Raw genomic sequence first — 60,948 nt, 5'->3', positions numbered from 1 at the left:
ATCAAAGGCAAAAAGAGAGAGAGGAATGGAGAAAGACGGTCAACAAATCTTATGTGGTACCCCAACGTTGCAACAGACAAGGATAAGTGAAGGTGAAGGTATTTAAATTAGCTTTAAAAGGATTTCCCGACAGTTTTCTAAGAAGTAATAGGGTAAACCAGGTAAATCAATAGACATACACAGTCTAGTCTAGTCTAATCATTCCATTAGTTGTTTTCATTGGGAATTCCCAGTGCCACCAGAATCAAGACATTCCATTCTTTGGTTAATCTATTTATAGCTCCATGCCAGAGAAAAATAGTTTTTTGTAATATTCTTCTGCCTTTAATATAGTGCACTTTGTTGGAAGATAAACTATTGTATACATTAACCGGGGTTTTTACCTTCGGTTACATCTTTTTGACTCGTGTTTTTGAATGACATTGATGAGGATCGGTGGGACCCATCCTAATGAGAGGAAGTTCTAAGCCATTGTTAATGTTGGTAAATCCAGAACTGCTGCTTTCACTCAGAGGTGTAGACTACCTTGGAGGTCCACACTCTCTTCATACAACGTTATATAAACTTCACGGTCTTCACTTTCTTTCACCTGGCGTTTAGTTGATTAGACCGTTGAGGTACCACACATGATCTGAAGTTGATAATTTCCTTTAGTTTAAAAAATATTTGTAGAGAGCAAAAAATAAAAAATAAAGTTTCCCTTTCAGACCTTGCGATCTATAGGGCAGATGATGTTAAGTTCATCTGTTTCTTTGGCCAACGGTTAACGAGCAGGGTGTCATGTGGCCAGCATAACGATTAACTGCCTTTACTTTCCCTTACCAAAGTCAGGTATCCATTAAAATTGAGTGACCTCAGGGGCGCCCTAAAATTCCGAAATTCAAATTCCTGGTCTTCATCGAGATTCGAACCCAGGACCTCAGGCTCAGAAGCCAAGCGCTTAACCACTCAGCCACATGGCCCCCGTCTTTCTCCGATTCTCAGTCATTGCTGGAATCAGAAAATCTTCCATAGGCAGGGGCGTCCATTTTCTTCTGCTTCCCTTCCAACGTTTTCCTCCCCTTCTTTTACCTGGTACTGTTCCCTGCAGGAAAGTCTTAAAGAGTCTTGAGGATCTCAATGTATGGCCATACAGTCTTAACTCGAGTTTTTTTTTAACAGTAATCAGAAGGTTATCATGTGACTAAATCGCCATTGTGACTTTGTTTCTTATCTTATACATTATAGACGTTACTTAAAAAAAAAAGAATATGATTGTGCCCTACTCGTTTCACGTGTTAATCTAGTCATGCATGCTCATCAGTGTTATTATGGAGTGTGTGTGCGTTTCTATGGTAACGGTGGGAAGAGGCTAGCGATTGGTTGAGAAAGATGCCAGACAAGTGGCATTGTCGTCAGCGATCTTAGGTAGTACTCAAGCAGACATAAGCATTAGAAAAATTAAGGTTTAATTGAGTCTTTGAATAGCATAACTACTTTTTATGATATACGATAGTGATAGGCTGATTCCCAATATCTGGCGTGTCTAACCTGATACTGTATCTTGTCTTTCAACAACATAATTTACAGTATCTTGTCTTTCAACAACATAATTTACAGTATCTTGTCTTTCAACAACATAATTTACAGTATCTTGTCTTTCAACAACATAATTTACAGTATCTTGTCTTTCAACAACATAATTTACAGTATCTTGTCTTTCAACAACATAATTTACAGTATCTTGTCTTTCAACAACATAATTTACAGTATCTTGTCTTTCAACAACATAATTTACAGTATCTTGTCTTTCAACAACATAATTTACAGTATCTTGTCTTTCAACAACATAATTTACAGTATCTTGTCTTTCAACAACATAATTTACAGTATCTTGTCTTTCAACAACATAATTTACAGTATCTTGTCTTTCAACAACATAATTTACAGTATCTTGTCTTTCAACAACATAATTTACAGTATCTTGTCTTTCAACAACATAATTTACAGTATCTTGTCTTTCAACAACATAATTTACAGTATCTTGTCTTTCAACAACATAATTTACAGTATCTTGTCTTTCAACAACATAATTTACAGTATCTTGTCTTTCAACAACATAATTTACAGTATCTTGTCTTTCAACAACATAATTTACAGTATTTTGTCTTTCAACAACATAATTTACAGTATCTTGTCTTTCAACAACATAATTTACAGTATCTTGTCTTTCAACAACATAATAAGAAATTGATGGTTCACACAAATAGATCGGAGAAGATTATCAACTTGTTTTAAACTATTGCGGTACTTCTTAGACAAACTCGACCAGAAATCCTTTAATGGTTTATCTTTGTTTTAATTAGAGCCAAGTCTAAAGCAGTTCAAAGTTCATAGTGATGTAATAGACTTTTTTTTACGTTGCAGAGAAGAGCTACTTAAATACATCTTTTTGTCCTTCATTTACTGCGGAAGTAAATTCACGTGTATGGTAGGCCTAATAATTAACTTTGCCAATAGTTTGTGGAACACCTATTCAAGCCTAGTGGAGCCCTAGTATTCCGCGGAACACAGTTTGGGAAACACTAACTTAGATGATCATTGAAAAAACATCCGTTAGGGCATTTCTTCATGTCAATCAGTTCATTAAATATTAAGAATGCAATTATCATAACATTAACTTATCTCTGTATTATGTGTTATCATGGCGTGTGCTGGTCTAACAATACAATACAATCAGCAACACTTTTCACACGCACACGTCTATCATTGTATGGACCGAGATATGGTTGTGGTTGTTGATAGTTACTGATATTTATGTTGAAGATAATAAAACACGTTTTTTGTAAACTACCTTAACGGACCACCTCGGGGGCTGACTATGAGTTTGTTTTTGTCACGCAAACTTTTTTTTTAACCTTATATCTTTAGTTTATCATAGAACATTGTGTTTGCGTTCTGTTATCATTCAAATTCTTTTCTCGTATTCCTATCTGGAGTCTTTGCTTAGGAATTCATGTAAGGTCTGTTTTAAGGCTGGGTAAAAACATTTGAAGGTATTACAATGCACTTATAGGCCGACAGAAGGTGCTCGAGATTATTATTCAATATCGTGACTGGAGGGTGGCGAAAACAGCTTTGATTTATTGACGCGCATGTGAATAACACATAAGTATGTTCAAGTCAGTTTAAAATATTTGTTACAAAGAGAATTAATTTAAGTATTACAGAATGACGCCCAAGTTGATCTTTATATTAGTACTATTATTATTATGTTAGAAATGAACGAGTAGTCATTCTCTGGCGCTGCCAGGGTCGAGTTTCGCTAAAGAGAAACAAAATTCATCGTAGTCCCTTTATCAGTTTCCACCGAGGAATTTGTTGGTGAAGTGGCAGGTCTGCAGCAGTACCGCCCTCTGACATGCAACGAGAATGTTCCTAGGAATGTTAAGGGTCTTGAAGGTGTCTGTGAGGTCAGTTGTTATTATCCCCTCGGTTGATATAACAATGGGGTATATTGTTATTTCAGATAATTTCCATAAAAGCTTAATCTCCAAGCCAAGGTTCCCATATTTTCGTTGTTTTTCCAGCTCAGTTTTTTTTAAATTATGAGATAGTGGTACGGCGATGTCAATAATGGTAGCGGCCTTTTCTTTTTTATCGATGAGCAGCAAATCAGGGCGATTAAAATCTACCGTTTATTATTATTATTATTATTATTATGTCAGAAACGAACGAGTATTCATTCTCTGGCGCTGCCAGGGTAGAGTTTTGTTAAAGAGAAACAAAATTCATCGTAGCCCCTTTAACAGTTTCCACAGAATATTTTCTGGTGATGTGGCAGGTGTGGAAACGATCTTTTGAGGAAGTGATTAGGCCAAATGAATAGCAAAACAAAACTCCTGTGGGAGTGTCCAATGGAATGCGAGAGCTTTCCCAATGCACGGTGCAGAATTGAAAGATAGCTTCCACGTCCCTGTCGATAATCCATGCGCCGTTCCTCAAGAGTCCGTTACACTAATGGCGAGTCCTTCAAGGTTAGCTTGGTACAGCATAGGAAAATGGCGGAGGTTCCCAGTATATTCGGCCTTCGGCCATGCATTCTAGTTCATGCGCCCGGAGTGCCAGATATATCGGAAATAGCAATGCTTTACATAGGCATTGACTTGGATCTCTTCCAGACAGAACGGTTGTTCAATCAGGCTTACATGTCTAGAGCTCGAAGAGCATTCGGCTAAGCTCTTTTGACAATCAAACGGTCTACAGCAGTACCGCCTTATGACAGGTAACGAGGATGTTTCTAGGAATGTTAAGGGCATTGACGGCATCCATGAGGTCAGTTGTTATTATCCCCTCGGTCGATATAACATTTGGGTATATTGTTATTTTGGATAATTTACAAGCCTAGATTCCCATATTTTCTTTGTTTTTCTATCTCAGCTTTTTCTTAAATTATGAGACAGTGGTACGGCGATGTCGATAATGGTAGCGTCTTTTTTTTCTTTTTTATAAACAAACAGCAGACCAAGTCGATTGAAATCTACCGTTTTGTCGGTCAGAATAGGCCTATCCCTATTATTGTTATTATTATTATTATTATTATTATTAAGATAGATGAGATAATTTTTATTGATCTAATCAAATGGAAATTCCGTTTGACTACAATTGACAACCTCAGAGGAACAACTGTACAACAACAATATAGATGAAAAATTCGAACAACATTCACAACCAGCGCTCTATGAATTGTACTTCTATGAACTTCTCGATGACGACAGCTGATCTTGTAACACTCTGACCAATAGTGGGATAAAGGAGTTTAAAAATCTTTTTGTCTTAGTCCTAATGGAAACAGAGTTGAAATAAGCTTTGTATTAACAGAGCTCTCAAACACATTCCTTCAGGGAACAGTACCAGGAAAAAGAAGACAGAGAAAGCGATGGGAAGACAGCATAAATTATGGACGGATTTGCCATTGAAGGAGATTTGCGCAATGCAAAAGACAGAGATGAATGGAGAAGGGCGGTTAACAGATCTTGTGAGGTGCCCCAATGGTATCTTCTCAAAACCATCTCACACGTGGATATATAAGACAAACACCCCGATACAATAAACTGAAACAGTGTAAATGTAATTCTCTTGGAGTTTTATTCTTTTAAAGTCGATCTGAAAACAATAAATATAGATACAATTCAGAGACTGCAATTCAGATACAGGATTCTATAATATTATGGATGATCAAATAGACTAACCCATTCCTATGCTATAAACTAGCGACATCTAGGTCTCACGTTTTTGTAAGTCCTAACTCTGATTATAAATGCAACTGACGTCAATTATCTCCTTCAATAATTTCGTCCCCAAAACCTCTAGGCCTAGATCTATTACAAATGTAATAACTGACAGATCCAAAGACGCTTATATAAATTGTAAATGTAAGAAAATAATTTCTTTTTCTTCATATTTTTTTTGAATAAGTTCTTATGTAGAATGTTATAATGGCCTACACTTTCACCTGATCTGTTAATCTCACTGAAGCGTTGAGCTTTTCTTTTTATTCTTTTCTATATAGGAAACTTCAGAATTTACACAATTAATGAATCAATTTGGAAAGGACACCACCTAACATACAATGTGATTTTGGGATTACATAGCTAAATATTCATTAATTTTAAAATAGGCAACAGTAAGTTACCATGGGCAGAGCACTCTTTTTGTTTGCCAGTATAGTAGAAAAAATAATTCAGTGATGCCCAAAATACGGCCCGAGGGTCGACGTGGTTCTATCTAGCCCGCTGAAACGTCAGCACAAAATGTAGAAAATCCCCCCTTCATAAAAAAAAGGATAAAATATGTATCTTTTCCTACATTAGGGCCTTCACTGTTAACCTTTTACATTTGTTCGTTTATGAAATGGAAAAGTAGAATCTACCTGGAAAGTTAAACAGATTTGTACACTTTCGTGGAGCATGATAATAAGCCAACATATTTGATTTGTAAAGAAAGTGTAGCTGTTTAAAAAAAAAAGAGCAACATATGACATTATGAAACAAATTGGACTGCATTCTTGATTTGAGCCGCGAATAAAAGATGGTTAAACTAAGCCTATAGTTTGAAGGATTTATAAGAATATTTACTAAAAAGAAAAAAAAAATGAGCGTTTGGTAAAACTAGATACTATGTTTTTAAGTAAAGAAATGAAGTCACTTTCCGACGCGTAAAAAAAGATACACTTCCAATGTCTAATCATTAATGTAAGTTTCTAATCACATAGTTTCAGGTCGATTTCATTTCGTTTTTGTACCTTTTGGGTCATGTGGCCCGCGACACGAGCGTCGGAAATTAAAATGGCCCGCAAGTCGAATTAGGTTGGCCATCGCTGCTCTAGTCTAGAGCCTTCCTCTCACGTACAGTCTTTCAGCCTTCACATTCATTATTCCCGCCTTTTTTGTGACCTCACGTAGCTCACGCACTTTGATCTGAACTCATGATCATCTGAGCATGTGACGTCACATTCTTGCGACTAGCCTTGACCTTGTGTCCCGTTTACGTTTTTTAAGCGTGACAAAGTCTTCGGCACTTAGCCTAGCGATGCATCGTAGTGGACAGAATTGGAACGTTTAGTGACGTCACGGATAGTGGGCTTTTTGGATTTTTCATGTTAATTTTAATTAATTGGTGTTAGTACTGTTGGGACTTCGAGGTGACAACATGGTATTAATGACAGAGACTCAACTGTGGCCTTAACGTATTAAACTTCGTTTAAGTTATTTAACAGTCTGAACTTCGCTTGTTCTTGTGATAGTGTCGGTCTATTAAATCATACTGGCAATAAATACACCCATACAAGACATTCAGATATCTCCAGATAAATCTGTCGAAGTCAGACATGCAACTACAAGACAGAACTTTTAAAAACAGGCTTACAACAATTTCATAAATGCTGGTATATTACAAACTACCATCTCATAAAATGTGAAGAAAGCTAAACTTAAAAAGAAAAATAAGCCTTAAAATAATACATTTAAAGATGATCCAATACGAAATGTAATGCCCAGGCATTCTGGAAGTTTCGCACTTGATTCAAGACGTCAGAGGTGCTCAAAAAGAACAGAGTTGCGACCAGTTTCTGTTGGAATTTCAAAGCCGGTATAGAATGAGTTCTCAAAGCGAACTCCTCCCTGGTAGCTGTAGCTGGCTTTTCTGGCCTTCTCTGAAATATAAGAAGAATTGTTTCTCGAGTCCTAAGATTAATGAGTGCAGTATTTCTCTTGGCGCCGCTACGCCGTTCTAGCTGATATATACATCTAAGGTCAAACAAAATAATTAATTACCAATCGTAAATTAAATAATTTTGTTGTTGTTGTCAGTTACAATAAATAATTGTGCAAAATTTCAACTTGACCCGAGATAGGGTGTGTGGGAAATAATTTGTTCAGACGAACAGACAGACAGACAAACTGAGTGAGTTGTTATAAGCTTAGTAATAAAAACTTCTGCACTAAAAGAGATCTGATAATAAGTTCAACTGCCACACATTGAGATATTGCTTAACTTACAGTCCAACTTTTTGTTTTTATTAAGTTTGCAACAATTAAGCGTCCTTGACATTGTCTAGTTTAATGTGACAATCTCCAATAGCAACCAGTGTGTGTGTGCTCAAGCTTGCAATGCACTTACTTCGTTTGGTCTTGCAATAGACTGCCACAGCTATTACAGCAAAAGATATCGCCACCATTGCTCCAATACCAACGTATACAACTAGAACATAAGAAATACGTATTTAGCCTTTTACCATTTTCTTATTCACAATCAACATGGGTGGAAGAGATAACTCGGAAAAAGAATGGAAACTGGGCGGATATTTAGAAAATGAATTTTTCTTCAAGAGGAATAGGGGGCGGGATAACAAAGGCTTCAAGTTTTCATTTCTCTATTATTCTTTAGTTATTAAGAGACAAATGATGTCACTTACAAAAAGTCCATAGCTTTATATAGAAGGAAATAACTTTTTTTTATTTAAGAAAAAAAAAAGAAACTTTTTATTTTATTTTACTTGTTTTATACTACATTTTGTTGCTTTTCGTTGAAACTTTAATTGGAAATATCTACCTGAAAATTAAATTCTTTCAATGTAATGGCTTATTTCACTGTGACTAGGGTAACATTATAGTTGTCATTGCCAGTTTTAATTTTTAAATTATGGGCTTTTCGTCTGAAACTATTTTTAATTATAGGCTTATACTTTTAGCTATATGTATAAGTGTGGGCTTTTTGTCTTAACCTTTGTTTACCTAATGGTTGGAACTTTTAGCTATATGTGCAACTCCCTCTTCCTAACTGACGATACCAACGTTGATTTGACCCCTTTAAATTCAATTAATTTTTAGTTTTATAAACTTTAATATCTGTTATATAAAAAGAACATGCATTCTTCAATAATTATATACCTAATATAATATTTCCAGATGACATACAAAAGAATGTTATTGAAGTTTAATCCTAACAGTGACACAGGGTAGAGAAACACAAATGAGCAAAATCTATAATTCCAACGGAACGGGAACGTGAAAAATAATTACGGAGGGAAAGAGTTAAATAAGGGGTTTTAGTCTGAACATGCTTTTAATTCATGGGTTGTACTTTTAGCTACATGTTAAAATGTGGGCTTGTTTCTACATTTGTGCTTAAATTGTGTGTTTTTTTTTTTATATTAAAAGTGTTTACATTATGGACTTCGCTTCATTATGGCTCTGCTTTAAGATATAAATTAACAATATGGATCTCTATGATACAGATGTTTTAAAACTTTAATTATGTTTTTGTTTTTTTTAAAGATTGTTTGGCTCCTAAACATATGTTAAAAAAACGCATATTTTATACTCACATATCAGCCGCATTCTTGAGTCTTGATGAGAGTTACCTGTAGTATGAAGTGTTTCATTTAAAATAAAAAAAAACAACATAAGATTCATTTTAAAAAATATATCTCTTCAATCTGAGATTCAGCTGGTAAGCTATGCTTTTTTGAATATTATATTATAATGTTTGTATCCTTTTTTTAAAGTAAGTAAAATCAAATTTCTAAACTGTCTCGCTTTTATTTGGACCATGAAGTAATTTTCAGTAACCTTTTTATTTGGTAACAGTGATCATTCAATATAGCGTCCTTGGAATTGTGTTCTTCTTTTTACAAATCTTTTCCACTCTTCATTACATTTTCTTACTTCTATCTTCCCTTATACGTTTCTCCATATCGCTTACTTTTCTTTATCTATGTAACTAAATTTTATTTAATAAGCGATATAAAAATTAATTGAAAACGAATTGAAGAAGAAATAACTGTGTATCACCAATGCAGATAATGTAAATTCAAATGGCTACTGACATGTGTACTGTACTGCCAGAGAGGCGTTTCTATTGTGATCCGTTGCTGACATTACGCACTCAAAGTACTTTGATTCCTGGCAATGTTCATTGTTGAGTCTCCATTGCTTGGAGAAGTCGTCGCTTGCCCAGGTAATGGCTGCATCTCGTCGGACTAGTTCCACGTTCTGACCTTCAATCCCTTCAATGTCACACTCTATAATCCACCCAGTGCCGGAATTAGTTTCATTTGGGTTTGCCTCGGAGACCTTTCTAACTGTTGGTGGATCTTGTGAAAAAAAAAATAGAATGGCGAACTGTGATTGAGAGACATTGGTAGATAAAAATAAAAACTAACCAAAAAAAAATTTAATGTAGTCAAAAAGATTTAAAAAAATTTTTTTTGCCCTTTTTTTTTTATTTATCATAGACATATACAGATGACCCTTGATAGTCTGACACTCCATATAGCTCCTCCTTCGTTGTCGAAGATGAACACATTTTTCATTTTCTATGAACTGCAAGATAACTAAAGTCAAATCCTTTCAAATCCTTTCAATAGCCGCCACATACATGCATGGTATGTTTAAGTTTGGTCTACTGCAGATATGCCGCGCTTCTTCCCTCAGCTTTTTGTTGGTTCTACGCTCTCTCATGCTGGCCACTCTACTTGCCTCTTATCTTGAGACTCCGACACTCACAGCATCACGCCACGAGGAGCGATCGAGAGCTAGTGTTTCCCAGGCGTGAATGTCAAAACCACATTCATGAGGGAGCTCTTAAGGCTGTCCTTGGGACGCTTGTGTTGACCCGAACTGACCTGCAACGTCACAACCTGTGGGCAGTTTAGACCGTCGTACAGACCTGTGACGTGGCAACGAGCTATTGGTCAAAACTACCCACAGGTTGTGACGTTGCAGGTCAGTGTTCAGGTCTTCTGTAACGATTGGTCTCGGTTGACCCCACTCCCCCGAGAGCGCTTTCATGTACACAGCTCCCTATAAAGAGGTCACTTGATAATTCGACACTATCAGTAATCCGACGTGGCACAGAAACAAATTCATGTAATTAATGTAGCACGTAGCACGTCTATTTTTAGAACGTAGGTAAGCTTATATTTTAATTAAGTAAAATATGTGTATGCTAGACTCATATGTTTTCTGTATGTTACAACACATAGATCCATACATTCTATCTAGACTCAGCTTAAAGAGAGTATTTAATTACATAGAATTTTGTTGGCATTTGCAGTTCAATTCTCTCAGGTTTAGCTAACCGTTGATTATCCGACGTTTTCGTTTATCCGACCCCGCCCGCTCCCGTCCCGTAACTGTCGGATTATAAAGAGTCAACTGTATAAACAGATAATGGTTGATTGCTGATTAGATAAAGATGATTTTACAACATGAGACATCTACACAAAACACTATAAATTTAGGCGACAATAGAATTGTACAATGATAACAATGTCACACCTACATGCTATGATTGGGTTGAATATTTGATGGATTCCAGAAGAACGTTTTGACGCGGACAGCTGACAACGAAATGCTGTAAGTGAAAAACAGATTTAAAAAACAACAACTTTTTCACAAATTATTAAATTAAAACATGAACACATAATTATATTCACTTATATTCACGCAAGACACATGTTAACCATTCTTTGACACTTCTTGACGCTACAAAGCTATGAACTGAATCCGTCGGTCTGTCTGGGTATTATAATAATAAACACACTTATATTCACAAAAACCCACGTCCATTTTTTTACTAAAAAAATGTAATCTTAATGGTACATTTTTCACACCATGTGATCAATGACAATATTGAGCACATCTGTTCAGATACCAAAGCTTTATCGCTCAGCCATTATGCCAGCACTACTACTGTGAATTATGTTCAACCCTAATAGGTTTGATGATTGACGTATATGATAGGTATGATGAAATGCGTAAATAAGAGGTGAATGAATGACGTATATAATAGGTTTGATGAATGATGTGTATAAGAGGTTGGTGAATGGCGTATATATGATGTTGATGAATGACGTCAATTACAGGTTGATGAATGACGTGTATATAAGAGGTTGATGAATGGCGTATATATGATGTTGATGAATGACGTCAATTATAGGTTGATGAATGGCGTATATAAGTGGTTGATGAATGGCGTATATATGATGTTGATGAATGACGTCAATTACAGGTTGATGAATGGCTTATATAAGTGGTTGATGAATTCGGCAGGTGGGCCACAAGCCCTACAAGTAAGTGACGATACGAGCTAGAAACAAATGCTCCAAACAGAGACCCAACAGTCTCTGTACGTTTCTATAAACATAGACTAGTTTTGTACGAGGACTGTGTTACCCATAGAATAGACAGCAGTGTAGTTCAATAGAGTCTCAGCGAGGAGTTGCTGGTTTCTTTCTTCAAACCAAGAGACAATGTCGTCTTTAAGGTTGCTGCTGCAGATACAGTGTACAGTCGCGCCTCTCTCCACTCTTGCTGGACAGTCTTTCAGATGCAGACTTGGGACATCTGCCAAGACAAACATAATTTACTTGAATAATCTATATGAATAATTCACTTGAACAAGCTAAATGAACAATTTACTTGAACAATCTATATGAACAATTTACAGGGACAGCCTATATGAACAATTTACAGGGACAGCCTATATGAACAATTTACAGGGACAGTCTATATGAACAATTTACTTGAACAATCTATCTGAACTATTTACTTTAACAATCTGTATGAACAAAGGTGGGGATCATATGAAAGATGCCTTAGATCAGGGGTTCTCAGCCGGTGGGTAGCGACCCCCTTGGGGTCTAAGACCATCAAAAATATGGATTGTTTTTGTCTATTCTTCTTTTGCTGTGTGTGTGGGGAAAAGGGGGGGGGTCGCGGCCGAGTGGGGGATTTTAAAAAGGGGTCGCCGAGCTTAAAAGGTTGAGAACCGCTGCCTTAGATGATACAAATAAAACAAGTATATTCTAAGAAATATATATAATTTCATAACGACGATTATGTGCCATGTTAAGGGCTTATTTCACGCAGTCTATGTGCCATTGGTAAAGCACAGAAGAATTTAAAATTCATCTACCATGATCTACTTCACGGACATCCTAACCTTGCTGGAAAAACAACAAGACTTCTAAGTTTAACTTGTAGATTTGACTTTTAGTTTTAACTTTTGGATTGACCTGTACATTAATGTAAATTCATGTTTCCTTTGGTATACCAGCCTTTCTCGTCTGATGTAGATTCTAATCAAGACCACTGTTGTTGTTTTTTTTATATTTTTTTATATTTCCTGTTGTTCTTCGTATTGAATCTCTGTTACTGGAAAAGTACGAAATCCAGTTCTTTAAGGAATACATGGCGTCAAAGTATTGTATAACTAAATATTTTTCTTATTACGGACATCTCTTCAAAGGGAAGATAATTACGTCCTATGCGTTTCATGTGTCAATCTAGTCATACATGTTAATCAGTGAGGTTAACTCTGCTAAGTTTTCCTGGCTGATTCATTTAACCCATTCAATGCTCTAATGGCACTAGGTAAGAAGGAGCATTTGTGCCATATTATGTGTCTTTTTAAGTATTTGCTTTGATTTGTATTTCTCTCTTAGCTTATTAAAATTTCTATATAATCAATCTTCCATCTTGCCTGATGTAGATCTGGCCAATGTCTAGGCAAAGCAGGAAATGGAGAAGGTGTCCTACATGCTTAGAAAGTACCTATATATTCACTTTTGAGGGACTGTCTGTAGTGTGGGCAGGGTTTATCAGCTCTTACCTATATACATGTGTAGTTTCACCGATCCCTCCTCTGTGTCAGAGTTTAATCCCGAGACGTTAGCGTACATCGACACGCTGACCTGCACACGGTCAGAGGTCAGATCGACCCAGGATATGTTTACGCTACACGACATGTTGTGGTAAATAGGGTCACTTGAGGTCAACACGTGACTGTAAGTTATGTCCCCAAAGTGTGTTTTCAAGTTCTGAAAAATACATGGAGAATGTATACAAGTGTTAGTCACATCTTTAGTCACAATAGGTCTAAGAGCTATACCTCCAGCGTTCTTACAAGAGTCTAAAGTTTGTTGTATCTATAGCAACTGAATAAAGTGAAAGTAAGGCCGACCACGCATAACATATGGTCTCTCCTATTTAGCTGACCTTATATCAGTGAAAATCATTCTAACAAGCAATATTTTAAATGTAATTAAATTGGTTATAGATAGGCTTTTAGACTAACCTGAATTCGAACTCGAGGTCTTATAAGACCTCCTCAGCACCACCCCCCTTCCAAGCTAACACGTAACCACTGTGCAAGGAAGCTGCTTATATTTTTTAAATGTTTTTCTTATTTGTTATTTTTAAATTCTTACAAAATTTACTAAAAATTAAACTAGTTTCTCAAAAGTCAATCTATTTAACTCTTTCTCTCCGTAATTATTTACCACATTCTTGTGGAATCAATGCTGGTATCGTCAGTTATGAGAGAAAGAGTTAACAAGGATCTATTTCTTTCTGGATTGACAGCAGATCAAAAAGTGAACAACAACAAAGCGACTTTTTATTCCTAAATGTTTGTCTACTTACGTGTTTGTTGAGCGTCGTAAATTGACATTTGAACAGCGGATAAACATAGGATAGGTGACAAATTAGATTGACACCGTAATTCTTATTTTCTTGGTAACACTGAACAGATCTGGGTTTTTCTAAAACAAAAAGTTAGTTTAAACAAAGTCATTACGATTAATCGAAATATTTTGTTTTTGAATCATTTGATACAAGCTGACCCGCGTCGCTGCATACGTGCGAGCGGGGGGGGGGGGATGAGAGAAGGGTCAGATAGTTGCGTGCGTGAGTGGTGTTTCGCATGGTTGGGCGAAGTAGATAATAATATATACAGAGAGGATTACTTGTTCTCCAGACCCCATTTGTTTTTTTCTGAGCCGCGCTCTCTGTCGCCGCGAAGGTGGTAACTCTAGTCCGACTTGCAGAAATAAAAGATTTATCTTTCCATGACTTTTTCAGTGAGGGCTAGAGTCGGCGTGCGTGCGTCATGTCCCGCATGGTTGGGCGACGTAGAGAATTATATATAAGGATATTCATTCTGTAAATTCAGACCCTATTAATATCGCATTTATTGCCATGCTCCATACGAAAGTACAATAACATTTTTGAGCTCAGGTGTCAGGTTTAAAAATACCAAGCAATCTAAAGTTGTAAAGAATAGTTGGCTCATATGCTTTCTTGTCTATTTGTCGATCAAACACAAATTATACAATTGACCTGATTGACATTTGGGACTAGATCTATATTAATCGCTTCAATTAATCATCATCATCAAGCTCCTTTTGAGTGAGGGCTTTGGGGGCTTAAATTCTCACATTTCCATAAGGATCAATAAAGCAGACTTGGTCTTAGGGGGTGGTAGGGTTTCAGCTAGGGGTTGCAAATAGCTTATTGCTTTTAATGGTCTTAATATGTCTACCGCAATGCAGGCCAATCGCTGAGCATGTTGTCATATTCTAGATCTGAACGATAGATAGTTAGTAGTAAGGAATTAAGCGCATTAAAAAAATGCCTTAATTAGATAACAACCTGTTACAGTATCTTCCGTAAATTAAAATATTACTGCTCTCATATTGTATGTCCAGAGAATTTCTCTGTCTCGATAAATGTAATGTTTTTGTTCGAGTTTGTTTTATTATAACAAAAGTTTCAAACTTTGCAAATATGTACAAGAAATTTATGTTACTGCTTATAGTTTCTAATGTTTAAAAAAATTACGTAATTTTAACATTAATCGAAAAGAAGCAAAGAAAAGTAAGATCATTAAGTTTGTGTGGAGGCGAGACCAATCGTTAGAGCTAGCATCAACACTGACCTACGACGTCAGCATCGTCATCAAACTCCCTTTGCAAAAGCCCGGGACAGAAACCCTGCTGTCTTGCGTAGTGCATAAATGTCATCATACAGGTCTAGAATTTTGCCCAGACCTGTCGAGACGGAGATCAGCAAGTTTGGGGCAGTCAAACAGAATATGAGGCACGCTTTCCACTTCTTCCCCGCAGCGCGGGCACAGTGAATCGAAATTTGGCCATAGCCATGAGAAATATGAGCCAACAGGACAGTGGCCTGTCCTGCACTGTGCTATAATAGCTTGCTCAGGCCTGGACATCCTCCACCACGAGGAAATGCGGTCAGGGCGCCTCATGCGCTCCCAGACTCCACGGGCTTTTTGGGACTTGTTCCAGCACTGAAACCACTTTTCCATTTCTGTTTTTTGAACTATAGCCAGAGCATGATGAAAACTTACAGCCTGTTCAGTGGGTGGAATTTGCCCTCCCAGTTGGACCAAGGAGTCTACAATAGTGTTGCCAGTCACACCTATGTGACTCGGTACCCACTGCATTATTACACTGCATTATTATTATTATTATTTATGTTATGTGAAGCCTTTTATTAATCGGAATCTCTTTAAAATGTTCTACTTGCCCAGTCTTCATATTTTTTACTCTTTAAAAAAGTCACTGATTGTTTAATTCCAGAGCAGAGCACATGATTACATGACGTCATAATTAATATTTCCCACCCCAATGACGTCACAAGTGCAAGAGTACGTTTAGCCGGGACCAATCGTTGTAGAAAGCCTGAACACACGACCCATGACGTGCCTTTGGTTTAAACTGGCCACAGGTTGTGACGTTGCTGGTCAGTGCTCAGGTCTTCTATAACGATTAGTAATTGACTAATCGGTATTTTTTTTTATTGATTCGTGTCTTGTCTATGCCAATGGATAATTGTTCAAAGTTTCAACTTGATCAGAAAATTGGTGTGGGAGAAATAACGTGTACAAAGATTTTGTCAGACAGAGTTGGTATAAGCTTTGTACAAAGAAATTGAGATTCAATGGACAGGAATAATACTCTAACATTAATTAAAATAAATTTGCAGGTCTTCAAATGTGGCTAGGGACTTTCCCCAAAAGCCAATACCTAGGGCCGCCACAGTCTTACATCTGGCAATAAATATATCGCAATATAGATCTTTAAAATGCATTGCTACCTACCGAAGATTAAGCAGCTGGTCTGATCGCCTTTCATTCTTCCAAAATATTTTAGCTTCCAAGTTCCAGAAATGGGTAAGCGTCCAAGTCTTGATGCGTTAAATATAGTAATATGGATATTTGTTTTCCCACGAGTTATATTGTTAGTTGGAAGTAAAGAAATGGAATTATTTGGCTCGCATTGATCAGACTTGTGACAACGAAATACAAGGGTGTCCTCTTTGTAGATGTCAACCGGGATTTTGCTGTCCAAATTTATGTCTATATGACTAGTGCCGCCTTCAACGGTGGGGCTACATGATATTGACGTCTTCTCTAAATGAGTTAGATAACATAGTATACATAAAATATAGATAACATAGTATGAATAAAATATAGACTTTCCTGGATTTGCGTTTAAAAATATGCACGAATCAATAAACTTCTTATATAACTACAATTCACAAGCAAAAAGTATGCTTTTGCGTGTCGGGGTGGGAGCATAGGTGGCCACCATAAACCACTGATGGTCAGATAGCTTAACTGGAGTAACAAAATGGGTTGTTCCAATCCAAGTCAAGGAAGTTGAAAAAATGGAGGAAGGGCTCTATACAAAGAGAAGGAGAGAGATAGAGAGAAAGAAGGGAGGAGAGTGGAGAGAGTGACGTTCCAACGTAGCAGATACTAGAATTCACGGGTTAAAAAGTATGTAAGTGGGATCATAAAAGGAAGGGGGGTCGTTAGCTGTCAAAATAAACAATACATAGCCAGGGAACAAATCAAGCCGTTGTGTAAGGCTGAATAATTTGAATCATTTTCATTATTTCTTAACACGGTGATGCACAAACTAAGGCCAGCGGGGCATATCCAGCACTGGGCGCTACTGTCTACCGACAGTGCATCGTAATAAAGTCGCAGAGGCTTGGTTCCGTTTGGACTCTGGAATTTATGTCGTTGAAACAGCTTATATTGGAAATGTATACAACTATCCATCTGAAAAAGTTTTGGGATAACTTCCTGAAAAGTATATTGACCACTACTATTATTGATTATAATTCTATTTCCGAATCCCTTTCACGATCGTAGAGCGGATTATGTAAAGATCATTTATTTATTTGGCCTACGATTAAAGAGAGTGTCATATAAACAGAACAACGAGAAGCCGCCTTTCCTCCCCCCCCCCCACACACACACAGGTTAGTCATGTATCCATTACAGTTAACGGTCTGCGAAAAATCCTAAAGTAATTCAAAAAAAAAAAAAATAACGTAGTCTTCGCCTGAACACACCTCGATTGGGAAGTCAAGTGTTTACCCCTCAGCCACCAGTTAATTCTGAAAATAATGGTGAGTTAATATATTTCAAAGGTGTTGGTAATGTTTGTTTTTGTTTTGTTTAAAAAAAAAATACTTTAAAAAAAACACTGAATTGAGTGAACGGAAAACACCGCCCAATTGCTGCCCTATCACTCAATATTGCTTGGTTTATATTCTTTTTTTCTATACAATTAAGAAAGTTGATTAACTAATTGTTGTTTTTTTAAATTGATTTTCGGATTGCCATAAAATTTCAACTTGATCCGAGAATGAGAATAGGGAGAAGTGTTAAAATAATCCACCCATACAGACAGACAGACAGACAGACAAAGTGAGTTAATGTAACTTTCATAAATGAGTGGAAGTCACCTAAATTAAATACGTAAGATGCGTTTCTCCCGAATAGTCTGTCGCCAGCTGTGCCCGTTAAGTTTGGATAGACGCCAACTTCTAGTATCAGTTCTCTGGTACGAGCTGTAGGCAGGTCAATGACAGCAGAACAATAACGTGACGTTATTTCATGGTGAACCTTGACCTTCAAACGTTCAGTATTCTGTAGTGACAGCAAATAAAAGTGTAAGAAAGTATAGTTATTTGTCCCAATGTGGAACTCGCTGTTGAGTCTAATGTTTGTGTTTACGTTTAAAACTTCCTTGTTGGTCATCTGTTTCGTTATTCGTTCACACTAAGAACTAACTTTCATAAATGTTCATATATTGTATGATTGAATCTTAAGTCTTATAATTTTTTTATTTCTTTTCTACTTAAACCATGGAACTTCACTGATATGGAACAAATCATGCAATTATAGCTTTCATAAAAGTTAGGCGAAGCCATAAAAAGCAAGGCTCTAGGAGAGTCCGGCGTGGAGAATACGAAAGCATTGTCAAACTAAACATGTTAAAACAAAATTGGAGATTTTTATCTGTAAACTAAATTATTTCAAGGACTCGTAATTGAATCCCCCTTTTTACAGACTAAACTTAAAAAGGGCTACAATTTTTAGCGTCATTTTGTCATAGAATGCATTAGGCTAAATTTAAAATGTATATAATTGTGTTTACCTAGCTTGTTGTACTTATTTGAAAAATATAAGTTTTGCCACTGTTACAGATCGAAGCGGTAATGTACTTCTATCATATTGATATATGTTGTGCTACAAACACATGAGCTTAAAACATTTGATTATGTAGCAGTGGCGTAGCTATGAATTTGTGGGTCCCGAGGGCCTTGACCTCCTTAGAGGCCCCTGCATTTTAATATACAAAATCACGACATGAGATAGTGGCGTAATATTTAATGCAAAAAACAATTTTGGACACACATTTGGGGACCCTATCTAGTGGGGACCCGGTGAGATTTTCAAATTTGGACCCACCCTTCCCCCAACCATAGCTACGCCACTTGTCCGTAGTGCTAACCTTTTAGTGCGAAAAAATTATAAGATAGCTTAAACAAAGACATTGCTTATGAAAACTTCCTTTATTTTGTACACCGTATACACCAAATACAATAGTTAAAGTTGTTTCCGCCATGTTATCAAAATCTCTAATAATTAATGCGTGCACTTTTTAAGCGATTTAGAATCAAATTTGAAATCAAAGAGAAGATAACTGTGGATAACCTTTTAGCATGGACACTGTAAATTTTAGGGTAAAATAAAAGATAAGAGAGAATTAGGTTGATAGTGATTTAAAAAGGTTTATACCAACGTACCATGGTATCTAGCTTAAAATGACATAAAGCTTCTGGGATAGTCCCGCTTGTGTTGCAGTTGACATTCATCTTGTCATTAAGAAATTGATATTGGCAATCGACGGTGTCAGCAATCTCTAGAAAACACATATTATAGTCCCAAAGATAAGCAAAGTAGTCATTCAGATTAGACAAAGTAGCAAACGTTAAGTTCACCTTTCAGACCAGGGCAGATGATGGAAAGGTCATATGTTTCTGTCGCGTACGGTTAACGAGGGTGTCATATGGCCAGCACAACGACCAACCGCCTTTACTTACCCCAACTAATATCAGACCTGGGTGGACTTAGACGCGACCAAGGATCCCAAAGTTAAAAATCCAAGTCTTCACTAGGATTCGAATCCGGGACCTCGATTCCGAAGCCAACTGCTTTACCACTCAGCCAGCGAGGCTCTTCAGAAAAGACTAACTGCGCGAAACATTGTCCTATTTTGTATGAAGGCACGGTAATTAGTTTCGTTCACGCATGACGACGGCAATAAATCTTTTTCTGTGGCTCAGGGTGAACGAGGGTGTCAAGTGGCCAGTACAATGACCAACCGCCTTTATTTTCATCAACTCAGAGGCGCCCAAAGATCCCGAAGTTTTTATTACGACTCTACCACCGCCACTCATTGATCAGGGGACATGAAAAGGACCAAGATACCTGTATGTAGTCGCTGAATGAACTCTTTATGTTTGTGTCTGTTGTATTTATGTATATGTTTCTGTTGTGTTGTCTTTATATGAGAAATGAGTCCTTGTAATCACAACAAATTTCGGTGCAGAACAGTAATGCAGTCTTAGTCTTAGTCTTAATATATATATATATATTTTGTTGTTCTCTTCCGCGGTGTTGAGTACTTGAAATAGAAACAAATCCAAATGAGGTAACACCGAACTCAATGCAGGACATAAACACCGACGAAAGGTCAATAATCGATAATTGGAGTGTTAAATAATAAACACTTTTAATACTTAAGAAGGGATCCATCGAATGTCTTTTAGTAAAACCGTATATCTACTAGGGGTTATTCCTAATGTTCTACACGAAGCGTCTTGTTGATAGCGTAACTTAGAGCGTTCTTGTTTTTTAAAGATGTCACGTCACTCGTCACTAAGTAAAACTATATATATATATATCATTGGCGGCCTTAAGGGGTGGCAAGTGGGGCAATCGCCCCATGCCTCGAATCTGAGGGGGGCCCCGCGATCGGAGATTTTATAGTCACAAACCTGATCACTACACATTTTCCTAATAAAATCAGATTGGACGTTGATGTTTACATACACAATAAACTCTTTAGTTTGGCTTCTTCCGCCTATTTGTTTTATAAGCTACTGTGCATAGACATAGTGCGGCCATGGGAGTATTTTTTTTAACTTGAAAAAAAAATCTTTTATGCAGAACAATTACAGTATATAATGCACTTCAGCGGCCAATAGTAGGATAACAGTACTTACGTAATGTTCTATGTTTTGTAACAAAAATAAGGCCCACAGTGCTAGAGCCGGACATACTGAATTGTTATTGATACAGCGTTCGACACTGATTAGCCCGTTAGCATGATGTGGTACGCATATATAGTCTACCCTTACGGCTCAGGGTCCCGCGCAAGACACTCGCCTTGGCCCCGCGCACAGCTAAGACCACACCTAATATATATATATATATATTTATATATATACATACATACATACTGCTTATTTTTTAATTTGTATATATTATCTATTTCAGATTACAATACAAAGTGACGACACTTATATATTTCACTAAAAATGCAAGGCGTCCAAGCGCTGTTCAATAAAGTCAAACAGTCAGCGTTTCTCAAAGTGCGGGACGCGACCCCTATGTCCACTCAAGGGGGTCATGAACTTCTGACAAAAAGGTAGGGGTGTGAACCAGTCATTTTATTTTCATTGGGCCATAACAAAAGTTGTATTTCTTTGAACATATTTAAATTTTAAAGTTAAAATATTTAGAAGGCTTTTATCCACACACTCTGTCCGTCTGGTAAACATTTTATCTATCACTTCCCATTCTCGGATCAAGTATAAACTTTGCAAAAATTATTTATTGTTTCTAACAAAATACAAATCAATTAAAAAAACAACACTTAGTTGACTAAATAGTGGATTTTTTAATATTATTTTTTTTTATTCCGAAAAGGAAAATAAATAGTATAGTATTGAGATATATGGATGTGAATGTGAATTTCTTCCCATTAAAAAAAAAAACATGTTTGGTTTAAAGTTGTTTTTTTATATTTTACTTATTCATTTTTTAAAATACATTCTTAAAATCCGAATGACCCCACCCTAGTAGCTTATAGAGATGCCACTGGCCCCCGGTTTGCTTAAAGGCGTGAACGAAATTTCGTACGCCAAGGCGAGCGCCACAGTTAAAGTTTGAGTTAGGTTGTGATTGAGGTTGTCATTTAGGTTGTCATTGATGCGCTGTACTTCATGTATTGTGTACTAATTGTCACAACACAGGGGCATAGCCCATTTGCCGGAACGAGTTTTTGTTTTTTCATTTTATTGGAGGCGCTGTGGCTGAGCGATAGAGCGATTTACTTTCAAACCGGGGTCGCGGGTTCGAATTCTGGTGAAAACCGTTTTTTTTTTAAATTCCGGGATCTTTGGGCGCCTCTGAGTCCACCCAACTCTAATGGGTTCCTGACATTAGTTGGGGAGAGTAAAGGCGGTTGGTCATTGTGATGGCCACAGGACCCCCCTCGTTAAACGTGGGCCACAGAAACAGATGACCTTTAAAATATGTGCCCTATAGATGGCAAGGTCTGAAACTTTTTGTTAATTCTATTTTTGTGTGTGTTTATTTTACATGTTAAGGATGCTACTTCAGATTTATATTCTTGCCAAAACCTTCCGCAGGACGACGGACGATGGCAGCGGGCAGGGTTCCAATCCTTGACCATCAAAACTACCGAAGTAATAGTCCAGAGCGCATACCACACAACCAGGCAGCCATAAGAAAGTACAAAGTATTCACACTTATGACCACTGAATAGTAGGGGCCACTGGTCAGCCACCAGCCCACGTAATTCCAACATTGTTCCTGTTCATTTGGTTGTCCATTGTTTTCTATTGTAGTCACGTGAAAGTCCTCACCCATCACTCACGAGTCCTTGAACCTGGGATTATTTTGAAAGTCAATGTTTAGTTATTACAGAAGTTTCAAATTCTGCGTTGGGTTTTAGTGGACGCTGTTGTCTTATTTTAATTTCTTACATTGTGCTAAGTTTTTTTTTTTGAAATTTTATTATGGATAAACCAAATTAATCAGCCATTACAAATTTGCAAACCAAAATGAGATCTACTCTTATATTTTAAACTTTAATGTGGTTATAGCTATATGCATATTATTCTTTAACAGAATAAAATTGTGTATTTGAAACAAACGTGTTAACCAGTTAGTTAGATCTGTGCTCCACGGGCAAAGCTTCTCAGTCTCACGTAGCTCTCGAAGGCAAACGGTCATTACAGGAGACGATTAAGACAATAGGGAATCAAAACAGAGCTCCAGTTCTCAAAGAGCCATTTTTTTATGGAGGACACCTGCACAGTGGTGCAGCTAAGAAATATGGGTGAGTTTTCCAGGGGTGCTTAGCCTTTGGCCTCGATTTTAACCCCAGCGTCTTGGGATCAAAAAACTTAGATTCTACCTCTGTTTGAATCTCTCCAACATAGATATATGTTCAGACAAGAAGACGGATGGAAGTTTCCATTGACATAAAAGAGTTCCAAGAGTCTAAGCGAGGCCATGCGTTACAGAAGGCCTAAACACTGACATGCAACGTCACAACCTGTGGGCTGTCTAGACCAATAGCTCCTTGCCACGTCGTACAGACATGTGACGTGGCAATAATCTATTGGTAGGCCTATAAACTTCCCACAGGTTGTGACGTTACAGATCAGTTACAGATCTATAATGAACGGTCTCGGTCTAAGACTCATTATTAGGACAATGACCAAGAAGATCTGTTAATATCTTTACTAATTTTTGGAAACTGTGTAGATATTGCTGTGAATATGTTTATCTTCCCATTACATACGTATTTTTGATGTTTTGCTCATTTTCTCTTTATGAAGCGCATCTTGTATGTACTTCAGTCTAAGTGTACACTTGTTGACCCAATTGTTCATCTATTTTATAGGCATATTTAAGTGTTTTATCTAAATGTTCAAATATTTATCTAAATGTTCAAATATTTATCTAAAATGTTCAAATATTTATCTAAAATGTTCAAATATTTATCTAAATGTTCAAATATTTATCTAAATGTTCAAATATTTATCTGAATGTTCAAATATTTATCTAAATGTTCAAATATTTATCTAAATGTTCAAATATTTATCTAAATGTTCAAATATTTATCTAAATGTTCAAATATTTATCTGAATGTTTAAATATTTATCTGAATGTTCTTTTGACTTATCTTAATGTTTATTTGTTTTATATGAATGTTCATTTAATTTGTCTGAATGTTTATTTGTTTTATATGAATGTTCATTTAATTTGTCTGAATGTTTATTTGTTTTATATGAATGTTCATTTAATTTGTCTGAATGTTTATTTGTTTTATATGAATGTTCATTTAATTTGTCTGAATGTTTATATGTTTTATGCTATTTTTTTTTCTGAAACTTCAAATGATTAATATGGATATTTATTTTTTTATCTGAATGTTCATGTTTTATCCTAATGTTCATTTGATTAATCTGAATACTCATTTGATTCATCTGAATACTCATTTGATTGATTTGAATAATCATTTTATCTATCTAAATGTTAATTTGATTTATTTGAATCTTCATTTGATTTATCTGAATGTTCATATGATTTATCTGAATTTTCACTTATTTTGTCTGAATGTTCACATGTTGTATCTGAAAGCTCAAGAATTTTTTACCTAAACGTTTATGTTCCTATGATGATCTGTTTTTATGTACATGTGTCATGCAAATATCTTTACTTTGAAGCTACGGCTACAGCTGAAAGTATCACCAATAATCTTATCATACGGTTATTTATCACAGTAGATCGTTGTCTTATAATTAATTTAAGATGGTAAAATGTTAAATTCATGAAACAGTATTTTTAAATTTAAAATGTAGATAGCTTTCTTAGCTATTTTAGTCTTGATAGGTGTCTGAGTGCGGTTTGCCTTGTACCTATAACCTTACTAGCAGCATGTAGAATTTTATAAAGTTTATTCTTCAATGTTCAGATTGACATAGTAGGCAGTGATAATGAAACTTAAAGCACTGCAGATGTGGAAAGAGTTTTATTCTTCATTTTGTTTTTTAGAGAAAGAATATACAAGTATTTCTTTCTTTCTCTTTATAAGCTTTTTCAGTCTCTTCGTCCTCAACAAAATAACAGAATGTAAAGTTTATATAAATGTATACAAAGACCAAGCTTATCATCAATTAACGAAGCTTTGTAATGATCAAATCTATTTATGCAACTCAACAAGTCCAGTCTTTTTTCCATTGCTATAAGCTAGAGAAGAAACCATAACATTTACGGTAAAACGGTACAACATTGTGTAATTGTAGTCAAATTTTAACGTTATCTTGGGGAAAGCTGTATATAAATGTTTTAAAACGGGTATGTATAAAAAAATATTTAAAACAAAAATATTTTATATGAACTTTATCGCAGAAATATCAATTTAAATGTTATGAAATGGCAACAGTGAGAATATCAGTTTAATTCTAGGCCGAGGTAAGAAGACATCTGCCTAATTGTTAGTTCCAGGGTTAAACAAATTTAACTCTTTCTCTCCGGAATTATTTTCCTTATTTTAAAAGAATTATTCACTTTTCTCATTTGTATTCTCACTATCCTATTATGATTAAACTTCAATAACTTTTTTGTTTGTTTATCAGAAAATGATATATTTGTATTCAATTATAGTGAAATGTATGCTCTTTTTACACAACACAAATTAAAGTTTATCAATCCAAAAATCAATTTGGTTTAATGATGTCAAATCAACGTTGGCATCGTCAATTAGGAGAGAAAGAGTTAAAAGTCAAACTTTCGGTATCCCTGTGTGTGTGGGGGGGGGGAGTTTGATTGTTTTTTTCTTATTTAGAATTCAACAATTTCAACGTTGCCCTTGTGACCGAGAAAAAATATTGTAATGACACTCTCCAGGCTCTCTACAAACACTGACACTGCCAACTCAAAGAACTTGAAAAGTCAGGGCTCCAAAAAGAAAATAACTCTTTAATTTCTAATAAATCATAGCCAACGCTGTTCGATTGGCAGCACAAAGCATGGACTGTGCAAATGCTTCTTCACGTGCTTAACCTTGCTGTTGTGTTAACTCCATACTGCTGTAGCAAACTCTGCTGACAGCTTCATCTCGTTCTTGACCTCTGCTGGACTCAGCTGATCAGGTCCGACTTCATATTGGGCACGTTGTACCGGACTGGAGCTTGAATCGTGAAGTGAACGGGACACTAGGCTCTGACACCTTTTGCTCTTTATACCGCGGGCCGCATAAAACGCTCTGACTGGCCATGAACTGCCCGTGGGATGTAGTTTGCCTGTCATGTGCTAGGCTTCAAGAGATAGAGAAAGAGAGAGTAAAAGAGAGAGAAAGAGAGAGACAATGAGACAAAAAGAGAGAAAGAAAGAGAGAAAAAAGGAGAAAAGAGAGAAAGAAAGAGAGAAAAAAGGAGAAAAGATAGAAAGAGAGAGAAAGAGAATGTAAGAAAGTGAGAAGAAAGAGAGAAAAAAGATAAAGAGAGAGAGAGAAAGGGAGAGAGAGAGAGAAAGAGAGAAAGAGAGAAAAAAAGGAAAGAGTGTGTATATGTATTTACTAGATAACCTTATCTTAAATAACAACACATGAGCATTAAGGATTACATAAGAATTATACAATCTTCTCACAAGTCACCAGGCCTACGCCTCAAAGGGAAGCTATTTACAATAACATCTTGTCATCTTCGTACAGCTTCTAACAATGTTAAATGGCACTTTTAGTTATTGATCATAGAGTGCCTGATATTGGTAAATTAAGACCCTAGGCAGGATTTTACTACCGATCAGTGCCCTCTCCACTCTCAAGTTAATATAAATGCTTTTAATATAAATATGTATATCTAAAAGCTTATCAGACGTGTGAAGAAGGAACTATTCGTTATAAGTCCATTTAACTTCCATTTTTTTACTATTTAAAATGCATACAAATATGAAACACATTTTAGTTTTTTTAATTGGAGGCCCTCTGTTAGGACCAGGGCATAAACAGCTGCATATTGATAGACAGTGGCGTCACCAGGCAGGTGCGAGGGGTGAGGTCCGCACCTTGTGACAACCACCAGGGGGGTGACACCCAAGTGGAAAAGGATTGAACTCAGGAAATAAACAGACATCTTAGATGAAAAATAGGGATTAGCTGTATACCCAAACATACCTATATATTTTAATTTACTTTATTTTTTTTTTTGGTATACCGGAGCCCTGAGCCTACCGCACCGGGTGACACCCATCCTAGTGACACCACAGTGTTAGACTATCAAAAATCAGGCACTTGTGAGATGACAAATAGTAAATCTACACTAGATCTGTAGTTAAATATTTACTCACCATACACAATACAGTTGGCGTCTAACTGTTTATTATGACTTCCAACTTGTGCCAGGGTCCAAACTCCAGACGTTGGGTTAGCCCCTTTTCTAGTTGCTCTGTGGATCTGGATAACTAATGTTATTAATCCATCTTTGTCTTTGTCTTTCGATTGTGATAAACGTACATTTGGTCCAAAAGGTTGAAATAATTCACAGTGCTTTTGATTGGACATACAGATGAGGACGTCTCGGCCATCTTTTTTTACTTTCACTGTCGTGACGTCATACCATTTCAGGGTGACGTAACCTTGGCCCCCTTCCTTAGCCGACGAACACGTGAAAGAGTCTGTGGAATAAAATAGTTCGAACATCTAAGGGAGGATAAAGCATGTACCCTTTGATGCTGAAGTAAACATTATATGTAATGTCTAAATGAGACTGTTCTATAATAATAATAATAATAATAATAGTAATAATATTAATAATAATAATAATAATAATAGTCCTTTAAAGTCCTGCCCACGACCACATTATTATAAGCATGGGCATCTCGGATGCTGACTGCAGATCTCGAGAAGGGGATCCTAGCAATGGAACTGAGATGCTACAGAAAGATCCTAGCAATGGAACTAAGGTGCTACAGAAAGATCCTAGGAGTCACTTACAAAGCCAGCATCACGATTGAAGAGATAAGAAACAGGATTAATACAGCAATGACCTGCTAACCACTGTCAAAAAAACGCCCCGTAAACTCTAACTATACGGTCTCATTACAAGGTCCTCTGGGCTCGGAAAGACCTTCCTTCGGGGAACAGTACCAGGAAGAAGAAGAAGAGGAAGAAAGAGAAAGCGATGGAACACACCATCAAAGAATGTACAGGCCTTTCAGTCAATGAAATTCTATCCAAGCAAAGGACAGAGAAGAATCGAAAAAGATGGATGACAGATCCTTGTGTGGTACCCCCAACAGTCCAACAGACTAAGGATATAGATAGATGAATTTGAAATAATAAGAAGGTTTAATAAAGTAAAGTGCCTGGCCCATGGTTAGTGAGGGGTGTCATGTGGCCAGCACAACGATCAACCGCCTTTATTTGATCCATTAAAAACAAAAACTAATATGACAGTCCACATTCATTGTACACATTTTTCTCTCAGTTCATATACTTAGGGAGGCGCGGTGGCTGAACGGTAAAGTGCTTGGCTTCCGAACCGGAGGTCTAGGGTTCGAATCCTGGTGAAGATTAGGATTTTTACTTTCGGGATCTTTGGGCAACTCTGAGTCCACCCAGCTGACCCGACATTAGTTGGGGAAAAGTAAAGGCGGTTGGTCGTTGTGCTGGCCACATGACAACCACGTTAATCCGTATAGACCACGATGTCTGAATGGGAAATTTACTTCTTTTTTTTTTTACTAATATACTTTGTTTCCGGAAGGAAACTCTGTTCCCAGTTCCGCTTTGGCTAGTACGGACAAAAAACATAGCTGCTGGTGCCAAGCTATTAGAATATTTAACAAGAAATTAATTCACCAAAACAAGGCTTATAATTAATATCAAAGAAGTTATTTCTTACGTAAATCAATGGCCCCTGTAGAAGTAACAGCAGATAGTAGACTGATCATGAAGATCGTATAATCCATTTTCTTGTTCAGAAAATTCTGACTAAAAAAAAGATTGGATTAAATAATGTAAATGTCCAAATGTAAGAAACACTTTGAGAGTTTATCTATTGTACTTATACCATAGCCATAGCAAGTCTCGAAACTCCGAAATTCTAAATTTCAGTCTTCAATGAGATTCAAATTCGAGGCTTCCGAGGCCAAGTGGTTTAACATTCAGCAACCACGGCCCTAAGACTGAAAGTTATTATCTTCAAAAAGTGTTGTTTTTTTTATATGCTCTAAACATAAAACCAGAAGACATCAGGGTTCTCCTATTCACATCAACAGAAACATATTTTAGCACAAAAGTTGTAATCATAAGTTGTTTCTATTCACATTAACAGAGACATCAATATATATATATATCTATTAGCGCAATAGGTTCTGATTGATTCACTGACTGATATATCATCCATTCTTCCCTTTGCTGTGACGAAAAAATAAAATTACTTTTCTTGTGCCCATAAAAAATAAGCACCTTTTACGATCGAAACCACAGCGGTTAAATTTACCGATTACGAGTCTTTATTCGAAATTTGAACCTTTTTTTTTTTTTTTTTTTTTGAAAGAAGACATACTACAAAATTATCACTTCCTATTCGCTCCAACTTTAGACCTAATTTTAATTCTAAACATTTCGATGTAGACAAGTAGTCTTTGGTATCCGAAGTACTATTGTGTTACAACTACCTTCTGTTAAAATGAACTTCTGTAATTTATAATAAAAGACTATCTGTAGATGAGCATGTATTAGAGATCTGAAACTAAAACTCCAACACATTCTTACCGGAGAATCTAGATCTAACTATGTTATTTTATTCGTTTTGTTTTTTTTATACTTCAGTTTTAAGTTACTTTAGTTTTTGTGCAAATTTTCCTCTAATTAATCAATACTCGGTTATCTCAGTTGGTAGAGAGAGCATCATGCTCATAGACATAAATAATTATAGACTGGCCGATAAAAGAGTTTTAGGAAACTAAAATTTGTGACTTGCAAGAGTTTTATAAAACGAAAATTTGTTACTTGCAATTTTGTGTACTTTATTATACAGCATTTATGTGCAGTGTAGTTTTGCTTAATCTCTAAGACTGAAGATCATGCAACTTTTCAGAATTCGGAAATCCGACAACAATAGATATACATGTTTTCAAGTTTTACATGAAGTTATTTCCTTTTTCCAGTCTATATTTATGTATGTCTATGATCATGCTTTAAACATTAAGCTAAATATATATATTAAAGTTTTTCGTGAAATTGAATGAACACTTGATTAGAACACTGATGGTGTTTGAAGCATTGGTAAACAGTGTTTGGGAGGGGGTAACATTATAAAGGGCCGTGCAATTAGATTTAATAGAAATAAAAATCAAGTGTTTTGAGGAGAGGGAAGGGGGCGGGGTGAAAGAAGGTAGGGCAGAGAAAAGTGATCTAGAGTTAACAGGTCGGAAGCGAGTGTGTTTAGGAGGGCGATGTACACTAGTGGACGAGAAAAGGGGTGGGGTTGAAATGTGGGCAGTTTTATTGAAAGTGCAAAAAAAATAAAGATACAGCCGGAGAATTATGTGAGAATATGTAGGATTTAATTGGCCTCAAAGTATCATAGAGCCTGTGAAATATCTCAAATAAGATCAGTAAATCCAAAGAATAATCAGATAGTGTAAATAAGACTAGACCCTATTTGTTCAGGAGGAGAGTTGTGGAGTGTGTTGGGAGGGGGGGGGAAACAGAAGTGATACTCCAATTTACGGGCTGGTTCAATTCAACGTACTAGATACTAGAATTAGCTGTTCAAGGGAATGAATTTGAGAGTGTTTCACTAGATATCATCACATTACCATAAGTAAGAAAAATGGGAGGGGTCCATGGCAAAATAAACAATATATAGCCTGGGAACAAATCAAGGGGCCTAGCCTGTAGGTAATGCTAGTCTAATATCAAGTTTGTACCGGTACCTATACACATCACCACTTAGACATCATTTTACATAGTGTGGGCTGTTCCAACATATAAAACAAATGGCCTCCCTATTCTAATACGTCCATTAAAAAACTCTAACTTACCCGACATATAAATGTGTATCCAGACTTGCGGCATCATTTCAATTGTTCATCATTGGAGATTTATATATAAGATAGAAGTTTTTTTTGTTGTTTTTTTTTATATATGTAAAATGTATGAACTTTAGGAAGCCTTAATAAGCAATGTATCTAAATAGGTAAATTATACTTATGCACTTATTATCGCTGCAAAATAAAAATGTATATAAGTTTTCCCGTTTGCATTGTACTGTTATTAAAATAGAAATTCACTTATAAATTTATTTTTTTTTAAATTGGCAACTAACTAGCGGTAATAAAAAGGATTTTTCGAAGATCAACTGAGACTTCTTGAATATGATTACAATTACTGCTCAATTCTTGTTTGCTTTAGGTGGCAACAGTGAAGTGTCCTTGACATTACTTAGTTCAACGTCAAAATCTCCCCCAATTTTTTTTTTTACTCTTAAATAATCCATTTCGTTAATTATTTAATTCCATTGCACTCATGTAATGTTCTTAAACGAACATTAAAAGAGAAAAAAAAAACATATTTGACACTAAAGTTATATCTGTCGTTTTTTTTTCTTCAATGTCAGTTCAATATCAGTTTGTCAAAGTTAAAATTGATGTTAAGTAGTTTGGGATGAGGTCATCTAGTCAAACCGGAAATATCCTGTTCAAATTTCAAGGGTGTTCGCGAAATCAGTATCACATGGGCGTCAGGGTACTCGATAATTTATATTCAGAAACACTGTTAAGTGGAATAGTTAAAACCTAGAACAATTCTCAACATAGACTCTAGTCTAGTTCGTTACGGTAATTGATATATAATGAATGTCTCCTTTCATACCTTGCGATGTATGGGGCTGATGATGTTAAGGTCATCTGTTTTTTATGGCCAACGATTAACAAGCAAGGTATCACGTGGCCAGAACAACGACCAACCTCCATTAATTTCCCAAACTAAAGTCAAATATCTATTAGAGTTGGGTGGACTTAGGAGCGCCCTTAAAAATCACGAAACTCAAAATCCCAGTCTTCTTGGAACCCAGGATCCCAGGTTCGGAAGTTAAGCGCTAAACCACTCAGCCACCGCTCCCCACATGATTATTTTTCATTTTGCAAAGCTTATACCGACTCTGCCTTTCTGGTACAAATATTGTATGGCCAATACTGATACTTGAAAATATTAACAGGACAAATGATGATGCATATGTTCGTAAATCCAATGCTTTTTATTTGAAATCTTGTACTCAGAGCTCGGGATCTGTGAATAGTTCCACTGAAAAAATAAGCCATAGAAAAAAGGTTAGTTTAAAAAAAAAAAAAAAACAAAGCTTATGTAAGGGAAAGAACCGCTTATTACTGCCATTTAGCTCCCTTTCTGCTAGATAAAACAAAATTAATTCATTAGTACTAAATGATTAATAATTTTTGGATTGATTTGTGTACTGTCATCGATTATAAATAGTTCTGTAAAATTTCAATTTGATCTGAGAATGAAAAAAGAGGCGAAAACAGCGTGACCAAACGTAATAAGGGGATCGAAGCTCTATACATATCCACATCGCTCATTAAGTATCACTTAGTCCATCTACTTCGATATCGATCAGTACCATCAATCACCCATTCACTAACTGGTTACATTTTGATTGATTCATGTCTTGTCAGGTTCATTGAATAATTCTACAACGTTTTAACTTGATCCGAGAATGGAAAATGGGAGAAACAACATGTTCGAACTTTTTGCCAGACAGACAAACAGACGGACAGATTGAGTTGATATAAGCTTTGTAAAAAAAGACCCAGCTGACGGAACCCCAGAGCCCCGACCTGGCTAAGGAGGGGATGACATAAACTCTTTTCGTGGTGAGTTTCTCAATTATCTCTTAGAATAACAAGAATAACATAAAAATACTTTGTTTTTAAAATCACAAAACTTATACGAAGTGTCATTGAAAGATCTTGATAATGCCATGGCAAGAGAGAGTGTGCAATACTGAGATTCTTACGCGAAATAGGGGCTTCCCAGCACCTTTACAGTCCTCAGAGAACGCCGCTTGCGCTGGCTTGGTCACGTTCACCTGATGGAAGACAATTGCACCCCGAAAGTTATTCTCTACGGGCAACTCGCGTCTGGCACAAGAAAAACTGGTCGGCCTTCACCTTCGTTGCGTTGATGTAATCCAACGGGACCTCAAAACAGTGACACATTGATACTCACCAATGAGAAGACATAGCCCTAGACCGCACTAGATGGAGAGAGTGACAAAGAACGCAATGCACAGCGACAAAATATGCACCTCAGCTCTGGAAGAAAAGCTCCTCTACCACCTTAACCTGCGATATATGTGGACAGGAGTGTCTCTTCAAAAGTAGGCCTCTATAGTTACACGACAAAGTGTTATACCAGATGAACCATAGCCGTTACGACTGAAGGAGGCCAACTAACTGTATCAATTAGTCTGGACCAGTCATGTAATTAAATTTGTAATATATCTAGACCAACAACAATAAATCTGTGCCATTTATAATATTTTTACCAATTGTTTTTGTTTAGCGCAATTTCATGCTTTAAGCTTTCTCAATACGCTATGATTCTATCACTTGTCTGGACCAGTTAGGAAAATGATGGGTGAGGTGTGGGAAAGAAAGGGATATATGGGTGGCTTTTACCTAGTTTTGTCATTAAAAGCATTTACAAAAAATAAAATAGATTACGGTGAAACAACTTCAACTCGAACTCGTGTCTCACACAACCTCGGCCGACGAGCTAACCATTGTGCTGGTGAGGTACTTACGACTAGAGAAGATTGTATGGTTAATTATTATTTGTTTCAAGTTAGAGCGACGAGCTCTAAGGGGACTAACTCTGCTTATAACACCACTTCAATCGAATACAATTTATTTCCCTTGTTCGAGATACCAAAGAAAATAATTAGTAAGTAATTACCAATAGTTAATTAAATAATTGGCAATTTTTTAAATTGATTCTTGTATTTTCAGATAAAATAAAAAAGCAAAATTTCATGCTTTTAGATAAACGTATTTTCATTCATAAGTGGATCTTTATTAAAGCTTTTGAAAGAGTGTAGCCTCCACTAAACGGCCTGCCCCGGGGCCTCCACACAAAAGACCTGCACCGGGGCCCCCACACAAAACGTCCTGCCCCGGGGCCTCCACAAAAAGACCTGCTCCTTCCTACAATTTTATATGTCTACTACGAACTAATAAAGTAAGCGAGGTGGTTGAGTTGTTAAGGTCCTGGCTTCTGAATTTGGAGTTCTGGGTTCGAATCTCGTTGAGGACTAGGATGTTAAATTTTAGGGTGACTCTGAGTCCACCCAACTCTGATGGGTACCTAACTTTAGTTGGGTAAAGTAAATGCGGTATGTCGTTGTGCTGGCCATATAACACCCTGCTCGTTAACCGCTGGCTAAGAAACATATAACATTAAACATATTATCCTTTAATCTCATCCGCTTTAAGGAATGATTAAGATATGTCCGGGTTATAAAAAGCGTGAGAGGCTTAAGTGCGAATTCCTGTAGGTCCATCGTACTCCCGCAATGTATAGTCAGCAGTACCAGAGTTAAGGAGGACAGGGGGACTATAACTCAAAGTTACCCAAAAGAAAGATCCTTCGCAAGATAAAAAATATATACGAAGTTCGAAGGGTCAGAAACTTGTTTTTTAACCTATTGTTTTCGCATGTTTAGGGCAGGAAAAATGTCGCGATTAAGAAGTGTAGACTTGTAGACTGTGGGGGAGGCTTGTTTATACAGGCTCTGTTACTTCCTATAGTTCCTACGGTTAAAAAATAACGTAATTTTAAACTTAATAGAAAAGAAGCAAAGAAAATTAAGATTATAGAGTTTGTGTGGAGGCAAGACCAATCGTTATAGCTGGCATCAACACTGACCTACGACGTCAGAACTTGTGGGCAATAGAGACCAGTAGCTCGTTGCTATAGATCACAAGTACTGAAGGGGAAACATTACTTAAGGACATCATTGTTAACACAGCCTGGCAAAAACTACGATGATTGTAGATACTTGACGAGTCAGAGCAAGAGTCTGATAAATGAAAATAGTGGCAATGGACAGAAGCATTAAGAGAGACTCACCGCGTAAGACAAAGGCGCCTATTGGGCAGATGACGTTAAGGTCATCTGTTTCTTTGGCTAACGGTTAACGATCAGGGTGTCATGTGGCCAGCACAACGACCAATCGCATTTACTTTCCCACACTTAAGTAAGGAACCCATTAGAGCTGAATGGTCTAAGGGGGCGCCCTAAGACTCCCAAATTCAACACCAAAGTCTTCATCGAGATTCGTACCCAGGACCCCAGGTTCGGAATTCAAGCATTTAACCACTCAGCCATGTCCAATTTATGGGAGTAGAAAATAATTATAATTTTTTGGGGAGTTGGGGGGGGGGGGGAGAGAATGGCAAAAAGTTTCTACCCATGTTTCAGGTAGACCCAAGACTTGTATCAATGAAGGCTGTGACCATCAAAAAAGTCGGAACTTTTTCATTGCTCTCGCTTGTACCTGATGATCATTTTAAGGATATTTTCTGACAGGCGTGGACTGGGAACTCCTCCCCCGTGACCATGTCTGAATGCTCCACAATGGTAGCGACGCATAACACAAATGGCCCTGTGCCAGAATCCGGTCCGCTCACTGTAAAAAAAAAAATGGCAATAAAAAACTCCTCTATCAGAGCTCGCGATCTACAGATCAAATGATATGAAAGTAGTCTCTTTCTGTGGCCCAATTATTTGTTTTATCTTACATCCCATGAATCAATTTAAAAAAAACAATTAATTAACTAATGCTAATAAATTTTTATGTTTGGTATCCAAACGATGGAATGACATTGTACTTGACTGAAGTGGTGGTATAAGCTGTATTGGTCCCATTTATAGGTCATCGTCTGACTCTTAGTGAATACAATCACGAGAACTAGCACGAGACTATAAACACTCTAGATAATTATCATAAAACTCTCCACTAGCAGAGTTACCGTTTTGGCTTGAGAAGTATGAAAAGGCTTGAGCCATGACCTCGAAGTCAGGTCGTTCCTTCTTTGTCTAAATTTTTTCGTTCAAACAAAATTAAAAGCAGCATGTATGTAGATGTCCTTGCCGTAATTAGCACATAAGAATATGTAGGAACATCAAAATTTCGATTACAAGATTCTCTCAATAAACTCAACAAATGGGCCAAAGACTGAAGCATGTCCATCAACACACTAAAAAAAAAAGACAACATATACCATCTTCTCACTTTCAACAAAACAACAAAGAATAAAAGTGATATTAGATCAGTGTAGTAACCTAATAAAACAGTACAGGTAGACCTGTCTATAATCTAGATTTTATTGAACAAGAATGATGGAAAAGTGAAAATTAGGTATGACCCACAGAGAACAATGAGGTTTGATATGAACATTTTGTATAGGGGGAGGTAAGGGTAATGTTTAGGGAGGCTGAGCGGTAAAGCGCTTGGCTACCGGTCCTGGGTTCGAATCCTGGTGAAGACTGGAATTTTTAATTTCGGGATCTTCGGGTGACTCTGAGTCCACCCAGCTCTAATGGGTACCTGACATTAGTTGGGGAAAAGTAAAGGTGGTTGGTCGTTGTGCTGGCCACATGACACTCTCGTTAACCGTAGGCCACAGAATCAGATGACCTTTACATCATCTGCCCTATAGACCACAAGGTCTGAAAAGGGAACTTTTTTTTTTAAGGGTAAGGTTTCAGCTGTTAGTAGCACGTAGTTTATTGCTGTTGATAGTCTACTGAGAGGTCTTAACATGTCTAACAGCATTGGAGGTACATGGCTGGGCTTGTTGTCATATTCCAGATCTGAACAATAGATAGTGGAAAAAAATAAGCGCATTAAAATGCCTTAATTAGATAATAACATGTTTCAGTATTTTCCGTGGTTTCTTTTTTAATAACAACTATTATCTTCCGTAGTTATTAAAAGAATTTACTCATGTGATATATGTCCAGAGAGTTTCTCTGTCTCGATAAATGTTATAGTTATAGTTCTAGTTTGATAAGTAATTTAAAAATTTTGCGTATATAAACAAAAAAAATAAGTTTTTTTTATAGTTTCCAATGTTAAAAAAAAAAAAGTAATTTTAAAATGAATCGTAAAAAAGCAAAGAAAGTTAATATTATAGATAGAGTTTGTGTCGATGAGAGACAGAGCGTTATAGCTGGCATCACGAGGAAAAGAGATCAGTAGCTCGTTGCCACGTCACAGGTCGGTATGACGTGGCAAAGAGCTATTGGTCTCCACTGCCCACAGGTTGTGACGTTGCAGGTCAGTGCTATGGCCCCTAAAAGGCTCATTGGTTCATCTGTTTGTTAAGAAATGCAAGTAAAAAAAAAAGGACAGGTTTTAGTATTATCAGAACGAATATCAGAAGATGTGAAGTGTTAACTATCAAAAACTACATTCCTAGTTGCGCCATACAAATGTGAGTCAGGTGAAAGTGTTGCTATCTTGGTTGTATCGATTAGCCGGTTGATATTGATGGAAAATATCCATGATTATTCAATCTAATTATTAGTTCAAACGTTTTGGTCTAGTATGAATCAAAAGATCATCTGATTTAATGGCTCCAAAATAGCACATTGTACACCCATGGCCTTCTAGAGTATTCTAGACCAATGCAGGGAGTTTGCAGAAAGATGAAAAAAATAAATAAAATTTAATAACTACTTTGCCAAAATAAGATGTTTGCGACTGGATAATTTTAATTAAACCAACTCACCCCTCTCTACTATTTTATATGTCTACCACGAACTATTCATGTGTCGCGGTTGGCAAGGTCTTGGCTTGCAAACTTGGCTTCCTGGGTTCGAATCTCTGTGAAGGCTGGGATTTAAAATTTTAAGATGTTTAGGGTAAATCCTAGACAACCCAACTCTAATGGGTAACGAATTTAGTTGGGGAAAGTAAATGCGCTTGGTCGTTGGGCTGGCCACATGACACCCCGCTCGTTAACCGTCGTCCAAAGAAACAGATGACCTTAACATAATCCGCTCTATAGACAACTTTTGTCTTACCCAGTTAACCCATTGGTCAATTTAGGGATATTTCCTGGCAGGCGTTGACCCGGAACTCTGTCCCAGCGATGACGTCTGAATGTTCCACAATGGTAGCGACCTATAACAAACAAAGCGAGGTAACTCGACGGAGACTCGTTATGTTACCCATTTCATTTTTACAAAGCTTATCAGTCTGTCTGTCTGTCTGTTAAAAAGTTTGCACACGTTATTTCTCCCACACCCAATCTCCGATAAAGCTGAAATTTTGCACAATTATCAGGACTGAGGTCTGCTCAGCCTGGGTCTCCTGTTAACTATAGAGGAGAAAAAAAAGGGGGGGGGCAATTCAGGTTGTTGACTTCAAAACTGTTTTTGTTTTGGATTGTTTTTACTTTGCAAGATGTTTTTATGAATGGAATATTACTCATCATAAGGTGGTGTTGTTTTGTTCCTAGTTCAGGACAGTTGGACTTTTGGATATAGATAGAGTCGAAGTGTAGACTCTAATTATTTTCTGTATAGTCATTATTCAGTCTCTGGGATATTGAGCTGTTATATTTTAATTGATACTAGATATTTCAAATGTCAGAAATGAGTCTGTATTATATTACAGCGTATGTAATAAACATGTTTTATGTCTGTGAATTGGCATTCTCAATTTTTATTCTGTTGTTATATGTGTCGTTACGGTATTGCCCAGGACTTGGTTACATTTAGTAATCAGCATTGAAGTACACATACGTATATTGGAGAAGAAACAGAGCCTTGACAACACAAGAATTAATAAAACAATTAGTAACCAATTAGTTAATAAACTATTGGAAATTAGTAATTTGTTTGGTATCCCAAACAAGGGAAATAAATTGTACTTCACTGAAGTGGTGGTATAATCTGATTTAGGTCGTCGTCTAAGTCTTAGTGAACATTCTAGGACGAGACTATAAAAACTCTAGATAATTATCATAAAGCTCTTCACTAGCAGAGTTACAGTTTTGGCTTGAGAAGCTTGAGAAAAGTCTAAATTTTTCATAAGAAAACACATCAACATACTGCTATACGAGTTTATATAGATTTATACATTTTACCTGCAAAGTGTGAAATGCAGGCATTCTATGGTTCTAAGCAAATTACAGACTAGCCTTAACAAAGGTTAAAGGGAGACCAACGCTCTACATGAGCTGTACTACACTAGAGAATACAGACCGTGTCCTTAAAAGCCGCATACTCTATCTAGAAGGCCGATCATGTACCCGTTCCAAGCCCCCCCCCCTTCCCCCCACGAAAACATTTTCCCTATAGAAGAAAACTTACTTATATGAAGAGCTGCCTGATCTAAGAACCACTGCTCAGTTCATCTCAGATAATGGACTAATCGTCTGCACAATCCAACGTATAAATGAAAAATATAAAAATTCTTTTTTTTTTTCAAAAGCAAATCTTATGTAAAGGGAAAGAACTCTGCCTCCATAAAAACACTGTATGTGTCCCAGAACTGTTAGACTTTACTAGTAAATAAAGACATTGACCTTCAAAACTTCTGAGATCATGCATTTCGTGTGAGATGTAAGCCCCTGTGGGTTGTATGCGGACTTTCATGCGTCTAGGGCAGGAACTATGAACTATTTCTGAACATTTGTTTTTGTGATACCATAATTTTTTATTTTTTTTTGCAATGTATCTTTTGAAAAATAAAGTGAAAAAAAAAAGGATATCAAAACATCGTTATTATTTACCAAAATTTATTAACTAATTGAGTATTTTTTAAAAAAATTGATTAATCTGTTATTAGATAAAATGAATAATTTTTTTAAGTACCACCAAGTTCGAAGTGCTTGCATCGCTTAATTAACAACTGTTTTCTGTATTTGCATCATAGGCACTCCATACTCCATACGTGGTCTTGGCCTTCTTCCTAAAAACTGGTTTGCACTGACCACTAAAACCACTCTGTTTTCTGTCATAACATCCTTTACCTTGGTCATACAAGGAAGCCTTGCCAGTCTTATACTGAGTAACTTTGTGAATGGTATGTTGTTTTTTTGCATTTTTTGCCTTTGCAGAAAGTTCTACGTTGCTTTGGTACGTTCACCACTGTGAAGTTTACATGGGAAAAGGAGAAGGGGCGAGCCGGTATATTTATCCCAATAATAGAGGGGTCAGATCTTATAGATTCCAAGAAGGGTTCCAAGCAAAGGATATACTAAGACTAAGACTAAGACTGCTTTATTGATCCTTACGGAAATTTGTTGTGATTACAAGGACTCTTTTCTCATATAAAGACAACACAACAGAAAAATACACATTAATACAACAGACAAAATAAAGAGTTCATTCAGCGACTTCACACAGGTATCTTGGTGCATTTCATGTTCCCTGATCAATGAGTGGCGGTGATAGAGTCTGACCGAGTGAGGTACGAACGAGTTTTAATACCGCTCCGTACAGAATTAAGATAGTCCTCGAGTTTTGGTTTGTGCAGAGACTAACAACAGAAGAACAAAAACAGCGAAAAAAAAACGCACGTCTAGATCTAGACTAGAAAGCATCCGCCATGTTGCTCACGTTTTATGTCCAGAGATTTTCTGTCTATATAAATGTTTATTTAAGAGTTATTCCAGTTGAAAACTAAGTCATTTGCATATATACTGTCCAGAGAGTTCTTCTGTCTGGATAATTACGAATGAACAATAGAGAGGCATGTCGAGATAGAAAAGTGTTAATTTTTGTGTATATGTATCAAACATTTATGTTACTTTCTATAGTTTCTAGTGTTAAAAATAATAACGTAATGTCATAATTAATCGAAAAGAAGCAAAGAAAAATTAAAATTATAAAATTATAGAGTTGGCATCAACACTCCCGAGTACACTATTCTGTCCTAACTAGGCACTCGGGGGGGGGGGGGGGGGAGGGGGGAAACGATCACTAAAGGAATTGATTAGGCTAAATGAATAGCAAAAACTCCTGTGACCTGAGGGAGTGTCTAAGACAGGGGTTCTCAACCTGTGGAGCGCGACCCCCTTGGGGGTCGATTGACAATTTGTCAGGGGTCGCTTAAGACCATTGAAAATATGAAATTCTTTTGGGCCTATTTTTAACATGCAAAACGTTGTTTTTTTTTTAAATTGAATTTACTATTTTTATTGTTTTTCGAAGATAGATGTTTCAGACAAACTGAAACAAAATGGATTTCAAACATTTTAATTCTCGCAGCAGCAATATGTTTAACAGTTTAAGTCAATGCGCTTAATGCATAACGTATCATTACATCTAGTTGTTTTGTAGGTCCTAAAGCTCTGGACTGTCGTATGTAACGCAAAGAGTCATAAATTATTAACTCTTTCTCTCCGTAATTATTTACCACATTCTGGTGGAATCAACGTTGGTATCGTCTGTTAGGAGAGAAAGAGTTAATATAAGGGAAGATGAAAGTTCTTTTTTTTTCTTTTTTTACTATTGAGTAGTTACAACCAAAAGGGTTCAGAAGAAACATTTGATAGAGGCATTCAATCAAGGAGTAAAGAAGAAGCAATTGATAGAGGTATTCCTTCAAGGGGTTCAGAAAAAGCATTTGAAAGAGTCATTTAATCAAGGGGTTCAGTAGATGCATTCAATAGTAGAAATATTTAATAGATGTGTTTAACAAAGACATTTGGTAGAATTGATACCAACTTTAAAAAACAACACTACGTCGCAGGCAAAGAAGCCATAAGCACTAATTGAAAGTTCTCCTTCTTTTTTTTTTATAGGAAACCTCAGAATTTGCGCTATTCAATTTTAGCTTTATCATCATCGGAATCCTTGGGCCTTAAGTGATCAACCTAAAAATATAATAGTAATAGAAATACTATTTAATATCAAAGAAATACCACCTAACTATTGAAACCACCAGAGACAGAAAAATGATACAAGGATCCTCCACCCCAGAACAATCAACACAATATCAAATATCCCTGACCCCCAACACCCCATTTCAGGAATACTGCCTGAGTATTGTACAGGTATATAAAATCAAACTAGATAATTCTCTACCCTAAAGTCCATTATTTTCCTAAATGTTAATTCCAAGTGATTCTGATCAAACACTTTATTATTATGTAGAGCTTTGAGACAGCTAGCCCAAACAAGATTCCTGTATTCGGAAACAATAATGAAGTTGAAGTTATTTACTATTTTATTTTTTAGTTTTGGCAGTTGTTTAGAATAATAGTTAACATTCACATATTTGCCACAGTTAGCTTCTAATAAGTCCCTTACAGTACTTATAACTTGAAGGAATATTGGACATTCCAAATACATATGTTTCTCGATATCAGCATTTTCAAGATGGCTTTACATTCACGGTCATCTTAATAATAAGTTAATACATTTCATTGCACACTTCAGGTGTGACAAATATGTAGTATGTGAACCAAAATGTGTACGTTTTAAAAACGGTTGAACAACGCACGCATAAATTTGAATGTTAATACGTAAACTTTGTATATAAACCTTGGATGAACTCCTAATGGTAACAGGGCGGGAAAGCATGGGCCTCCCGTAGTGCTCTGGTAAGAAACTGTTGTTGAACGTAGTGCCTCATAGCTCCAATGGAGTTCAAGTGACCCTTTAGTTGTCTGCTAGTAGCTATTGGACACTCTTGTTTCCTGTTTCCCCTGCCTACCCCATTAGTTTAAGCAGGAATTGAAAAACTCATTTAAGTCGAATATATCAGTGATACCAAAATACGGACCGGTGGCCAGATCCGGCCTGCGACATCGAGCTATCCGGCCAGTCCAAACATCGGACCAAAAGGTAGAAAATCACATAAAAAAGGTTGAAAAATGTATCGGTCCCTATTTTAGGGTTCTCACTCTTTGTTTCATGGATTCCATTCCTTGCTATTTTCATATTTATATTAATGCTGAACACGTCCTTCAAAAAATTTCTCTTTACCGAGAGGCCCGTACAAGAAACTGGCCCCAAAATACCTCTGTAGAAAGAAAACCATATGGAGAGCTCCATGATTTGGAAGCCACTGCGCAGTTCATCTCATATATTGGTCTAGTCATCTGAACACTCCAACAGTTCATCTCATATATTGGTCTAGTCATCTGAACACTCCAACAGTTCATCTCATATATTGGTCTAGTCATCTGAACACTCCAACAGTTCATCTCATATATTGGTCTAGTCATCTGAACACTCCAACAGTTCATCTCATATATTGGTCTAGTCATCTGAACACTCCAACAGTTCATCTCATATATTGGTCTAGTCATCTGAACACCCCAACAGTTCACCTCATACATTTGTCTAGTCATCTGAACACTCCAACAGTTCATCTCATATATTGGTCTAGTCATCTGAACACTCCAACAGTTCATCTCATATATTGGTCTAGTCATCTGAACACTCCAACAGTTCATCTCATATATTGGTCTAGTCATCTGAACACTCCAACAGTTCATCTCATATATTGGTCTAGTCATCTGAACACTCCAACAGTTCATCTCATATATTGGTCTAGTCATCTGAACACTCCAACAGTTCATCTCATATATTGGTCTAGTCATCTGAACACCCCAACAGTTCACCTCATACATTTGTCTAGTCATCTGAACACTCCAACAGTTCATCTCATATATTGGTCTAGTCATCTGAACACTCCAACAGTTCATCTCATATATTGGTCTAGTCATCTGAACACTCCAACAGTTCATCTCATATATTGGTCTAGTCATCTGAACACTCCAACAGTTCATCTCATATATTGGTCTAGTCATCTGAACACCCCAACAGTTCACCTCATACATTTGTCTAGTCATCTGAACACCCCAACAGAACAATGAGAACAAAGAAGAAGAAGAAGACGTGTATGCTTGTAGCATTCCCTGAAGAAGAAAATACATCTCCGGATTTGCTGCAGTGCGTCTACCAAAGGTTTTACCCTCCACAGACTCAAAAAATAAATACATATGCGTATTAAATATTCTTTTTAAAATGAAAGTGAAATTAAATTTACAAGAACTTTCTTTCTTTCTTTTTAGAAATATAGCATGCTTTTATATATATACGCATTTTAATTCCCACAAAAAAAGATCTTTATCAAAGCTTTTGAAAAATTGTTAGGGCCTTCACAAAAAAATACCCTGCCCCGGGGTCTCTACATACCTAAATCCGGAGCCGATAGTCTGCCACAGCCTGCGACGACCATGAGGAAGGGAGGGTGTGGATGGGACCGAGACCATTTGTTATAGAAGGCCTGAACACTAATCTGCAACGTCACGACCTGTGAGCAGTTTAGACCAATAGCTAGTTGCCACGTCGTACACACCATTGTTCATCAGGCCTTCTATAATGATTGGTCTCGATGGTCTAGCTGGCTCCCTCTCTGTTACCACGTTGATAATGCTGTTAGTATTATCGAGGCCCATTCTAGAACATGCTTCCTTTCTTATCTTATCTTATCTTATATAATACAGACGTTACTTCAAAAAAGAAGATGATTACGTCCTACGCGTCATGCATTTAGTCATGCATATTAACCAATGACTTAAATTCTGCCAAGTCACTGGTTTTCCTGGCTAGCTCAGGCAACCCATTCCATGCTCTAATAGCACTAGGGAAGAAGGAGTATTTGTACAAATTTGTCCTAGCATATGGGACGAGGAATGTGCCTTTATCTTTGTGTCTTTCAGAGTATTTTATTAAATTTTGTTTTTGTATTTGAAGATTATGGTTCAGTGTTTTATGTATGATTGCTACTTTACTTTTGAGCCTTCTGTCCTGAAGGCTTTCTAAATTTAGTGATTTTACTAAAGGTGTTACTCTAGTCAAATGTGAATATTCGTTTGTTATGAATCGCACTGCTCTATTTTGTGTCTGTTCTAGTTTCTTAATGTTTTCTTGAGTTGAGGGGTCCCAAACAGAGGATGCATATTCTATTATTGGCCTAACCAAGGTTAAATAACATTTTAGTTTTATGTTCTTATTTGATTTATAGAAATTTCTTTTAATAAATCCTAATGCTTTGTTTGATTTTTTTGTAGTTTCATCAATATGTGGATTCCATGACAGTTTTTCATTTATTATAACACCTAGGTATTTTGCGTTTTTAGTCTGTGTTACTGGTTTGCCATGAAAAAGATAAGTGGAATTAATTTATTTTAGTTTTTTTGTTACTCTTAACAACTGACATTTTTCTGGGTGGAAAGATATGCTCCAATTTGATTCCCATTTCTGTAATTCATCTAATTCTCTTTGTAAAATATCTGTGTCTTGTGTTGTTTTTATTGTTCTATATATTATGCAATCGTCTGCAAATAATCTGACTTTTGTTCCTGAACTAATGCAATTTGGTAAATCATTTATGTAAATTAAAAATAGTAGTGGACCCAAGACTGTTCCTTGAGGTACACCTGAGTTTACTGTTATCGGTGTTGATTTAGAGCCATTTATTATTACAGTTTGTTCTCTCCCTATCAGAAAGTCTTTAATCCACTGATGCAGTGGACCATTAATGCAGAAATATTTTAATTTTTTAAGCAAACTATGGTGGTGAACTTTGTCAAAAGCCTTAGAAAAATCTAGTAAGATAGCATCTATTTGTTCACTATTATCTAAACCTTTTGAAAAATCATCAATTAGTCCTATTAGTTGTGTTTCACATGATCTATATTTCCTAAAGCCATGTTGGTATGGTGTGAGGACATTATGTTTGTCTAAGTGGTTTATGATGTTGCTACATATTATGTGTTCTAGGATTTTACATGTGATGCTGGTAAGTGATACTGGTCTGTAGTTTCCTGGGTCAGATTTTTCTCCTTTTTTAAATAGGGGGGTGACATTAGCTTCTTTCCAGTCCTTTGGTACTCTGCCCTGGTTAAGTGAAGCCTGAAAGAGTATTTTGAACACTGGGGCTAGCTCATTACTTAGTTCTTTGAGTAATCTAGCTGGAATACCATCAGGTCCAGAAGCTTTATTTGGTTTGGTGTTGGCTAATAGTTTTTGAATTCCATTTTCTTGTACTACTATATCTTCTATGTTGTCTACTTGGTTCAAATTCAGTAATATGTCTTTGTCTCCTGGGGCTGAGAATGCTGATGCAAAGTATTTGTTTAGAATGTTTGCTTTAGTTTCATTATCATTATGTATTATGTTATGTTCATCTTTTAATGGCGCTACGCCTGTTGTTTCCATTTTCTTAGACTTAATGTATGACCATAGGTTTTTGTTGTTATCTTTAGATATTACATTGTTTATGTATTCACTCTGCAGCTGTCTGCTTACTTTTTGGGTTAAGTGTTTAATTTTTATATACTTTTTGTAAACTCTTTCTGCATTAGTTTCTTTAAATTTTTTATAGAGGTTTTCCTTCTGTTTACAAAGCTTCTTTAGTCTATTATTAAACCAGCATTTATTTATTTAGTTTGATGTGTATTTAGTTGGTATATAATTTTCTATAATGCTTTTAAGATGGTTTTTAATGAAATTCCAGAGGTCATCGACTGGTTGGTTAATGTCTTTTTCTAATAAGAATGTTTGTTGAAAGTTTAATGCAGCTTGGTGTAGTTGTGTTAGGTTACATTTATTCCAGAGTAAGATTTTTCTTTTGGGTTTTGTATTGGCTACTGCTTTTATCTGACTGTGTATTTTTATGATCTCATGGTCTGATAGACCAGGGATAATATCATAATCAACTACTAATCCAGGTCTGTTGGTTAAGAAGAGATCTAATGTGTTGTTTAATCTAGTTGGCTTTCAGCTGTTTGTTAAATTTATTCTTTTAAATGTTTCTACGAGGATGTAAAGTTACAGTCGTGATAACGGCACATACACCAGTTGTTCTAATTCGTCTCATTTAACATGAAACTAGATTTAAATGGCAGTGATTCTCGTTATTTAATAGAGGAACAAACTGAGACCAATCGTTATATAGCAGTGGCGTAGCATCCATGGCGCGAGAGGGTTCAATGAACCCGGGCCCACGAACATTAGGGGCCCACAACCTGTGGCGGAGCAACGATGGCGCAAAGGGGTTCGTTGTACTTGGGCCCATGACTCTTGACTTGTTGGGGCTCACTTTAGAATTTACGGTTGAAAGTCCTGAAGTTCATGAATTAAAACCTCGACACGGTCGCTAATTATTCAATTTTCTTAAAGCTCAATCTGTTTTCTTTTTTTTTTCGTGTGTATTTAAAATGTTTTATAGCAACTCTTTGTGCTCTCCACATATATTTGCAAACATTTAAAGTTTTAAACTGAGCCTGCAAACTTAACTGACTCTCTACTATGTTTGAGTTAACAAAACTGTCTAAACAGTTATATTGTTCAAACTTGTGCATCCGAGCCAATAAAGTAGATACTGTACAAGATGTAAAATACTCAATTTGGACGACAGCGTCCACGGAAGTTTTTGTCTGATTGTTTCGTTGTCTTCTGTATTGTGTAAAAAATTGTTTATCATTCGAACAGAATAAAAAAAAAATAAGATGAAATCTAAACAAATAAAAAAATAACATTAATATTTAGCAAGCAAACGAAACATCATTATATGTTTCCTATGCCTCGTTAAAGTTGAGTATGTTTGTTCTGCTACAATGAATAGCGAAACCAAACTGGGGAGCAGATTGATAACAAAGATCTAAAAGAGAGATGTCCAAATGAATCATGGAATATTGTCTTTCTCGTATCAATACTTAGTATTTGGTTCATTGTTCTTAAAGAAAGTTAACACTATTGTATTTATACAAAACCCCTAACCAGACTTGATTTAAAATTGTTATGAATATTAAAATTTGACAGGAAATCAAAGCCCCACATATTCATAACAAGATAATAGACCTTTTAGGCAAAGCAGTTCTGGCAAAAATCCCGAGGTCCAATCCACACCTTTTTTTTTTCTCTTTCATTGTTGAGAGCACTCAAGACATATTTAAAGTTGATCAAATTAACATTACTTTAAAAAAAACTGTTTTGCTAACTCTGATGACAGAATACCCGAAAAAATAGCAATTGGAGAGTTATTTCTATGATTTCGTTTATTTATGAGAATCAGACGTCTGCAGAACTACGATTTAAACTTGGCCTTAAATGATACCGTCAGCTGTGTTCAAGACATATTTCTAAGACTTGGTATGTGTTTTTTGCTCACAGTATCTCAATATCCAATAAGAAGAGCATAGTTTATAGTACACTCAAATACTTTTTCCCACAAGGTGGTCATCAATGAGTGATAGTCAAACAACAATAAGATTCATATATTTTGATGTCCTAAAGCTGTTTGCACTCATTACTTTGTGTTGCTCAAAGAGAACCAAAAAAAGTTCTGGAAGCCTGCAGCTCTTGGAAGTAAATTAGAAACATTCGATAACATTGTTCAGGTTAGTGTCGAGTACAAAAGTGTCAGCGCAGTCAGCGTTGTCTTTGTCAATGTCGGAAAATGAGAAGCAAGATCTACACAAATCAGAAAGTATTGGAATGTCTTTTGGTGAATGTACCCATACATTTCAGACTACTCAATTGTTTGGTCACACTATGCGTTTGCCTTATTTGGGGAAGAGGGGCCCGCGAAGATATTCTTGAACAAAGGCCTGCGGATACCTTGCTACGCCACTGTATAGTAGGCCTCAATAGTGAGCTGCGACGTAGCAACCTGTGGGCAGTTTAGACCGGTGGCTGCGTCGCAAGTGTTGAGGCCTGCAACAATGACTGGTCTGTAGTAAACTTACCAGGACTTTAACGGAGTTATAATTTGTTCATCTCGATGTCAACATGTAGACCAATGGTTCCCAAACTGTGTACAGCAGAACCCTAGCTTTCCGCGAAGCCTGAATAGGTGTTTCACGGACTATTAAAATGGTTAACTACTATGGTAAGGTTTTAGCTGGTGGTAGACGCTAGAGTATTGCTTTTGATAGTCTATTGAGTGGTCTTAACATGTCTACCGGCACTAAAGTCCCATGGTTTGGCATATTTTCATATTCTAGATCAGAACAATAGAGACTAAATTAGCACTAAAGAAATAAGCACATTTAAAATCCTTATTTAGATAATAACCTGTTACAGTATTTTAACATTATTTTAAATTATTTTTTTAAAATTCAGATTATACTTTCATTTACAATAACACACAAGACAAACAGGTTGACGCTTCCACGCCCACACCATATAACACCTTTGAGCAGTCAAGATTATTGAGAAGTTGCATATAGTTTATAATCATTTACACTGTTCATTGTAATATACCCGCTGGAATTAATCAATTATACAGTTATACTCGCAGATTTAGAAGCATAAGCGAGTGGTCAAACATGATTAGTAACAGATACCTGCTCAATAATTTAGTGTCCAGAGAGTTTCTCTGTCTCGATAGATATATTTGTTAGTTTGTTTGTTTGCAGTTGTATCTAATATATCATTTCATGATTTTGTATATATGTACCAAAAAATTGTGTTACTGCCTATAGTTTCAGAAGTTTACAAAAATAACGTAATTTTAAAATTAATCGAAAAGAAGCAATGAAACAAGAGATTATTGAGTTTGTATGGAGGCAAGACCAATCGTTATAGCTGACATCAACACTTTTGGGTACGCTATTCTGCCTCAACGTGGCACTCGGGTGGAAAGGATCATTTGACCAAGTGATTAGGCTAAATGAATATCAAAACAAAAATCATATGAAAGTGTTCAAGAGAATGCGAGAGCTTTCCCATTGCCCGGTGCGAAGTTGAAAAAGAGCTTCCACGTCCTTGTCGATCATCCATGCGCCACTCCTCAAGTGACCGTTACACTAATGGCGAGTCCTGCACGGTTAGCTTGGTAAATGGCATGAAAATGGCGTGTTTCCCGGTGTGCTCGGTTTCCGGACATGTATTCTAGTGCACCCATCTCTTTGGAGACCTGAAATTAATTGGGGAAAGTAAAGACGGTTGGTCATTATGCAGGCCACATAACACCCTGCTCGTTAACCGTTGGCCGAAAAAAACAACAGGTGACCTATATATCACAAGGTCTGAAGGGGAAACTTTACTTCATGACATCATTGTTAACGCAGCTTGGCAATACAACGATGAGTGTCAGAGTTTGATAAATGAAAATAGCGGCAATGTACTGATGCATTCAGAGAGGCTCACTACCTAAGACAAAGCTGCCTAAATATGCTCCTGAATATTTACAATACGCATTTATAACGTACAATGGCAGTAGCCACGATGAGTCACTTGTCTCAATACGTTTTCGCATGAAGTTTTGAAGTCTGCTAAACTGAGGCGTCATCTTGAAAACAGATAATCATTAACTAAACAAAAGAACCTGCTATTTCTTTAATCTTCAACTTGGGTATACACCAATCAGCAGAAAGTTATTAGCATCGAGATGATATTGCCTTACATAGAATCTCTTCCTATGACCAAACTATAAACGAGCAGGGTATCATGTGGCCAGCACAAAGACCAACCGCCAATAATTTACCAAATTAAAGTCAGTTACTAATTAGAAGACAGGTACCAATTAGAGTTGGGTGGACTCAGGGGCGCCCTAAAAATCCCGAAACTCAAAGTCCCAGTATTGATCGAACCCATGATCTCACGTTTGGAAGTCAAGCGCTTAACCACTCAGCCGGCGATCCTGTCTGGTACAAATCGTGTATGGCCAATAATTTAACTTAAAATCATTTACAGGACAAACGATGGACATCAGAAGTTGTGAAGTGTTAACTATCAATACTACTATTCTAGTTCCCGCCATACAAATGTGTGTGATTTTAACGACCTGGCCAGATAGACGTACACGTGTAGGCCTATATAGTGTATTAAGTGTGCAGTCCACAATGAAAAGACCACCCTGTTGTTTTTTTTTCCTTGCGCCTTTAACGTTTATGCAATAGTGTTATGTGGTTTTAGTGGTCAGACAAATGTTTCTTAACACTCCAACGATTTCGTTTCTATTTCTTTGGTTACTAGACCTAAATTTAACATTCTAAATGTATGTTATTTTGAGATTTTAAACTTTACCGTTATAAGTGAGATTTTCCGTTATATTGCCTAATAGGTTGATATAAATTTAAAAAAAAAGAGTACCAATCTTTTACAAAAGTTAAAATTCAAGGCAAAAATACAAGCACACATATTAATTTAGACATCTTTTTATTTTATTTTATTGTGCATTAACGTTTATGTAAGAAACATATTTCTTATTACTGATTTTATTATGGATAAATATTTCTACAATGTTAAAAGAATAAGATCGAACCGTAGGCATACAGTCGGATGATTGTATCTGTATAGATCTAGTTCAACCCCGCCCCCCCCCCCCAAAAAAAAAAGTTATGAAAAAGTTTGTTATAATTTACTTAATTTTCTCTAGTTTAGTCATGCCCTATAGTCGCACTTATGATACGCTTTTAGTTTAAAGCTACTTTATTTTAGTTAAAAAACAAGTTTTAGTTTAACTTTTAAAAGTTAGTTTAGTTCCTATCTTTTTCTTATCTTATATAATACATTATCAATAAGTATAATACATTAAAACAAAAAGTGGGAATAACAAATACTGATCTAACAAAACGGACATAGAGCCAACGGAAATGAACGGAATTTTAAGAGAATGTAACATCCGAAGATATACATTATATTTATTGGGAGTTACTCTTTGCTTGTCTATTTTTGTTTATAATTGTTATTCGAAAATTACAATTTTTCAAACAAGTGTCCGTTAAAATGGCTTGTTTCTTCTTCTTCTAGCCAGCTTTATTGCTGCTGAGCTGTGAGCTCTTTTGCAGACTGTGCCAAGGAAAAAAAGTGTGCTGTTTTCTTCAGTTGTTCAGCACTGCAGTAGAGGGTGTTGGTTATGTTGGGCTGTAGTGGTAGTGGGGTCTGCCTAGGGTGGATTAGGAAAAGGCATTCAAAAAGGATATGGTTTACGGTTTCATAAGGGTGGGCGCCGTGTCGGCAAGGGGGGGAGTTGTGTGGAGTTTATTTTGTTCAGGTGGTAATTTAATAGAGGTGTGTGTCCTGTTCTTAGTTGAAAAATTGTAGATTGTTCTTTGAGGGGGAGGAAGTTAATACTGCCCAGTTTGTTAGGCGTGTTCATTTCTTTGTACATGGCTCTGCCTGTGTTTCCTGATGCCCATTGGTTGAGCCACTCCTCTTTGTGGTTGTTGACTAACATTAATCTTAGGGTGAGGTACAGGTTTATCAGGTTGTTCCGTAGTATTTGCCTTTTCATTTCCCCATGATGCGGAGGTGTCCAGGAATCCGCTGCTGTAATGTAGTATGTCCAGAGAATTTCTCTGTCTCGATAAGTATAGGTATTATGGTTGTAGAATTTAGAATAGTTAAATAAAAATTGATATATTTTGTGTATATGTACAAGAAATTTATGTTACTTCCTATAGTTTTTAATACCATAAAAAAAAACGCAATTTTAAAATAATCGAAAAGAAGCAAAGAAAATTAAATTATAGATTTTGCGTGGAGGCGAGACCACAAGGTCTGAAGGGGAAACTTTACTTCATGACATCATTGTTAACGCAGCTTGGCAATACAACGATGAGCGTCAGAGTTTGATAAATGAAAATAGCGGCAATGTACTGATGCATTCAGAGAGGCTCACTGCCTAAGACAAAGCTGCCTAAATATGCTCCTGAATATTTACAATACGCATTTATAACGTACAAAGCCACTAGCCACAATGAGTCACTTGTTTCAATACGTTGTCTCACGATATTTTGAAGTCTGCTAAACTGATGCGTCATCTTGAAAACAGATAATCATTAACTAAACAAAAGAACCTGCTATTTCTTTAATCGTCAACATGGGTATACACAAATCAGCAGAAAGTTGCTAGCATCGTGATGGTATTGCCTTACATAGTCCTTGTAGATTGCTCTTTGCGGGGGAGGAAGTTAATACTGTCCAGTTTGTTAGGTGTGTTCATTTCTTTGTACATGGCTCTGCTCGTGTATCCTGTTGCCCATTGGTTGAGCCACTCCTCTTTGTGGTTGTTGTCTATCATAAATCTTAGGGTGAGGTACAGGTTTATCTGGTTGTTCCATAGTATCTACCTATCATTTACCATGATGTCCAGAGAATATCTCTGTCTCGATAAGTATTAGAATTAGGTGTTAGACATTTCAATAGTTAAAAGAAATTCACTTATTTTGTGTATATGTACAAAAAATGTATGTTACTTCCTATAGTTTTTAACACTAAAAAAAAACGCAATTATAAAATTAATCGAAAAGAAGCAAAGATAATTAAATTATAGATTTTGCGTGGAGGCGAGACCAATCGTTATAGATGGCATCAACACTGACCTTCGAACCTACGACGTCAGAACTTGTGGGTAATAGAGACCAGTAGCTTGTTGGCAAGTCACATGTATGTACAACGTGGCAAAGAGCTATTGGTCTGCACTGCCCACAGCTTGCGACGTTGCAGGTCAGTGCTAAGGCCCCTAAAAGGTTCATCTCTGGGTCAGAAATGCAGGTAAAAAGGACAGGTTTTAATATTTATTTTCAGTACGAATATAAGAAGCCATAAAAATGTGTGTGGGTTGAATGTCTTGCCCACGTGGTAGTATTGATTGGCAGGCTGCTTTTGGCAGACTTGATGTACAAGTGTAGCAACGGAGAGGACTTAGCTTTTCCACAAAACTGAAAGTCTACAGTGCTGTAGTCCTCCCATCACTCTTATAGGCATCAGAGTCCTGGACCCTATATTCTCGCCACATCAAAAAGCTTAGCTCCTTCCACCTACACAGTCTGAGGAGTACCTATAATAATAATGGTAAGACCACATACAGATACAGAAATCTTAAAGCTGTCAAACATGAACAGTATCAATGCGACGGTAAAAAAAAGTCCCAATTTTGATAGGCAGGACATGTAGTCCGTATGCTAGACCGCATCCCCTTCCCAAACGACTTCAGTATGGGGAGGAGTTGTGTGCAGGAAAGCGGTCCCGGGGGGGGGGGTAACACAAAACCATAAAGACACTCTCAAAAGCTCCTTCAAGGAGTGTGACATTGACATTCACGGCTGGGAAGCAATAGCTCTCTAGCGCACCTCATGGCGTGAGGCTGTGAGTCTCCGAGTCTCGAGATTTGAAGCAAGAAGAGGAGCAAGCGTGAAAGAGCGCCGAACCAACTAAAAGCTTAGAGAAGAAACAGACCTACTGACAAACCTACCTAGCCATTTATGCGGCCGGCTTTTTTAGGTGAGTGACTATTAGCCGGTTGATGGTGATGTAAATATTCATAATAATTCAACTAAATTATTGATGCAAAGTTGATGGTCTAATTTTGATTAAATCATCATTCTAATTCAATGAATCGAAAGTTTGTTCTATGCACCCCCAGGGAATCTGCAGAAAGGATAAATTTGTATAAAATTAAATTATTTCTCTGCCCCCAAAAAATATTTTGTTATTGGATAATTTGTATCTAATCACCTCACCCCTCTTTACAATTAGTTATTAACATCGGGATGATGTGAACTTTAACAACTCGTAAATCTTCATAGATTATGACATTGCTAATAGCGAAAAGCACTGATGGTGCCATGCAGTTATATTCTAGCTGGTGCGTTGGGAGTCGGCTAATATCGTATACCTTAATGGTGTTTTTTACATTGGGAAGAAGAATACTATATTGCATTACATGAATGAAGTACATTCATGTAATATCAACATTAATGGTCATCATGTGAACTGAACACAGCGTACGCTATTCTACTCTTGTTTCTCTCATTAGGCAAGTATTTCTCTTCTCTTCCCTTGGCATATTTAGACTTTGAAAAATATTTAATATTCATACAAACAGCTCTTTTTTTTTTTTTACTATTAAAGTGTAGACTTTGATTATCCCTCCCCGTGACAATTTGTCTCGTTTGTCTCCCCTGAGACAAAGACCGACAAATCGATTCTGAGAGAGTCTCCTCTTTTTGAAGGAGAATTTTAGGGCATGTTTTTTTTATTATAGTGTGACCTTGTGATCTACGGGCCAGATGATGTAAAGGTCATCTGTTTCTGTGGCCCACGGTTAACGAGGGTGTCAAGTGGCCAGCACAACAACCAACTGCCTTTACTTTTCCCCAACTTATGTCAGATACCCATAAGAGCTGTGTGGACTCAGAGGCGCCCAAAGATCCAGAAAAAAAAATCCTGGTCTTCACCAGGATTGGAACTCGGAAGCCAAGCGCTTTGGGACTCAGCCGCCGCGCCTCCTCTCACTGTTAGCATTAGAAATTTCTTATATACTAGACTGTTATCGCCACAAGTTTGTGCAAGGTCTTCAAAACCAGATGCCCACACTGTCGACGGCCCCTTTGTGGAACAGCGTGGCGACGTTTTAGTCTTCAGTTCGCTTCTTTTTTTTTCCTATTCACTTCCACGAGAAAGCAACTAGTATAAGGGCTGACCGAGGGCTGACCGAGGTACGTTATCCGTTTCCTTTTTGAAAAGCATGTATAAGCTCAATCGCACATTGGTCCGCCTCAATGGTTCTATGACTACAGGATAACAGAGCCTGTATACACAGGCCCCCCTCACAGTTGTAGAATGACTGAGTACTGACAACACACCATCCATAAGGACTTCTGTGTGTGTTTGTGTCCCAGAAATGTTGGACTTAAATAAGGATATTGACCTTCAAAACTCCGAAGATCATGCATTTCGTGTGAGATGTATGCGGGAAAATAGACCAAGTGAATGTTGGTTTGAAATATGAACAATTTCTGAACAGTTTTTACATGTACTGTTGTGATACAATATGAAGGTTTTGATTTTTTTCAATTTCCAAAATATTACAATTAATAAGAAATTATTTATAGTTCCTGAGTGTTCATTGGCTTGTCATATCCTCCCGCTTTAGACACGAGAAGGTTAATTACACTAATGCTTTAAGAAACGTGCACAAAAAAATTGCTGTCATTGGAATTTATGTTCACAAAATTTATGTTACTCTCCTTAGTTTTTGACAGCCTTAAAAAAATTGTAAAAAAAAAATAAAAAAAATCACGAGGTAAATAGATTTCGGTTCAACCTTTGATGCGGCCCCAAAATGGTTTATTCCCGGGTTCATCTGTTTGGTAAGCTATGCATGGGAAAATGAAGGTTTCAATACTGTAGGCACAAACAGCTGCAGAAATGAAACAGAAACTATCAAGAACTACAATCATCCCAACCCTCATTAAAACGTGTGTATAGTGAGTGTTTACTATGCTGCTGTCTTGGTTGGCAGGCTTGCATTGTTAGTTGGCAGGCTTGCATTGTTAGTTGGCAGGCTTGCAATGTAAGTTGGCAGGCCTGCACTGTTAGTTGGCAGGCTTGCATTGTTAGTTGGCAGGCTTGCAATGTAAGTTGGCAGGCCTGTACTGTTAGTTGGCAGGCTTGCATTGTTAGTTGGCAGGCTTGCATTGTTAGTTGGCAGGCTTGCAATGTAAGTTGGCAGGCCTGCACTGTTAGTTGGCAGGCTTGCATTGTTAGTTGGCAGGCTTGCAATGTAAGTTGGCAGGCCTGTACTGTTAGTTGGCAGGCTTGCATTGTTAGTTGGCAGGCTTGCATTGTTAGTTGGCAGGCTTGCAATGTAAGTTGGCAGGCCTGTACTGTTAGTTGGCAGGCTTGCAATGTAAGTTGGCAGGCCTGTACTGTTAGTTGGCAGGCTTGCATTGTTAGTTGGCAGGCTTGCAATGTAAGTTGGCAGGCCTGTACTGTTAGTTGGCAGGCTTGCATTGTTAGTTGGCAGGCTTGCATTGTTAGTTGGCAGGCTTGCAATGTAAGTTGCCAGGCTTGCATTGTTAGTTGGCAGGCTTGCATTGTTAGTTGGCAGGCCTGTACTGTTAGTTGGCAGGCTTGCAATGTAAGTTGGCAGGCTTGCATTGTTAGTTGGCAGGCCTGTACTGTTAGTTGGCAGGCTTGCAATGTAAGTTGGCAGGCTTGCATTGTTAGTTGGCAGGCCTGTACTGTTAGTTGGCAGGCTTGCAATGTAAGTTGGCAGGCTTGCATTGTTAGTTGGCAGGCCTGTACTGTTAGTTGGCAGGCTTGCAATGTAAGTTGGCAGGCTTGCATTGTTAGTTGGCAGGCCTGTACTGTTAGTTGGCAGGCTTGCATTGTTAGTTGGCAGGCTTGCATTGTTAGTTGGCAGGCCTGTACTGTTAGTTGGCAGGCTTGCAATGTAAGTTGGCAGGCTTGCATTGTTAGTTGGCAGGCCTGTACTGTTAGTTGGCAGGCTTGCAATGTAAGTTGGCAGGCTTGCATTGTTAGTTGGCAGGCCTGTACTGTTAGTTGGCAGGCTTGCATTGTTAGCTGGCAGGCTTGCAATGTAAGTTGGCAGGCCTGCACTGTTAGTTGGCAGGCTTGCAATGTAAGTTGGCAGGCTTGCAATGTAAGTTGGCAGGCCTGCACTGTTAGTTGGCAGGCTTGCAATGTAAGTTGGCAGGCTTGCAATGTAAGTTGGCAGGCCTGTACTGTTAGTTGGCAGGCTTGCATTAAGGTTGTATGTATAGTGTTAATACTCATGAGTGGTCAATAAGGTCATTATTATGAGGATATGGCTAAGCATGAGCGAGGATTAACGTTGATTGATTGATCATCTAATCAATGGATGACCTATTGACAAGGTGAAGTGATGAATGGCTAATGTCTCAATTAATGTCCTTTTTTAAAAAAGCTCTGTGTCTAAAACGATATAGGCATTTGGTACCATAAAGATGCATTGTATAAATAGCTCTCCCTACATCTAAAATGTTACCTAAGTGTTTATTGTTGTTCTTTGAGTAGTTCTTTGTCTTTTTGAAGAAACAAAATGTAATCAGTAAATACTTTTTTAGCTCTAACAACGGAAAACGCATTAATCATATCTATCTATCTATCATCCCAACTATCTATCTATTTATTTATCTATCTATCTATCTATCTATCTATCTATCTATCTATCTATCTATCTATCTATCTATCTATCTATCTATCTATCTATCTATCTATCTATCTATCTATCTATCTATCTGTCTGTCTGTCTGTCCGTCCGTCCTTCCGTCTATCTATCTATCTATCTATCTATCTATCTATCTATCTATCTATCTATCTATCTATCTATCTATCTATCTATCTATCTATCTATCTATCTATCTATCTATCTGTCTTTCTGTCTGTCTGTCCGTCCGTCCTTAAGTCTATCTATCTATCTATCTATCTATCTATCTATCTATCTATCTATCTATCTATCTATCTATCTATCTATCTATCTATCTATCTATCTATCTATCTATCTTGGAAAATGAAACTAAAAAAATATAAAATATATTATCTTACTTTATAAAATTATCTCACTTATTTTAGTTACGATCAGTTTTACTGCAATGAGTATAATCAAGTTACAAACATTCATCAAACAAAGTCTTATATGTCTTAAAATGACAAAATTTTTATTGTGTTGAAAAACACATGTTACAATTTGAATTCAAAAGAGCATTTGTAAAAACAAATATAAAAACACATTGTAATGAAATTATAATATAAAGCTTAAAGAAAACTTTAGTCTAATAAAGAAGAAAGTAGGAACAAAAAACAATCATATTTGGCCATGACACAAACACATTGAATGGGATGTTCTATGATATATGGGGCTGGGGGCCGCGGCGGAGTTAATTAAATGCAAGGCCCTTGACAGGATTTCCGTGAAGGCCCCTACGGTGTTTAAGCCTTAGCAAATTGTGTATTCCAAATGCTATTATTAATTCATACAAGTGCTCATTCTTATCTTATAAAATGCAGACGTTACTTCAATAAAAAAAGGTGATTACTTCTTCTCTAGTGCTGTTAGAGAGTGGAATGGGTTGCTTGAATCAGCCAGGAAAACAAACGACTTAGCAGAGTTTGAGTCACTGATTAACATATATGACTAGATTGATACATGAAATGCGCAGGAAGTTACTATCTTCTCTTTTTGAAGTAACGTTTCTTATCTATATTCTATAAGATAAGATATGATAAGATAAGATAATGTTTTTTGTTGTTATATTTTTCTAATTTTTCTTCAGAATGGCAGCCTAAACATCCCGAAGGACATCGGTGGATGGCAGATTGCGGGATTCGAACCCGTGACCATCGAGACGACAGTCCAGAGCGCAGACCACATGACCAGGCAGCATTTAATAACATTAAGCATGTCAAAGTTGTAAAGAAAGAATAAGAATTCTGGAATATTGAATAGCCTTCTCATAGATTTCTTTTTTTTTTTTTTCAATAAAGATGTTTGTTCAGAATTTAGTTTTTTGGAGGTCTCCTTAAATCGTGAGCAGTCTTACACTGCCTTGAACCCAGAGCTAGCGCAGGGCATTGGGGGGGGGGGGCGCTAGATTTTCCCAAAGAAGATTTAGAATTTTGAATTAGACATTTGAATCGAGCTAAGAGGCTTGCTGGGAGCCTAAAGATAGCATTCTTCCCGCAAACATCGTCAATCATTGCCACTTGCTTAGGTAACTACTTTGTAAGAGACTAGCTAATTTTAGTAACAAGAGAGATAATAACAAATTATAAAACGTAAAAACAGACTAGAACCTCCACTGCGATTTTTTTTTTTAGATAGGGAGATATTGAAAAATAATTTTATTTAAGAAACATGTCATTTTAACGATCGTTATTGGATGAATCATTTCTACTAACATTAATTTCATACCAGAGGCGTGAGGTATAAAGCTTAATCAAAAGAAAATGACAATGAATCTAACTTCCGTACTGCCGACTAGATGTTTTAAGCTGCAAGAGAAGACTTCCCGTAGGATAACCGAGCTTTTCTGTCTTAGAAAACTACTAATCTTAAGCTTTCAAAGTATAGAAATAATGCAAGACCATTTTTCGGTGGGCTATATATTCACGCATTATATCTATATATAAAACAACTTTACTTCTTATAACTACTTTACAAAACAACGCTATTTTTCTTTTTTTTTTTAATAAATTTTTGAATTTTTTTTTTTGTAGGTCTATGAGTTCTATCTTCCAAAAAAAAAAAAAACAACTAAACAACAAAGCTTATCATCATTTCTTTACACCGGGATACACCAAATAGCCAGCTATTCAAAGTTGTTCTTTTTTATAGTTTTTTTTTTTTTACGTCATGTATGAAAATCTAAAATACAGGCTAATAGATCACTGACAAAAAATCCATGGCGTTTAAAAGATAAATGTTAAGATTAAGTAATTAGCCGATGACGGAAACTTGAACATGCTGCATGATCTGTACAACTTTTCATATGATCACCATTGACATGATTCAATACAGACATATGTAGCATTGGGAATAAAACATCATATTCGTGATCACGTGCTTCTAAATATAGATTTATACACAAGCCAATGTTTTCATAAAAAATTGGAATCAGGTCATTTAGCTATTTTTTTAGTTCCATTCATAATATTTCATATATATATATATATATATATATAAGTAAAAGATTCACAACAAACAAAGCCAATAAATGCACAATGACATATTTTACAACAGCGTTAGAGGCGTTAGAAAAAACAACTAAACTAACTTCACTTAATTAAACTGAAAAGATATCACAACTTCACTTGAGGGTTCAAAAAAATCCAAAAAAGGCAAATAATAAAGATATAACTATTCACAACCAGAAAATATATAAGCGAAATAAGTGTTATAAAGGATGCCCTGCTTTAGTCACAAGATTTGAGTAGATTTCATATTTTTCTCCTTCTTTCTCTCTCTCTATTTCTCTACCCCCTTTCTCTCTTACCTCTCTCTATCTACCTCTTTCTCTCAATCTCTTTCTCTCTCTCTACCTTTCTCTACCTCTCTCTCTGTCACTCTCTACACCTCTCACTTATTTATAATTTACTATAGAGAATAAACCTTTCTTCAAACCCTGCATGTCAACCTTACAATCAATCAATCAACCCTCAATCAATCAATCATTTAATTAATCAATAAATAACGTTCTATCTTTCTTTCTATCATTCTATTCACCCTTGTTTCCATCTATCTATCTATCTATCTATCTATCTATCTATCTATCTATCTATCTATCTATCTATCTATCTATCTATCTATCTATCTATCTATCTATCCATCTATCTATCTATCTATCTATCTATCT

The 60,948-nt window shown here is 36.6% G+C and overlaps 3 protein-coding genes across 10 annotated transcripts in view; all 3 read right to left on the bottom strand.

Moving 5' to 3' along the window:
- Positions 1 to 5,108: 5,108 nt before the first annotated feature.
- LOC106060594 (uncharacterized) lies at positions 5,109 to 31,351 on the bottom strand. Of its 6 annotated transcripts, none has more exons than XM_056011027.1 (14): positions 30,805 to 31,351; positions 28,656 to 28,744; positions 27,100 to 27,426; positions 19,455 to 19,570; positions 18,108 to 18,291; positions 16,447 to 16,758; positions 13,968 to 14,086; positions 13,156 to 13,363; positions 11,718 to 11,888; positions 10,825 to 10,896; positions 9,368 to 9,634; positions 8,867 to 8,902; positions 7,660 to 7,740; positions 5,109 to 7,192 (listed from the first exon to the last, which is right to left on the bottom strand). In XM_056011027.1, exons 2-14 carry the CDS (start codon positions 28,720 to 28,722, stop codon positions 7,071 to 7,073), a joined length of 2,082 nt encoding a protein of 693 aa, XP_055867002.1. In that variant the 5' UTR covers positions 28,723 to 28,744; positions 30,805 to 31,351; the 3' UTR covers positions 5,109 to 7,070. The 6 variants fall into 6 exon arrangements, with proteins under 6 accessions (XP_055867002.1, XP_055867004.1, XP_055867006.1 ...); XM_056011029.1 differs by lacking the exon at positions 30,805 to 31,351 and adding an exon at positions 29,531 to 30,017; XM_056011031.1 differs by lacking the exon at positions 30,805 to 31,351 and adding an exon at positions 29,768 to 30,017.
- A 24,697-nt stretch (positions 31,352 to 56,048) lies between these two features.
- Positions 56,049 to 59,999, bottom strand: LOC129922907 (uncharacterized). Its single transcript, XM_056011104.1, has 2 exons — positions 59,989 to 59,999; positions 56,049 to 57,312 (listed from the first exon to the last, which is right to left on the bottom strand). The coding sequence occupies exons 1-2, from the start codon at positions 59,997 to 59,999 to the stop codon at positions 56,049 to 56,051; spliced, it is 1,275 nt and encodes a 424-aa protein (XP_055867079.1).
- LOC106051696 (uncharacterized) overlaps positions 58,238 to 60,948 on the bottom strand; it is a 23,421-nt gene continuing 20,710 nt past the window's right edge. For all 3 annotated transcript variants that reach the window (XM_056010305.1, XM_056010307.1, XM_056010306.1), the window contains one exon: positions 58,238 to 60,948. This exon is cut by the window's right edge and continues 1,787 nt beyond it. The gene's annotated coding sequence lies outside the window, so the exon portion shown is untranslated.

This window comes from Biomphalaria glabrata, chromosome 14 (assembly GCF_947242115.1).
Source record: "Biomphalaria glabrata chromosome 14, xgBioGlab47.1, whole genome shotgun sequence".
Taxonomy (NCBI): Eukaryota; Metazoa; Mollusca; class Gastropoda; family Planorbidae; genus Biomphalaria; species Biomphalaria glabrata.
This window is presented reverse-complemented; position numbering and strand designations above follow the sequence as displayed.

Coding starts and splice junctions, on each gene's coding strand:
- LOC106060594 (XM_056011027.1), bottom strand. CDS start 28,722: ATGGATTATACGATCTTCATGATCAGTCTACTATCTGCTGTTACTTCT. Junction 16,759..18,107: donor ATCTTACGTATTTAATTTAG/GTGACTTCCACT, acceptor TAACTCATTTAG/AGAAGACGTCAATATCATGT. Junction 7,193..7,659: donor CTATTGCAAGACCAAACGAA/GTAAGTGCATTG, acceptor CTTATATTTCAG/AGAAGGCCAGAAAAGCCAGC.